Source organism: Anastrepha ludens, chromosome 2 (assembly GCF_028408465.1).
Source record: "Anastrepha ludens isolate Willacy chromosome 2, idAnaLude1.1, whole genome shotgun sequence".
In the NCBI taxonomy this organism is placed as follows: Eukaryota; Metazoa; Arthropoda; class Insecta; order Diptera; family Tephritidae; genus Anastrepha; species Anastrepha ludens.
The window spans coordinates 29,212,200-29,284,288 of NC_071498.1; the positions used below are offsets into that span (position 1 = coordinate 29,212,200).

Consider the following 72,089-nt stretch of genomic DNA (forward strand, 5'->3'; position numbering starts at 1 on the left):
GCACCGGTGAAAGCCACAAGGCTTTACATTGCTTTTCAAGGTGTACCGCCTGAAAGTATGCATTCTAATTTACCTAACATCTGTTGATTTTATAGAAAATTATGTGGAATCGACTATGCACATTTTCTAAACAACAGATTTGGGTGTTTAATATGGAACTTTAATAAACGTGGGTGTATTTATTTACTCACTAACTTTTGGTAGAATTTCTTGACCAAAATGGTTTCAGCAAGTCTTGGAAGAGTGTTTTTGTTTATCAGTTGTTAAATAATTTCAAAATTATTGATACAACAGAGGGAGGTAAAAATATTATTTTACTAAAAAGTTCACTTCCACTCAAACTTACTTACACCTTACAATACTTCTTCCCCCGAAATTTGTTTAAACTTAAGTATTATATGTAAAAAAAGCAGCCTGGCTGCAGGTCGAACAGTTTTTAGTTCAATGCCATGAGAGAAATTTAAAAAGTTATTATATTTTCTTCAGCTTTACATCTACTCAGAAAATGTTACTTTTCCTCACATAGCATTTTCCAAAGCCTTGTCCATTGCAACGGTGGTTGCATTTTTAATGCATTTAGTGGTAAATACAATACTTACCTACTTCCTTGACTCAAAATATTGTCATGTTCCTGGTGTTACTCATACTCGTATAATCACATGCCATATGGTTTTTTTATATTTTCTTTTTGTTTAATTTGTAGTCTGGACTATACTGCGTCGCACCATTTCGTACAGCGAAACATAAGTCACAACTATAGTCACCACCACACAATGCACCTCTGCTATTTCTTGCGTTTATTTCCTTAACACAACCACCACCAAAAGCCAAAGTCTTTAAGACACTTTGGGAAATTATCAACAACGTGCAAGCACCAACAACGCACTTACCAGAAGTTGTGACTTTTAGCCGTTACAACTCACTCAGCGGAACAATAAGGCACCTTTAATGAGTCTTATCGTCTAAGTTATTTAGTAGATCTTTGTAACGAACTTTTTAGAATATTTGACGTCGGCGGCGATTCAGGCAAATTCGAACATTTCTTTTTCAGCAACTAAATCATCATTATTTTGTAGGTAAAGATTATACATAGGGCGTAAATATTTTTTAGTTACTTTGAAAATAAGTGAAAGAGCAAATGCTGGTTTCGAAAAATATTTTTTTTTGTGCTGAAAAGTGAGAAAAAGGCTGCACATTTGACTTGTTTCTATAAATTAAATCCTAGTTAATCAAAGCCCATTTATATTTTTAACAACACAAACATCCATTGCTACCTAACTAACTATATTTGTATGTATGTATGGGTGTATGTATGTATCCATGTGCATAACTATCATATTTGGGTGCCCTCGTGTGACGCCTTGGCATGTGTTGCTCGTCGGCGTACAATTCGCTTGTGAGAGTGGGGTTGACATCAGCGCGTCCTACATATTTATTTATCACAAGCCCAAGTGCCGGCTCGCGCTTATATAAGAATGTTTGTTGCACATTGACATGCATACGAATGTATGTATGTGCAAGCGAACGTATGCTGATTTGCTTTATGCGTATGCAATGAGTTAGAAATACAAAAAGGTGGACAGGTTCGCTGCCAACTGGTGAAATACTCGCATACATACACTCATATGTTTTTTGTTCGTAATTTGGTTGTGAGACCTAAAATATGTATTTCATAAGTATTCGTTGGCTCTTCAAGTGCTTGACATTTGGAATACTTCTGTACTCTGGATATCTTTAGATTCTCCAAAACCCCGGAGTTCATGTCACATGGAATGTTAAAGAGACTACACAGTCAAGTGGTTCGAATTTGAGCATCAGACTAAAAAATTACATTCATATTTCAAATCAATGATTGTTTTTTTATGAGTTTTTCAAAGATTTAAAGAATTTTCTCCTGTATATATATTCAGATTAAATATGGTTTATTTTTCATAATTTTCTAATAACTAATAATAAAATAAAAATTAATATACTCGTAGAGGCTGCGGCTGCCGTAGCCGAATGGGTTGGCGCGTGACTACCATTCGGAATTCACAGAGAGAACGTCGATTCGAATCTCGGTGCAACACCAAAATTCAGAAAAACATTTTTCTAATAGCGGTCGCCCCTCGGCAGGCAATGGCAAACCTCCGAGTGCATTTGTGCCACGAAAAAGCTCCTCATAAAAATATCTGCCGATCGAAATCGGCTCGAAACTGTAGGTCCTTCCATTTATAGAACAACATCAAGACGCACACCGCAAATAGGAGGAGGAGCTTGGCCAAACACCCTGTATATATAGACTATTTCCATTGAAAGAGAAGAACATTCCATTCAAAATCAAATCGTTAACAATTCATGTTTAATGCAATATTTATAAAATAGTTTCTAGGCGTTTAGAATAAATTATTACAAATAAATTTCAACACTCAATTTCACTCAATGAGTTCAGAATGTTCTCTGATATCAGATGTACTTCCAAGTGTTCAATCAGTATTTCAATTAGTGGCGAGGGCAAAGTTCACTACCGCAGATGAATTTTATGTCTCATATTTTTTTAGAGAAAATGATTTGTTTTATCTGTCATCCTCGAAATCTTCACTGTCAGCGAAAACAAAATCATCTTAAGGGGGAAGTCTACTGTGACAAGGGAAAAAACAGGCTTATTTTCCGGATTTTATTTCTAACAAAATATTGCTCGTACATAAAATCTATTTAAACTCTTATCTTTATTATATATTTAAGTTTTTGAAAAAAAAATTTTAAGTCAAAATATTCAAAATGGCCGCTGTGGCACTTCTGCAAGCGCAGGTCCGCTTTTCTTAGGTGCCTAAACGGTGTACATGAAATCTTACGTTTCGGTGATCTAAAACAAAAAAACAAAATATTGTTATCATATACATAGTATTGACTCTCGTCTGACGTAGGATTATGTCGATAAAAAATTTTGGCGTTGAAAAAAAAATTCTTGAAATTTTTTTCTTTTTTTTTGCCTAAAATTGATGTTGCTATTGTTTATAACAATTTAACAAATAACGATATCAAAAAAATCCTATGTCAGACGAGAGACACTATTACAGAGAATATATAATTAAATTTTTAAGCTGATTCATTTATCAGAACTCGAGATATCGTGTACACCGTATACAAAAACTTAGTTTCGAGAAAAATGCGTTTAAAGTTTCAGTTTTCAGCGTTTAAAGCTTTGGAGCGCTTCGGGAAAAGGTCGAAATTTCAACGAAGAAAAATTTAGCCAGCTGTAACACATATTGTACCTTATTTAAGAGGGTTCAAAGTATTTTTTAAGCTAATAAAAAAAAAATCGATTTTTTGAAAAATTCACAGTAGACTTCCCCCTTAAGTCAAAAGTCCGAGCCAAGTGCGAGGTTAAACCAGAAACTGTCAGCAGGGTTTTTGAAAATTAGTTCGGCAAGCGACAACAATACGAAGCCAGGCGAGTGCAAGCCGTATAACTCAAGCCGTATAACTCAAGCAGTATAACTCTTAACTAGTCCACACACCCTCGAATTATGTTTGATACTCAGTAAAAGATTAAAAGATTTTATTATAAGATTGCTGAGTGAGAGAACTTTTGGCTGTGACATAACAAGTGAGCAAACTACAAAGAAACGAACCAAGGCGAATATACTAAAGTAGTATTAAAGATGGTGTAGGTAAATCAGCTGATCTTTTTTTTTTTTTTTTTGTTTTGATTCAGCGTAATGCGATAAATTCGCTAAGTAATAACAATAAAAATTAAAAACAATGTAACAATAAAATTAGAATAAATGCTTAGGTACTTATTACGCCAGCCCAAAAGCTGGTTCTATTCATGGGGAAAAGAAATTAGGAAGTGGAGTCAACATCAGACCGGTAACTAGCTCCCAGCGATTTTGAAGGAATCAGGTGTTTTACTGCCGATTCGTCGGCAAAAACTGAGATTGTATTACTCGTATTACTTCATTGCCGTCTAAACAAAGACTGATTGGACGAGCGTACGAATGCTTGTAAAATGATGTCTCCACCCTCTGTATTCTCTCCACTGTGCCAGGGTACATCAATGAGGTGCCAGCACTAAAGCAGCTCATTTGAAATTTTTTTTTTTAATTTAGTGTGTGCTCTAAACTGTCGAACCTTGTTTAGCTTTTTACTTAGTTGAGCAAGAATAAAGTACCCACCAACTTTGTTTATATATCTCGCAACTTTCAACCTTCAAATATGATATTTCGCATTTGACGTTTTAAAGAATTCAAGCAACATCAAAATACACTCCATTGTTGTTCTTGCGCCACTGCTACTACTGATGAACTTTGCTGATGACAGGAAATACTCCGTTTTATCCAAGTAGAATAATTTTTCCAAGGCGCTCACCAGAAACTTTCAAAGATTGCATGCAAGTTACAACAATATCTACCGTTATGAGTGTGTCTCTTTATAAACTTTGTCGCAAACTTTCTCTTGCTCTCCTTTGCCACTTCTTTCTTCCTTCGTCTTATTGGATAATTTCCTGCCGTTGGCTGCTTATTACCATAATCTGTACTGAATTATCTGTTGTTATGTTCAAGTGTTTCATTTACATGCACATGCACGTGTGTCCTTGCACGTGTGGATGTATGTGCCTACAGTCATATGATACTTTGTTGCTGACATGTTATTGCTGACTGTTATTTTAGCCAAATGCAAGTGGAGAAACTTTTCTCATAAACATAAAAGTATTTTGAATTGTTGTGGCGAATTAGTAATTGCACATCTTCGTTACGGAAATTTCCTACTGCCGGTCTCACTTAAATGTGCAAGTATAAAGTGCAAAGTGGTTTATTATGCAAACATTCTGCCGTTCCTTTATCTAACTATTAGCATTTTAGGGTTATTAAAATTTTGTAAAGATGCTTGCCAACTAATAAATTAATATTTGCAGACATATTTATATTAAACTTACTTGCTGTCATTGTTGGGGAATGATTCTAAGGTCATTATAGTGGGATTAAGGCCAATAAAGAGAAAGACAGAGAGGGAGAGAAAGAGAGATAATACGTGCCAAATGATCTCTGTAATCTGCACGATGTACAGAGCATAAAGGTGGCGCCCATCTTCTACCGCTATTTCGCTCTCAGAATTCTACGGAATCGCTGTGTGTGTGTGATATCATACTTGTGCAATTTATTCATGTGTTGTTTGTATAATTTCTTTTTCTTATTGCAATATTGATTGCGTTTCCCATTTCTCTCCACAAATACCGTAGTTACTGACACTGATCCGTGTTGAAGGCCATCGAGAGTTCGATAGTGGTTGGAAGCTTTTTGGCTTTTCGTATTTATATTAATAAACTTCTCATCATGAATAATAATTTGTCTCAGGAATGTGGATAAAAAATCGCTTATTCTACAATGGCTTGAAATTTTAACACAACCTTCTCAGATATATTCTCCAGGTATTAAACGAAGGAATAAGAATTCCGATGATTTTTTCTATTTTTTTAGGCAATTTTTTGCGAAATTTCTTTTAGAAAATTCGATTTTTTTTTGCTATAGCTGCTTTATAACATGAAAACATTTTGGAACAAGTTAGAAAATATCCTTTTTAGTACAAAAATTTATCATTTTATAGGTGGGTCGTATATACGCCGGATCGGTGTTTTCCTTTCAACCTTAAAATGGCACGCAATTGCGACATGAGAGTAGAGGCTACTTAATTTGGGTGCCATTGAAGACGACCTCGGTATTTGCTGGTTACATTTTTTGCTTCCTCATTGATTAAACGAATTTTTCAGTCCCAATGAATTTGGGCTTTCCTCACGTAACACGGAGCGTTTACCAGGGTGCGTAGTTGGAACGTTGCAAAATTTTCAAGTTTGAATCTGATGTTGCGTTCGATTGCATAGGCCCAGACTGGGTTATGTACAGATTTGTAAAGGATAAGGAAACCTTGTTGTTCAATAAGAGGGGGGATTTACGGTGTAAAAACCAATACATGTTTCAAAAAATTACTCCTAGGGTTTTCCTTTTGGCAAAAATATGCGTTTTCAAATTAATGCCTAAGTATTTGGCAGCATAACATTGCTGAATTGAGGTTAGGTTTATTTGGATTTGTGGGCAGGTGGTAAAGGTTACATGTTAAGATTTATTTGCTTTCACTTTCAAACCCCAGCTCCGTAGCCATTTTGTTATTTTAAATGTGTATGCCGATTTGGAACTTAGAAGAGGTTTGTGTGGGATCTGCTGCTGGCGTCATAAGAGCAGTAAAGATTTCCCTCACTCAAAATCATTTTGTTTCTTATTTAGTAAAAAAGTTTGGTTAGGTTAAGTTAAAGCGGTTGTCCTGTGGAACACACTCAGGCGCATAGCTCATTAGGTTGCTCTGTGATGAACTTGTACCTATCTCTCCTAAAAGCAATGAGTGCTTTTCAAAAATTTTAGAATAGCTTAAAAAAAAAATAGCTAACCTACGTCTGGATAGAGCAGTACAATGGCACAGAAGGTTCGATATCGTCTCTTCCTCTGCCTCATCTAGACAGCTTCTGCTGAAGCCCTCACAGAAGATGGGCGTGCGAACCTATTAGGCAGTGCCCCGTTTTCACTGAGATCACTGTGCTGAGACTATGCTTATTTTGGCTTAACAGAGATTCCGTGCATTTAGCATTGAGAATCGACGACAATTCTTGGGCGATTCTGCAGATGGTTTCCTTATGCCATCTTTCATTCCCTGCTCTTACGATTTTCTCAAAGATAATTAGCTTACATGTTTGTAAGGGTATGCTTATGTCATAAGCTATGTATACATAGGTCTATTTACTGCCGAGTCTCGCTAGTTCAGCGGCTCTGCAGTTACCCTTAATAACGCAATGGCCAGCAACTGATGCTACCTCTAGGTGAAATGACTTAGCCATCTCGTTAGGCGGTATTTCATGGTCACCTTGGAGGTTGTCGACTGCAGTAGAAAAGTTTTTGAAAAACAAAATTCGATGATTAATTTTGCGCCACTTTGAATTTCCGACATTCAATGATCTGCTTATTCTATATATCTATAGAAGTGTGCATCATGTTTTTATTACTGTAATATATCATGAAATTTACACATACATATGTATGTATGTATGTACATTACCTTCCAGTATCAAAGAATACCTTCACCACCTGAAGTGATCTTCACCCGCTGCTGACTGCAACCTACACACACCCGTAAACAGGGTAAGCCGTGTATCTACACATAAAAAAGTGTAGACAAATATTCCACATGCCACTAACTTTATGATATTTCCTAACGCCTTTTTTACCCTCCACTTCCGCACGCCCGAAGCAGCTTGCACCGCTCGGTTTGTTTTTGTTTTTTTTCTACTACTTTTTGTACTTCGACAAAACTTCGGGGTGCTCAAGCAGAAATCGAATCTAGAAGTACAGCGTTGGTAGATGACACTTAACGAGTACATGCCCGTAGATTCGAGTATAGGCATGCATGCAGGCGAATATGCCACCGCACGACATATCCCGATTGTAGCGGGTACTCGTATGCACATAAAGTCCAGGTGTGCAACCGTTGCGGCACGTACCACGATCGCCCCGGTGAATGACGGCAAGCGTGCGAGTGCGTGTGAGTGTGTGTGTGTGTGATTGAGTAAAATTCGGGAGGAACGGCTGCTCAAATTATATGTTTCATGTACATTTTCCAGCACTGGAAAGAAGGGGACGAGGCAAGAGAAAAGTAATTTACTATAAAATCTGTCAAGTCGCTGTAACAATGACGCGAATGCAAAGCGAAAAAAGTAAGAAAAAGGAAAGAGAGAAAAGAGAAATATGAATGTTACTTATTCAATAGAGAAAATGCGTTTTCCTGTGAGTACTAATTACAAATTTTGTGGTTTAGTTCTGGCAATTAATTCTTTCCTTCATAAGAACTCGCGCTTTGCTCTTTTACGATTCTTTATTTGTGCGAAAAACCTTTGTGCGAAATTAAGAGAATTATTAATGAATTTAAGTTTTATTATAAAGGGTGGTTAAGTTTTAAGGGCCGGTGGTGATTTTGAATAAAATACAATTTTTTTATGAAATTATTGTAATTTCTCCTCATTATGATAATATTGGTTTAGCTCAATTACGTATAAAATAAAATATCGGCCAAATATCCGCTGCGGTCTCGGTGGCACACCTCCATCCGATGGTCCAAATTTTCGATGACGCTGAGGCATAATTGAAGTTCTATGGCGTTAATGTGCCGAATTATCTCATCCTTTAGCTCTTTAATTGTTGGCATACATATCTCATTAAAAGTCGTATACATTTTTTTTATTAAATTTAATAAACATCGAGTAATTTTCTTTTTTCTAAAAAAGTATTACCTGCATCAATTAAGCTGTGAGTCACTGTATTTTGGTGGTCCCACAAAATTACACCGTATGAAATTAACCGAATCTGTGCAATAAATAACGCAACTTAATATAACGGTTCTTTTAAATTCACGCGAAGCAGTGCTGCCATTTATACAAAAAGCGAAATTTCAACAACAGCTTTAAATTTTTCCGAGCGTCACAAGGAAATCGATAGTTAAAGGCAGCGTACCTATTTTAATGACCATTACTGTATATTGTGTATTTGTGAGAAAACTTTAACCAAGAAATATTTTACTTGCCTGCTTACATATATATTTACAGCAAGTGCTTATTATCTCAGTGTATCAACTATTTATAGTTGGTTCTCTTGTAAATAAAATTTAAAAAAATTAATAAATAAAAAAAAAATATTTTTAAGAAAAGAAATTTATTAAATCAAACTTCTCATTTCTTCTCTTTGCAGGACGATTTATAATGGATGGCGGAGATAAATAACACTTTGTTTGTGGTAAATTTCAAGCTAACAAAATAAAATTGCTTTAAGAAATATTTCCAATATTAACGGTATAAAAAGAGTAATTGTACATATATACATATATTGAATACCTTCGAAAATCGATGGATATTTAAATCGAAGGGAGTAGACTTTTCGTTGGTTCTGAGACTCTATTTAATTCAAGCTTACAATATGTATCTAGAACTGCCATAAGTTCTGTTACAAGTTAAGTCCGTTATAGATATGAAATTATAGCACTTTTTACAATGAAGCTTGTTTTATTTAAACACTAGCAACCCGCCCAGCTTCGCACGGGTATAAAATATATACCCTATGTCACTCACTGAAAAAATGATTAAAATCGATCCAGTAGTTTTGGCTTATTCATTATTGCCCGTGGCCCGCACGCGTTAAATTTGGAGTAAAACAATTCTCCTTTCTTTATAGCATGAAGATTTCCTGCTATCTTTGGGATATCTAAATTCATACCCTACATTTTTGCATATTAACTTTTTGCATTTTTACATATGTATTTATTTTATTTTTACAACAATTACTATATTACAGAATGTCTTTATATAGTTCATAGCCTTCTTGTCATTAGACAATACAAACATGTTTTCTCTAGAGGTTACTCTTGAAAGAGCGACATACAGTTGGCCATGTGAAAAACAGTCAACACTCAAATCCAAGCCTGCAACGTTGAAGGTTTGACCCTGAGATTTATTAATGGTCATTGCAAAAGATGTCTTTACCGGAAATTGTAAGCGTTTAAATTGGAATGGTAGATCCGATGGTATCAGAGGGATTCGGGGAATCAATCCATCTTCTCCGGTACCACATCCTGTGAGTATTGTGCACTCTATTATGAAAGTTTTCAGTGATTTTACCATCAAACGCGTGCCATTGCAAAGTTTAGGTGGACTTAGGTTTCTTAATAAAATAACAGGACAACCTATTTTCAGCTCCATTTTGTGAGGAGGGAGTCCAGACGGTTTCAAAGAGTTTAGAAATTCTGTAGGAAATTGAACAGCTTCTTCCAAATCGAGAACAGTATCGACCGAGTAGTATATTTTCGTCGGCGCATCAATCTTTGAAATAATCAAGTTATTTACTCTATCTACTTGTTCGTTAGTTGGTGACAGAATAGCTCTTTCTTTAAACCAAGATATTGTCTTATAACTTAGGTTATCAATGTCTGGATAGACATTGTTGACTAACTCTTGGATGTTGTCTATCAAAACACAAAAGTTTTCTAGGTTAATAATTCCCTCACTTTGTGTTAATTCTCCATTGCCAGCTTTTAGCAGCATCTCTGGAAATAGCCTGTTCTCACGTGAAGATGACGAAATCCTCATATTAGTTTTAAGCTCTAATTTATTGACATACGACTAAAGGTGGGATCTTTTTAGCGAAGCATTTATTTCGTCAGCACGTGTTCCTCGAGTCACAACTGGTAGGATTTGACGGAAATCTCCTGAGAACAGAATTGTACATCCACCCATAGGTGCATTTTTGTTGCGCAAATCGCGCATTGTCCTATCCAGTGCTTCCACAGACGTCTTGTTTGACATGGTAGCTTCGTCCCAGACTATTAATGAGCAGTCACGCATCAATCAATCTGTCTAGAAACACTACAGACGCTGTTATCATCATCGGTGGCGATTTTCAGCGGGTGCTTCATTGTAGAATGTGTGGTTCGGCCTCTTTCCAAAAGACTCTTTCCAAAAGAGTAGCGGCAATGCCGGATGACGCAACAGCTAACGCAATTTTTCCGGTAGATCTCAATTACTAATTACTGTTGTAATATCTTGAAAAATATTGTTTTTAATTATATGCTGTAAAGAGCCATATACATAGATCTATATGAAAACAACAATGTATTTAAGGTATTTAATTGGATAAGGATTAATGTTGTACCCATTTGTTGAAATCGCTTCGAAAATAAGCTATTAGTTGTCGTAAAAAGTAAATGACAAAAAATGTTATTGTATGGAATCGATAGCAAACTAAACGCGCTCCGAATCAATAAAAACTATTCAAAAACTGTATTTTAATTATGTGCGATTTACTAATATAGAACCTGAAAATTGCTTTTTATTTCGCTGTAAAATTGTATGTACATATAATTACATGGAATTCAGTACATACATAGATACATTTGTACATATGTCCGAAATGAAATAATGCGAGCGATTCGTAAATACATACATACATACGTCACCATACGATGTAATTCAACATTAATGAGGTGTGGTGAGATTATCGCTTAACGCCTGTTGCTTCATTCGGTTGACAGCGAACACACACACAAACAGCTTTTTTGGAAAAAGAGCTGCTTTTGTTTAAACAATTTTGGTTAAATAACAAATAAATCAATTATTTTTTTTGATGCAGAACGAAAGTAAATATTTCAAAGTTAAACTTCAAGAAAGTTTCATTTTAATTGGTTAATTCGTTTATGATTTATGGCCGTGAAAACACACATTGCCACATTTTGACCGATTGCCACGCCCCCTTTATATATTTCTTCACATTATATAGATATAAACCTTCCTCTTCAATCAATCTATCTTTAAAAAAAACCGCATCAAAATCCGTTGCGTAGTTTTAAAGATTTAAACGTATAAGGGGACATAGGGACAGAAAAAGCGACTTTGTTTTATAATATGTAGTGATATGTAGTGATGTAAATATTAAAAACAAAAATTTAATTTTCATTCGAAATAGTCACCATTTGCTTTTACACAAGCTTTCAAACGATTAGACTATTCAACTATTGCAGCAGCCCGCACGGTTTCCATGGATGTTGACGTCGCTGCACGACCCAAAGATTATTTGGGATTCTCTAAATTTCTGTGAGATAGACCTCATTCTCCAATTCTGACTACAAACTGTAATACAACGGATTCAGATCTGCGGCTATGAACCCAGAAATATTGTTTGTTAGTCACTGCAGAGCAGTTTTTGTCTTGTGGGCTGGAGCGGAGTATTGCTGGAAGATCCAACGCTCTCGATTGCAGAGAGTACTGCTCAACTGCTTCACCACGCTTTCTAAGACCTCTTCCTGGTACACATTTGTCTCGGTCTAAACCACTTTTTCGCAGAAAACGAAGAGATGCCAACGAGTTTACAAAACACTCCCCAGCAAACCATTACGGAGGCTGGATGGTGCACACGCTGAACTCTTCGAACAATATTTTTTGCGTCTTTAGAAGTTTTTGCATAGATTTTGTCGTTTTGCTTATTAAAAACTTGTTCAACAGTGAAGATTTTCTCATCCGTAAAAAGAATATCTTCATGACCGTTGACCGCGCGCCACCGAAGGAGTTGCTTGCATTTGTCGAGTCTAATTTTCTTTAAGCGCGTTGTCAAAAGATGATTAGTTAAGCGACGGAAGATCATCTCAAACTAGTCTTGACATGGATCTAATCGATACATAGACACGATTTTCTGCTTTCCAAGGGGATTTCCGCGAGTTATTTCTTGAACTGCTTTTATGGTTGCACTGGTTCGAACCACCTGAAGCGGACCACTTCTTTCTCTGTCTGTCACTTCAGATGTTTGAGAAAAAACGATTCATCGTGCGGAAAACATTCACGAAATACTAAGTTGTTTCAACAATTCCTAGATCTCGCTTGCCCTTTTTTCACACTTTTGTAGTGCAATCACTGCAATGCGATTTTCCTTAGCTCCCCACTCCAGTGTTAACAAGCGAAATTTACTACGAAACTGAGTATAATTTATGAGTAGACAAGGCATACGAACAACCAACTTTTTTCTGCGAATTTGTTCTCGCCGCATGCATTGTAAAATTTGTCACAGAACTTATGGCAAGATTAAGTAATATTCCGATAGCATAATTACTGAGACGTGTTTCTCGCCTAACTTGAAAGCAAGGTCTTAGAAAAATCGCAAAATCCGAGACGGATTCACATAAGGTAAAGTTACCAGGGAAAGTTGGTTTGCTTTTTGCTTTCCTAGCGATTTGGCGGTGGGAGTGTCAAAGTGTACTAGTTTTTCGTTTCTGCTTTATTTGCTTATTTCTATGCCGATTGAAATTTTGACATTCAAACCGCCAAATCAACAGACGCGATAACACAGCCAAGGGAATTCATAGAAGGTGATAGCAAACATGCCGCGATGACTGAGTTTGGTATCCCTTCAAAACTAATACGGCTATGCAAAATGACGATTTCGCAAGGACCTGTTCGTGCCATTTGATGTCAAACCATGTTTAAGACTAGGTGACAATTCTTTAACCTGATGTTGGAGCAGGTGGTGTGAGCTGCAGAACTGAACCCAGCTGGCACAATCTTTTACAAGAAAAGCGAGGCGAGTGGATCTGCAGCCGAAGGAAGCCAAAACGAAGTAGATATCTCCTGTATTCACACAAAAAGTCAGCATATTCGCTCAACCCCCTCACTTAGCAGTTGACAGTTACAAATTTGGAAAAGTAGAAAGTAGTAGATATATGCAAACACGTTTCTAAAACGACGCCCGCTCAACAGTTGTTTATGTCGAATTCTCGGAAAACCCAACTACTGTTAAGGCAAGAATGATAGTGTACAAATTTACGCCCATCAGCGATACGTGACGTCACACTGTTGCTCTTGCGTGAGTGTCATGTGAACATGCGAACAAGAATGCAAGATGAAGAAGAAATTACACAAACAGCACACGAATAAATTACACAATTGTGACGTCACACACGCAGCGATTTGGTCAAATTCACTGAGAGCGGAATAGCGGTATAAGTGGAGCGCCACTTTGGTGTTCTGCACATCGTGCGTTCAAAACGAAGCGAATCCATTAAAGGTGATGGCAGTAGACTGGCTGATTTGTTTTTTCTCTTGCCGTATACATTCGGATGCCAGCACGAAATGAAATAAGGAAAAGCTGTTCCAATCGTTGCTTCTAACTTCAAATGAATGTCGGCAGCTCAACGCAGTTCGTCCTTTTCTTTTCTAATTTCTTTGACATTCCAATGCGCCTTAAATGAGTTGCAACTGAAAACTCAGTGCGGCTCTCTTTTAGGGGACTATTTTGATAAAAAATATAAACAAACGACTTAATCCTTAGTGTTGCATGCAGCATTTCAGCACTGATACCCCGGAATTTTATTTTGATTATAAAGGGTGGTTAAAATTCAAGGGCCGGTGTTGATTTTGAATAAAATTTTGAATAAAATACAATATTTTTAGGAAATTATTGTAATTTCTCTTTATTATGATAATATTGGTATGGCTCAATTACGTATGAAACAAAATATTGGCCAAATAACCGGCGTGGCCTCGGCGGCACACCTCCATCCGATGGTCCAAATTTTCGATGACGCTGAAGCATAATTGAGGTTCTTTGTCGTTAATGTGCCGAATTATCTCAACCCTTAGCTCTTGAATTGTTGCTGGCTTATCCACGTACACCTTTTCTTTCAAATAACCTCAAAGAAAGAAGTTCGACGGCGTCAAGTCACATGATCTTGGGGGCCAATTGACATCGCCGCGACGTAAGATTATTCGGCCATCAAATTTTTCGCGCAAAAGAGCCATTGTTTCGTTAGCTGTGTGACAAGTGCCTGTTGGCGTCCTGTTGAAACCACAATTCGGGCCATAAGAAGTTCGTTATCATCTCACGATAGCGAACACTATTCACAGTAACTGCCTGACCGGCCTCATTTTGGAAAAAAATACGGCCCAATGATGCCACCGGCCCATAAACCGCACCAAACAGTCACTCTTTGTGGGTGCATTGGTTTTTCGGCAATCACTCTTGGATTATCATTCGCCCAAATGCGGCAATTATGCTCATTGACGAATCCACTGAGGTGAAAATGTGCCTCATCACTGAAGATGATTTTCTTCACGAAGTGCGCGATATGCATTTTGATTTGAACGCCCGTTTTCATAATAAGCCTGAATAACTTTAACGCGTGGCTTGATTGTGTATCTTTCCATGGTTAAAATTGAGTTAGTCTGAGATTCAAAAATATCAAATGAAATGCAGAAAAACACTAAGCGTTTAGGTGTGGTTTACATTCAACATCGGCCCTTAAAATTTAACCACCCTTTAGTTTAATTTCATTTATCTTATATGAAAAAAATTTTGTATTTCCTGTATTTTTTTATTCCCAAGTTGTATGCTTTTATGTGTTTACTTTTTTATTTAATTTTTTTTTCTAAGCATTATTCGACACTTACAGAAGCATGACTGAATATTGTTGAAGTTACTTTTTTCAGTTTTCTTACGGAACTGTCTGTCATGGGGATGGATGCGCTTCATAAGAGCCACAAAAATGGTTCCACGAAGAAAAATAAATGAGGTTCCCGTATCGCACAGTGGTATCACAATGGATCTGTAAGATCTAAGTGAGTTGATCGTACAGACCGACTACCACCATAACCTAACCGAACCTGTGGCATTACATTTCTTACTTATTTTGTTATTTCTTAATTCTAACAATTTTGATATGCTTTTTTCGTACGAAACATTCTGATCTCTGACTTTTATGAAAATGTGTTCAAGTTTTTTACGGTGTTAAAAGCACAAAATTCGGTTTAATGAAACTAACGTTTGAAGTTGGGTCTATCCCTGCATTTTGATAGTTGTGATTGATTCATATTGGGTAAACCTTATAATTCGTTTGACAAAACGAACAATCGCACTATTTTTGTGTGAAAAATTACATCATTTCCTCACTTAAATGTCCATCTTGTGCACTTCTACCAGTAAACTCCGTCAAACAGTCGATATATGAATGCCTAATTGCGGCGAACGTCGAGATATCGATGTTGAAGGTTGAAGGTGGTTCAGCAACATTTTGCACTATAGCAGCAATATTTTCAACAGCACATCCTATTTTTGGTCTGTTCAACTGATCCTTTTTCTATCCTCTTTTATCCTCGACAGAACCAGATTCTTGAGAGAACCAGTTTTTCACCAACCTTTGGATTGTCTACTCATTCGGGCGATTATTTCCACCAAAAAAATTATGAATTTTTCGACATATTCTTCTTAAAGCTGGCCCATTTCCCTAATAAATTTCAGTAATTTTAACGCGTTCTTCTATCGAGTAAAATTGCACATCTGTCTACTAGACAAATGTCAAAGATCTTTATCATCATCGTAGTTCCCCGAGCTCCGTTGCAGAGCATAGAGCCAAAACAAAATATGTCCACTCCGTTCTATTCCCTGCTTTTGCTTCCACTTGCTGCCTTATAATCCCAATTGTTGCAAATAAGCATGAAACCAAGCTGAAAGAGCACACAAACCCGGAGGCCAGAGCTTACCAAAACAGTCTGCTCAAGAAGACTTCGAAGAACTAAGCCACGAGATTTAGTCGCCAACACTATATAATTGTTTGTAAATTTCAATGTTAAGGATAGAATAATGTTACTTGTTAGCTTAAGCTAGGCGTAATACCATGAAATGTATACAAATTTTATAAAAAAAAAAAAAAAAAAAAAAAAAAAAAAAAAAAAAAAAAAAAAAAAACTTGACCTGGCAGTTTTTGTTCACAGCTGTCAAAGATGACATAAAAAAGATTCCGTCTAGGAATTATTTACTGCTTACATCTAGACTCCACTTAAAACATCCTTTACTTATTAATCAACTACAGGAAATTGTAGCCGTTTCTTAGTGCAAAGAAGGATTAGGGAACAGCAGATTTTTTTACTGGATAGTTTTTTCAGTAAAAGATGGACCGCAAGCAACAAGTACGTGTATTAACTGCACTGATACTAAAAAATAATTATTTGTTTTAAAAAAAATTTAAATTGCAATTTCTCAAACTCCTCCGAAATATCAAAACAAATTATAAAAATTTCGAATCTGTTAGCGCAAACTAGCCTCCAAGTTGAAGGTCTTCCGCCCCATGGACCCATTTTGCTTTTCCCTTCGCTGCAAAAATTCGCAAAATAGTTAATGGGTTAAAAAATGCACCCGTATTTCTTCGTCAATTTTTTTTTTTATTTTTATATGGATCTCCATTCGCTGAACTTGACTGCCATTTCAACTGCAATGTCATTGCATATGGACATTACTTTTTGCCCTCCGCAAATCATTTGCGCGTTCTCGTCTCTCTTCAGCCAGGTTGAACATCTCTTTCTGCTTGCCATTCTTAAACTTTTAAATAAACGAAAATTCCATTAAATTCTTACTCCTGTTGTGCTTCTCATATTGTGCCAGAATTTCAATGCTGCAATGATTCTTTTCAGTCTTTCTTCTTCTTCTCTTTTAAAGTTCCATTATTTTTTGAACTGTCATTTTTCGGCAAAGGTGCCATCGAAAATTTGCCTAATTCGCTTAACTTATGAGAATTAAGTTTAGTTGTCAATCCGCATTAGTTGCACTTAATTCCTGAGATACTTCCGAATTAATTCGTTCATCCCGATTAACGCCAACGTCTGTCTAGGCTATAAACCAGCGTTAACCGCCTTTCGCAGTATAGTAAATTTATGTGAGACTACTATTCGGTTGGTCTCGAGATCAATGCCCGCTATGCGAGGTGAAAGGATAGAATAACTTTTTTCTCATAAGTCTGCTCCCCTCAAAGAATGGCAAGTAACCGCGCGCATTTCTGCATGAATCGTCAAATTTTGTTTCGGAATGATTTTCTTACTAAATTAAAAGAAATTATTTTGAGTGATGGAAGTTACATATATAAGTACTTGTGAAATTTTAGGTAGGTTAACCACTTCAAGATTTATTTGCACACTCAAGATGTTGAAAACATATTTATCAAAAATACATACATATGTACGCGCTATGACATTGTGTCCTATAAACGATTTACTCTATTTGGTCCTTTATCAAGCACTCTTTTTTAAACGAATATTCTTCCGAAATTTGTTTTATTTGCAGAGAGACTTTTGAATGCTCGTGAGGATAGAGGATTCTAAATTTAAACGGCCAATAAAAAATTATTCAGCAATGAAAATTATTTAATACTACGAGAATATTTGATGCGATTTTTTAATTCAAATTCAAGGAAGTCGAAAATAAACTGAAATCATAAAGATTAGATTACTAAACTGAAATAATTAAACAATGCCTCATGCAAAAATGTTATAAAAATTAAATGCTAAAGACATTCGCATGTGTGTGGTGGTGGAAAGAAAAATCAAAACGAAATTCATTATTAGAAACAGAAAAAAACGTAGAAGACGGAGAAGACGTAAAGAAGCAAAAAAAAAAAAAAAACAACAACGAGTCCATCGTTATTGAAAACAGCGTCAAAGTTGAGAACAAAATTCTGGATTTTGGCGAGATTGAACCTTGAGACCCTAGCGGCCTTTGAAGAAAAGGAAAAACAAAGTTAAGGTATAGCAGCAAATATAAAAAACAAATCCAGGGAGACTTATCAAGTGGAAATTGACCGACCACGAAACGAGCCAAAATATAACACAAACATAAACAGAGAAAATAATCAGGCAGGCGAGCACAAGAAATCAGCACGACATTTTTGCAAGAAACAATATCGAAATCATTGATAAGCATATTTGAATTGACGAATTACCAAGAAATTGTGTGTGCCAAAACGAGACACCAGTAGAGGCACCCTAGAAAAATAAATAAACCGCCCATACGTTCTACATAATTAAGATGTGTCGCAGATCGACTAGCAGAATCTGTATGCAAACTATAGAGCGCTAAATAAAAGAAACAACAGCATTTAAATAAATACTCGCTCAAAACGGCGGTGAATTGGGAGAACTCAAAAAAGAACAATACCAATACAAGAAACGAATATCAAAAAAAACAACACCGGCGTACACGTAAAGCGTAAGCGTAACTGTTGCAAGAATATCCAAATCTCGACTCTGCTGATATCTATGTGTGAGTATTTGACTGAGCCTGAGCCAATCCAACTAAAACACATTTAAGCAACAACAGCAATAACAATACAATTGCTATAACAGCATCGAACAACGAATATCGACGATTCCAAGTAGAAGGGCAACTGCAAAGAACTAAAACCTAAGCCGCCCAATACATGCTAAAACTGCTAAAACAAAAACTTAGAGCGAGCAATTCCCAAGCTGCCATAGAGGCCGTTGTAGGACTGGGCATATATATGTGAGTGTGTGTGAACTGTTTATTGGTGTTGGTGATTGTCTATTAACAGCTCACATAAGTAATAAAGTAAATTCTACAACAAAAACAAACAAGAGAAATTTCTGTGTGAAAGAAAAGGCAAAAACTTGGTGAGCCAATAGACGATCCACGTACGAACATACACGCATACACACAACACTGCCAGCGTCGTCGTCGTTTTGCGTTTGTTTGTGTCTGTGAATGCTGATTGTGTGACCATTGTACGCAGTCCAAAGGCTGCAGTAGCGACAAAACCAGCTGAGTGAGAATAGGAGCGCTAACAGAGAAATACAGCAGAGTCGGAGATTAAGTTGGTTAAGTGGTAGGACAAGGTAAAGAGAGTAAATAAAAGTTAAGGCGAGAGCAGTCAACTCGCGACGGCGGCAAGCGTTGAGAGAAAATAATTACTTCGCCGAGGCTGTTGGCATCTTATGATGTCATCAGAGGAGGATACAGAGTGCTTCGGATTGTACAGCGATGATAAATTACTACTAAAGACGGCGACAGTAGCATTGCCAGCGCTGACAACATCCTCATCTACGCCGCCGTTGTTGGAATTGGAAACCGATACTGTGGTGAAGCAAGAAGTGCTAACACTACCACCACCAACAGCACCGATTCAGTCGGTTAAGAGTGGAAAGAGGAACCTCAACCAAAATAACAACAACAACAGTATCGCAAACGGTGGTAGTAATAAGAGCAACAACATCAGCAGCAATAACAGCAATAACAGCATTGGTCCGACTCCCGAAGAAGCACACGAAATTGAGCGCGTCGGCAACGGTGGCGACAACGACGACGACGACGACGACGACGACGATAGCGACGTTGTTGTCGTACTCGAAGGCGTCGCAAGCAGCAGAGAAGTCACAACTAATAATCAGAGGCAGAATCGCATTCGTAACCGTAATCGTAGTCGTAGTCGTAGTTGCAGTCACGGCGGTGCCATTGGTAGCAGTGGTGGCAAACAACAAGTCGTGCATGTTAGTGAGCGAGTCAGCGAAAGTAGTCCGTGTGGTGCCGTCAACAAGATAATAACATGTACCGCTAGCTTGTCAACGCGTTCGAAATCAACATTATCGTCGTCGAAATCGAGCAAAAAGAACGCGTCCTTAACATCGAGTGAACATCTTGTGAATAAGAACAGTAATTCAAATAATTTGAGTAGTAATAATAATTGTGCCAGTATAAATAACGTGGATGATAGTAGTGTGGCAAATTTAGAATCGAAACTATTGGCGTCGGTACCATCATTTAGTTCGCCGCAGTTATCCAGCGTCACTGGATTCCAAGAAAATACAAGTCCTACGCCGTTGCCATTATCGCATTCGCCAACGACGTCATCTCCGCTTGTGCCGTCAACAGCGACTGCCTTCATGAGTAGTGCTGCTGCGGCTGTTGCGGGTGCTGCTGGAGGAGCTCTATACGGAGCCTTATTGAATCAGAACACTTCGTCGGCCAATAACAATATCAACGGTGTTAACGTTAACAACATTCCACATAACAGTTCAAACGCCTCTGGATCCGCTTCCTCATCGCCAACAGCGTCACTGCTGTCCGGCAACTTTACAGCGGCTCTCGGTAGTCTCTTCACGGCAAACGGTTTCGGCTCAGCAAAAATGTTGAATGAATTATTCGGTCGTCAGATGAAGCAAGCACAGGATGCTACCAGCGGGTTGCCCGCTAATCTAGACAATGCCATGTTAGCCGCGGCAATGGAATCTGCCTCGAGCGCTGAATTGCTTAGCGCAGCAGGGCTGGTGAATAGTTTAGGCCTCAATGCCACAAACAAGTTGCTCAATAATAATACAATAAATAGTTTGAATAGTTTAAGTAACGCCAGTGTGTCTGCCACATCTGCTCTAAATAACGGCAATTCCACCGCTGATAACCAGCAATCATCTAATACCCCGTCTGCCTCTCAATCGCCTAAGAATCGACGCGTAAGCAATTGTAGTGATCGGTCTTTGGAAGAAGTTAATTCGCGTGCCGTTGATTTGAATTCCCCGCCGCGTGCACCTTCAACCAGCTCAACGTCCGCGATAGCTGCTGTGACCGCTTCTGAGAGGACCTCGCCCAACATTCAGCGGCAGCAGCAGCAGCAGCAACAGCAGAATGAATTGGCTCACCATATGTTGCGAAACATATTGCAAGGTAAGAAGGAGCTGATGCAACTCGATCAGGAGCTGCGCTCGGTGATGAATCAGCAGCAGCAACAACAACAACAACTTTCAGATAACCACAATACGCTCAAGCATAACAATAACAATTTGTCTGCTGCCAACAATAACAATGTCGCTGACAAGGAATCGAGCAATGTAATAAATCTACTGGAGGACACTATGTCTGATATAAAGATCAAATGTGAACCTAATCAGATGCCAAACAATTCCGACTCCGCAACAACGGAGCATGGCAAATCGTCTGATTCTGAAATAGCCGATTCGCAGCAGGACGAAGATCAACACTCTGAAGATGATAACATGGATCAACAGAATATGGACGATCCAGACGAGCAACAGCACTCAGGATTACCGGTAGGTGTAACCAAGAAGGAAGCAGACGAAATCCTGGAGGACGTAGAATTGATTGGAATGAATTCTCGCTCCGATTTAGAGTCCTTGGCATCTCCTAGCCAGTCCGAAATGATGCTCTTAGAGAACAGCAAGGACGAGTTGGAAGAGGAACTTGAAAAGGATGTTGCTGCCACCATGTCCAAGAAGCCAGGTATGGATATGAAGAGAGCTCGTGTTGAGAATATTGTCACCACAATGCGTTCCAGTCCATCGTCACATCAGTCGCACTTACAAGTGAATGGCTGTAAGAAGAGGAAATTATATCAACCACAACAACACGCAATGGAACGATACGTAGCGGCTGCTGCCGGCTTGAATTTCGGATTGAACTTACAAAGTATGATGTTGGACGAGGAAGCGTCCAATGACACGGAGTCACCACAGATCCAACAGAAGCGAGTGGAGAAGAACGCACTCAAGTCGCAGTTGCGCTCAATGCAAGAGCAGCTGGCTGAAATGCAGCAAAAATATGTGCAATTGTGCTCACGAATGGAGCAAGAGTCGGAATGCCAGGACATTGACGATACTGCCAGTGATAGCATGGAACATGACGCCAACGGCGTTGACCTCTCTCCATCACCATCCCTAACCGGAGAATCAGGTTTGAATGACAAAATGCAACAGGATGTCGAACGGCCAAGCTCTACTTCGCCAACTCTCCCAATGAAATCCCAAAAACAGCTAACCTCACAAAATTCAATGGCCCTGGACAGTGCTCCGAATGTGTTATCGCAAATGATGAGCAAAATGATGTCATCGGGATCACTTGTGTCCCATCCGCACATGCAACAATCATTTAACGGCCCATTACCGCTGTTGCAACACATGCCACAGCTGCAAGGCGATACAAGTGCTGCCCACTTATCTCACCCCGCCATAAGTAATGCTGCCGCCATGTACTTGGGTCAACAGTTCTTTTTTGAGCAAGAAGCTCGTATGGCCAAGGAGGCTGCTGAACAGCAAGAACGGCAGCAGCAGCAGCAACAACAGCAACATCAACTGCAGCAACAGCAACAAAAACAACAACAGGAGCAGGAACAGCAGCGACGTTTTGAACAGGAGCAGCAACAGCGCCGCAAAGAGGAGAAACAGCAACAACAACAGCAGCAAGCCCAGCAACACGCCGCACAACAACTCCAACGGCAGCAACAATTGCAGCAAATGCATCAGCAGCAACAACAGCATATGGAGCAAACTACGTCTACTGTCTCCCTCAGCCAGCCAACGCGCCCACAGCTGCATCACAACCGACTTCATCAGCGCCACGCTAATCACTCTTCACTTAAATCAGAATTGTCAGAAAAATTCAATATGCTGCGATCCAGTTCGAATTCGATTATGCGAATGTCTGGTTCCGATCTGGAAGGACTTGCTGATGTGCTGAAATCGGAAATTACCACTTCCCTCTCCGCATTGGTTGACACAATCGTCACCCGATTCGTGCACCAGCGCCGCCTTTTCAGCAAGCAGTCGGATTCGGTGGCAGCAGCCGCCGAACAACTAAACAAAGATTTGCTCATGGCGTCCCAGATACTGGACCGCAAGTCACCGCGTACAAAAGTCGCCGATCGTTCGCAATCAAACGTCGTCGTTAACAGTAACACAAACAATGCGAATTCAGCAACGGGACAATCCATTGTAAGCGGAAATACTGCCGTCAACGCCGCAGCGGTTCAATCAGGTAATAATGGTTCTCTTCTTCTAGTTAATAATGCTTCCTCAACTAACCAATTGAATAACGGCCATAACGCTAATGTCTCTAATAAGCACCTGGGTCACTTGCAGTCCACTGTAGGTAACGGTTCCCAAATGCATGTCGGCCCAGGCCCCGCTGTATCTGTTGGCGGTGTCAATGTGCCTCAACTCACGCTTACCAATAGCCAAGCAAATGCTTTGGCGAACTCAAGTGGTCAGACAAATACACAGCACGCACAACAAATGGCCCAAATGTCGGCATTGAATGCGCAAAATTGCCAAAGTCTCATCGCCGCTCCGCGTCTTAATGGCAATCAGTTGTCGTTTCCGTCGCCAGCAGCGGCAGCAGCTGCGGCAATGGGTCTGCAAATGCATCATGCAGCAGCTGCAGCTGCAATGTCTGCGGCCGCTGCTAATCAGCAAAATCACAATCAGCAGATCGCGAAAGATAGTTCTGGCCAGAACTCTATGAATCCGAGTCTAAACATGAACTCGAATCCAAATACAAACAATACTAACAATAGTTTAAGCACAATTAATATACCACCTCCTCATATTCGTCCTTCGCCCACAGCGGCAGCAATATTTCAGGCACCAAAAACACCGCAAGGGATGAATCCGGTCGCTGCTGCTGCACTCTACAACTCCATGGCCGCCGGCGCGCCCAACCAGATGAACCCCTTCTGCATGCCGGAGTCACGTGAAGCCCAACAGCAGCAACAACAGCAACAGCAACAACAGCAGCAGCAACAACAACAACAACAGCAACAGCTAGAACAGAACGAAGCCCTTAGCTTGGTGGTGACACCGAAGAAGAAGCGCCATAAGGTGACCGACACACGCATCACACCGCGCACCGTCAGCCGCATACTGGCGCAGGATGGTGCTGTACCTCCAAATCCTGTGACTGCAAACACCATGCTAGATGGCGCTGGCAAGTTCGGCGCCATGGGCGTACAGCCTAACCAGCAACAGTCGCAGCCTAATCCGAACCAATCTAACGTAGGCAACAACAGCGCCAGTACAACACCAGTCAATGTGAACACGCCCGGCAATATCGGCAATGTGAATACGACGCCCGTACAAAGTCCCTCGCCTCGTGCTCAAGCGCCGACCTATCATCCGCCGCCACCACCACCACCCATGTTGCCCGTGTCGTTGCCCACCTCTGTGGCCATACCCAATCCTTCGTTGCATGAGTCGCAAGTCTTCTCACCCTACAGTCCATTCTTCAATCCACACCCGCCGCATGCACCACCACCACCACCCCCTCATGGTCCACACGGTGGTGCACACAGCACGCCAACCGCTGCCCAAATGCATCATATGAAGATGTCGTCAAGCCCACCCGGCCTCGGCGGCCTAATGGACTCGCGCGAGTCTCCGCCACTTCCACATCCGCCATCTATGCTGCATCCTGCCCTACTAGCCGCCGCCCATCACGGCGGCTCACCCGACTACAGCGCGCACCTGCGTGCAGCCATGGACGCACAGGACCGCAATTCGGATTGCAACTCTGCGGATATGCAGTTCGATGGAATGCAGCCAACGATATCATTCCTGAAGCAGCAAATGATGTAAGTACACAATTCACTTTGCTTAAAATTGCAATTCCAATAATTTAAGAGATTCTAGACAAACAAAAAGTATGTAAATAAGTAGATTCCCGGCTATTTAATACCCTGGTAAATATATGCGAGTGTACGAATTCGATGCGAGATTCGATTTTCTGCTTTTCTACTTAGTCTGTTTAGTCGCTGCGCCAGTCGTTAATTTTTCTTAAGCTTCGTTACTAATTACCGCTTAATACCCAAGAAATGGTAAATCAACTCAACAAAACGAAACCAATCAAGTGACTATACCTACATGCAACAATACAACAATGCAACGTTGCAGCACAATAAAATGAATTCACTTAAAGCGAAAGGTGTAATCAAAACCAAAGTCTAAAGCAACCTGATTGCAGCAACCCCAATTATTCTTAAGTCTTGGCGAAACTTAACGTAGGTACGTTGTATCTCATACGCCACGCCGTCTTACGAACCCACGCCCCACCAAGCAAATGAACCCACCTTCAGCACAAACACAATTTTCACCGGGCTCCGCAACGAAGGTGCAAAAATAAAGCATCGGCAGAATGAGTGCAAATAAAAGCAAAGCGAAAATCAATGCACACTTATGACTCAAGTGCTGGCCGGTAGACAAATTACAGTTATGTCAAATTGTAGCTATTCAAATTGAATTTCACAACATTCTCGTACAACTTAAATTCACAAAAATACAAACAGATTAAAATATCCAAAGCGCAATGAGTTCTTGTAGCTTCGACCTCAAGTATTTCATTTTGGTCACTCAAAATATTCTGTGTATTAAATATCATCTTTTTCTCTTCCCCCTGCTCATTCCACAAAAATTAATTGTGAATGTTTTCACATGTTAATTTAGCAAAAATAGCGACTCCTTGACTCCACTGCACTCATCAACACTAACACCAATGCACCTGCGCAAAGCCAAACTAATGTTCTTCTGGGTGCGGTACCCGAGTTCTGCGGTACTGAAGATGTACTTCCCGGACATCAAGTTCAACAAGAACAATACAGCACAATTGGTGAAATGGTTCTCGAATTTCAGGTAAGTCAAGCGCTTAAAAAGTTAAAAATAAAATATAGGCCATAAGAATAAAAAATTTAAGAAATATTTACTATTTAAACACATACATATGGAGTATAACGGTGGTCGTATACCGTACTAGGCAGAGTCGACTTAAGGGGTAAGGGGTAGTCAGAGGCCCGAAAAAATTATGATTTTCAATTATTCTTGTTTGCTAGACAATTGCGTTATTTTACAAAAATAAAAACATTAAAAGCATTAAATTAAACCATGTTTCTACTTGACTTTAGAAAATAAAAAAAAAAAAATTAATAATATAACTGTAAAAGTTATCGCTGTTTGTGTGGAGCCCGTTTCTCGAGAAGTCCCTTGCGGTGATCATCACAAGTCCTTGGAGATTCATTTATAATCAATCGGAGAAGAGAAATTAGTTTTATTAGTAGATAATCTTGTGCCTGATCGAAGTTTTTTTTTTTAATTAACAATATGGCGGCCTCAGAAAATATTTTTCGGATTTTCGAGAAAAAACACGACAGTTATTTGTTTAAAAAAAATCTAAATTTTAGGAAAAAAAATTCCTTCCATCAGGCACGAGTTTTTTATGTTTCTCAAAAGCAGTATACATTTTATTGAAATCTACCAAGCGGTTTTTAAATTACTGTAATCACCAGTTCAAAAAACAAAGTTTTGAGAAAAAGGCATTTAAAGCTTTGCTATCGATTTGTGTAGAGTAGGGCGGGTCGATTTAAAAATCGCTCATTGCTCTGTGAATATCGTATTCTATGGATAAAAATAAGAAACTTTGCCGAAGGAACCATACCTCTAAAACGAATTCTGATGTCCCCCAATTTGGGTCGAACGAAAAATCCCACTTTGACCCATTTAGAGTGCTCCAATCGAGTCCAAATGTATGACCGACCCCCACCAACTTTGGGCGGCCGATCCACGCATGCCAGGGGCACACCCCCTGGAACTCCCCTGGGGGTTCCCCATACAATAATTTCAAAATATCACCATTTTTGGCCTTTACATGAGAAAAGAAACTAAAAAGTCCCTCATAGCAGCTTTCAAAATATGGATTTGCTGTTGCCTACGTAGCATTCCGCTCCGGAGCGCCCGAGCGCCCTTTGTTAATTGTTGAATAACTCGAAAAGTATTTGTCGGATTCACTTGAAATTTTTACACAATATTTTTAAGATATTATACTTTAATAAAACTAAAAAAATCCAGTTTTGTGAAAATTCTGACTACCTCTAACCACTTGAGATAAAAATGGAATTATTTAAAAAAATATTTTTATTTTTTATATATTAAAACAAAAGAGTTTTAATTACTAAACCGTTGGCATAATTTAATAATTTCTTATCTATATTCGCTTCTCCTTTTTAAATTCATAGAAAAAAATAGTGCTAAAATTTTTACTGCAGCAAGCAAAATACTGTGCACGACCACAGATACATAAAAAAGAAATATATATCTACATATGAGACCTTTTCTGAAAAAAGCCACCCACAAATTATTAGAATTATACAAAATTAAGTAGTTTGGGGGAATAAAAAATTAACTTTTTAATCTTTTTTTAGTATATGGTTTCGGTATCTCGTAAAGTATCCATCAAAAAACAATTTAAATTTTAAGCTCGTTGTCAAGGTGACATTTCACATTAAAAAATTCTTTTGCTGTTTTTCGTTTGTTCCACTCAGTTACAGTGTGCTAAGGCATTAACAATTGAAGCCAACAAAGAGAAAATTCGGTATATTTTAAAATTTTTCTTTGATAAAAGCGAATAGGCGAAAATGCAAGTCAGACCGCTGAAATTGTGAATGGTGTTTATGGTGCCGATACTTCAAAAGCTAACAACATGGCGAGGAAAAAAATTCTTGTGCTACAACCAGGCTAATTTGGCCGCAAATACATAAGAAAAGGTCAGGAGAATTGCTCAACCTCTGAAGAGAGAACATCTCGAAGGCCGTGGCTAGTGTCACTGGACATTGGCTATTAGGTAGGCACTAATAACTTCTAGGCTAGGAGTATTTTCTCATGAATACTGCTGAAGTTCTAGCGACGAGCAAAAGAATGAGACAGTAGAACTCTTCCTCTGCATTTGTCCAGCCTTAGCTAGGAGTAGGGAAAGGTTGTTAGGAAATGACTCATTTGACTATCTTGCGGAACTATCCGGTGTTGGGATAAAACCTATCCTACGCTTCATAAGTGCGTCTAAATGGTTCCATGTTGAATAAACACTGAGGTTGCCGCGTTGCACAGTGGTACCGCAATGGACGTCTATGGTCTAAGTGGGTAGGCTACTCTAAGCCGACTGCCACAAAAAGCTTACTTAACTTATATTAGTTTACAAGTGTCAACAACTTTTTAACGGGCTATTCTAATAAAAAAGCTTCGGGGGGTTTTTACACAGAATTAATTTAATTTATTTTAGAAAAAAAAAATTCTTTAAGAAAATTATTGCGGAAAAAAATATGTTTCTCATAATTTTTACCCTCTTTTACCCTGCTATTTGATTCAAAACTACACGAAAACGCGTCTTAATTTTTCTTTAAAAAAGGTAAACAAAAAAATATTTTTGTACCCTCCTTTGCCTCTGGGATTTTTTTTCTAAAGTATATGAAAATGCTTCTTAATTCTTCTTTAAAAAAAGGAAGAAGAAAAAAATTCTCAGAACTTTTACCCTCCTTTACCCTATGAGTTTTTCTAAAATACACGAAAATGCTTTTTAATTTTTCTTTAAAAAAAGTTAGGTTAGGTTAGGTTAGCCTGGTTGGCAACAAGCCGCGCATATACCTTTTGGTCCCTAGCGATATCAAATGGAGACCGACCTCTATGAATACCTAAAGTAGACATCATGTAGGATGTCAGCGCTTTTGGCGAAGCTGAGCAGCGCTGGGAGATCCGCTTTTGAGACGTCCTCCAGACCCTCAATATTTTTCTCAGAACTTTTACCCTCCTTTACCTTGCTATTTGATTATAAAGTACACGAAAATGCTTTTACATTTTTTTTTTTAAAAAGTAAAAAAAAAATTCTCAGAACTTTTACCCTCCTTTGGCTATACCACTCATTTCCCATGTGTTTGTGTGATTCCAAAAATCCACGGCAAACCCAAATTAAATTTTATTCAAATGTGCGCGAATATATGTATAAAGTTCAGTCCGTACCGTCTTTACCAGTTAGCTTACTGTTTTTATTTTAATTTTTTTAATAGAAGACAATCTGCCGAAATTTGGGAAAAATCGGTTTTGAACAAATTAAGTCAGCGCCTTTCCAGAATAAGAGGTCTACCTTTGATACCTTTTTCTGATAGCGAAGAATCTATTGCAGGAAAACAAATAAAGCGTTTGAGATAGGATTCCTTGATTTCAACATAACCTAGTCAGCTCGTGGTTCCATTTTAATCGATGAGGATCACTCACGCAAATCGGACCATAGATATTGTGAAGAAATTTTCTCTGGAAAGCTCCTAATAACCGCCCATCGGTGTTCATCGACGTCCTGGTCTCAGCGCCTTACAGTAAGACCGAGAGGATGGGTGATTGATAGAGTTTTTTTCGTGCATCGGGAGAGAGCTAAGCTTTTCAATTGCCTACCCAGCCCAAAGAAGCACTTGTTGGCAAGAGTTATTCTTCGCTGGATCTCTAGGATGACGGTGTTGTTGGATCCTAGATAGACAAAATTGTCAAGTTATAGTTATCATCATCATCAGCTCTCGATCCTCGGTAACAATTCTCCAGTTTCTAGAACTTGTCTTAGAACTTGTCCAAACCATGTTAGTCTTTCTTTTTTTTTTGTCGGGACAGACTAGCAAGTACAGCATTTAGACCTCAGACACAATTAAGTCCATTGAACTGCACTCAGGTTGCCTTTTTAATTTTCTCTAAATCTAGTAGATCGTGTGGTGCCAAGAAACCAAGGTGGTCGCTTCTTAATACATCAGTGCCAAAGACCACAAGCCTGATTCGAGCGAAGGCTGGGCAGACGCCCAGAAAGTGGTCCGCCGTCTCATCTTCCTCTTCATAAGTTAGGCAGAGTACATTGTCTGAGAGGCTCACCTTTTACATGTGCTTTGTCCATAGAAAGTTGTCAGTCCAACCAGCTCCCTACAGTTCCTTCTGCTTGATGACAGGAGTATCTGCTACAGTCGATCGGACATGACAGATAGCATCAGTTTTATCCATCTGCAGCCTTTCGCAGCTTGCCAAGCTCGCTTGTTGGTTAGAGTAACCCGTTTACTAACCGTGGCTTTGTTGGTTGCAGAATAGAGTGGCAGAACGGGCTCCGGGCCAAGGAAGTTGGTCTCAGAGCCCATCCTAGCTAAAGAGTCAGAGCTCTCGTTACCCGCGATACCCACGTGTCCGGGAGGGACCCTTGTTAGCGTCAGGATATTATGTCTGCCGACATAGTTCAACCTGGATCTACGGTACTCAACTACCTTTGAAGTGCTTGAAGGCTGTCTAAGGCCATGAGCGCAGCTTTGCTGTCGCTGTTAGTCTTAGACGTGCTCGTGCTTTAGACGCTACGGGGTGGTATGACATGTTTGATTTCTGGGGGCGATAATTTCTCATGCGCGTAATATGACCCCACCATCACAGTCTTGGGACTTGACGTATCTCACCATGTCCTCGTCATTACAAAGCTGCAGCATTTCTTCATTGTAGCGTAGCCGGTAGATACCATCTTGCAGTCGTAGCGGACCAAACACCCTTCGCAGCGCTTTTCGCTCGAATACTCGTAGACACGAGTGATCTTTAGAATTCCATTGTCCAACATTCACAGCCGTATGCAAGAAGTGGCCGTATTGTTGATTGGTATAGACGTAGTTTTCAATCTCTTGTAAGAAGTTTACATTTTAATAGTTTGGTTTGGAGCGAAATATGCTCGGTTTCCTGCAGCAAACCGGCTTTATATTGTATCGTGTGAGCTATTGTCGATTACACGCCCTCGAAACGGTAAGTGCCAATTACCATGCCTACTGGCTCTCTTCTCTCCATCTTGTGCGAAATCTACAGATATTTGGTTTTTTCTGTCTTTTTCGATGTTGAAAAAAAGTTCGGTTAGGTATTTCAATTTTGCGCCATTATCGCGATGTCGTCGCCCTAGGCAATGGTTTTGCCCTGCTTACTTTATTTATAGTAATAGAAGTCTTTTTGTTCTGCACATATCTCATATTGGTCATTTTGCAACTGGTACAGTTGTAGTCACTCTCGAACTAAAATTATTTCCCCCATCAAACGCCGGTTTATGAACTGGAATATTTGCTGAGTAGTTTGGCTTTTCACCGCCGGGTATTAGCGCTTAGATACAACACCTTAGCACCTACACCTAAGCGCTACATTGCTGAGTTCATTATACAGTTCCACTTACCATACGCACATACGAGTAAATACGCACCGATGGGCCCGCATACTTTCGGGAAAGTCCAACTGACACCAATTCAACGGAAGAAGGTCTATTGCACGCCGCATGCCACTATTTAGGCTGCAAAACAAAAACAAAACGAATGCAGGAGAAGAAACAAAATAAGATTAAGCAACCAATTACGCACACATTCATGCACAAATGGGTACATGGCACATACATACATACATTAAAATGTAGATATAAACGCAATAACAACAACGCCAACCAAACGGAAAATGTAAACAAAGTAGTAGCCGTCAGCTAACTGGCTGATAGATGTACCGAATATCACCACAATGCCAGTGTGGCGCACCAGGAAAAACACAAACCGTCAGTGCGCGCCAAAAAAGAGCTCGTTCCTCTTCCAACCGGCTGCTTGAGAATGCCACGGCGAAGAACGAACATCTGTTCGGCGTGGCGAACGATTACAAACAATAGTTCACCTGGCCGTGTCAATAGGAAGGAACAACCCCTGAGCCGTAGGTAGTGTTGGACAAGGATTGCCAAGACAGCTGAAAACGTCGTCGAATGCGTTTCCCTGTGTGTGTGTTTCAGTCAACGTCTTAAGAAATGCAAACAAAGCCGTCTAAGGCAAGGCGCTCTGCCTTTAAGAAAAATCAAACGCTCTTTTTAAAAGAATTTGCGCGCGCATAAGTCTCAACTGAAATTTCATTTTGGCTTTTGGTGTGCGTGTGTGTGTGTGTGTGTGTGATGTTCTTTACCGAATTGCATTCATCAAATTCATGCCTTTTCAATTTCTCCTGCTTATTTGCATTTTTCGGGGTATTTTGTTGGGGGTTGCCTTCAGCAAATGCAGTTGAAAATGAAAAAAAATCTTTCTTACACTTTAAGGGTTGTTCTCGAGTAAGTCACCGAAGACGTTATTGTTATTTCTGTGGCTATTGTTTTGTTTCTTCGTTTTTTTTTTGTTGGTTTTCATTTACTGTAGCTTGGCTTTGCTTTGGACTTCTTTTATCCAGTTACATTTTGCATAGGTACGAGCACAATTCATAATGCTCTTGTGCCTTCGTTTGACTCTATGTTCCCACTTTGACTTAGACTTCAAAATGGGTGGGAATACTTTTCGGTTGGCTTTTGCGCCACTCTTGCAGAAAAGTTAAACAGAAGCGTAAATCATAAGGCGAAGTGTGCTAGTGTTGCTCCTTGTAAGGGTGCAAATATTTATATGTCAACTGTGGGAATATTTTTTAATGATAGCGAAAAAATACGTTGAAAGATAATTGATGCTAAGACGTTTGCAAGGAATTATTTCAGCAGCAGTCCTTAAATCTATAAAAAATACAGCTCGTGTCCAGAAATTAGTTATGCTGCATATTTCAAAGGTCTCTCTAACTTTACTTGGTATCCTCCACGTTAAAGCCTCTTACAAAAGGACAAGTATGATAAGAGACTTACAGAGTTTGACACTTACTTATGTAGAATTTTGAGTACTGGTGACTAAGAAGATGAAATTCTTGAATATTTCAGTTATGCATGGCCGCCATAGCCGAATGGTTGTGTGCATAACTACCATTCGGAGGCTACCATTTACGGTGCTGGTTAGCTCAAAGGCTCCTAATTATTTTTGAGGCCTACGAAACTCCGCGCGTCTTAGGTCGTTATGAATGTGTGTTACATGCGCACAGATTCCTTTCCAATTGTCAGCTGACTTTAGCAGAAAGTCTACAATATTTTCTGCGTGGGCGTTGAAACTAGACGTAATCAACATATTCTTCCTTCTCCGTGCATATTGGGCAATTTGGTGAGCTGTGATGACCAAATCTATGGAGGTATTTTCTAAATACCCCATGCCTTGAAAGGAATTTAGTTAGGTAATAATTTCTTCCGCCATGATTTCTTTCTAGCCACGTCGTAAGGGTGGGTATAAGGGTGGGTGTTCCACCAGTCTTGCCAGTGGGCGTTCGAATGACGTCTTTCTTCAGCTGCAATTTCTTTGCGTCTTGCTCTGCCACCTTGTTCGGATAGCCTTACTTATACTGGCTTCTTTTCTTTTCCCAAAATGTCAACCGGGACTTACGGAATTACGAAGCAAGCGTCATCAGATGTATGGAAGCCGTAGATAGTCCGCAAAGCGCTTAGCCGATGGTTGGATAATAGTTTTCTTGTCTATTTGCTTATGTTTTATGCATCAGCCCAGATCGGTGCCGCAGGTAAAACGACCGAGTTGACAACTCTACTATATACCATAGTATCCTTTTGCTATGGTTACAACCGCCGTTGTTTGGCATTATTCATCCCAGACAGGCCTGCACTTTCAATTCCTTTTTCACACATATTCAGGTGCGTTTTAAAATTTAAACGACTATCAAACATCACCCAACCATTTAATAGATTTAGGTTTTGAATGTATAGTTACAGTCCCAACATTTACCTATATAAATTCTACTACAATACTTTCTGGCTGCCTATTAAAACCGTATCAGTTTTGTGCTCGAATAATTCCAAGTTCATGGACGTCAACCAAGCCTTGATCCTATTTACTGATTCACTGGCGATCCTTTCAATATCTTCGATGTGTTTTGCCACCCCTATCACCGCGATATCATCCACGAATCCAATGACGTTGGTTCTATGTTGGAGGCAAATCCAATCTTAGAACACCGTCATACATTTGGTTCCATAGGAGTGAGCCCAAAACTGATGTTTGGGGTTCACCCTGCTGTTACATTGTACTTCCCTCAATCGCCTCAATTTGATAGCTTCCACTGTTGAGCGAGATTTCCCAGAGCCGAACTGGTGTGTGGATAAAATACCTTTATCTTCTGCGAAGGAGGACAGCTTGTCGATAAGATAATTCTCTCAAGAATTTTTTCCATTGCATCTAGTGAACATATCGGTCGTTAATACTCGGGTTCACCAGGCTTTTTGCTTCTCTTGGGTAAAAGCACAAGGGTTTACATCTTCAACCGCTTTGGAAAGCAAAACAACTCATTATACTTATGGAAGATATGATTCTGCTATGTAAAACTTGTACCTCGACCAAAACCAATATGCGAGAGGTTGGACTGGGATGAAGCTAGTGAAGTGACTCTCATTCATTTGTGCCCAGAGAGAAAGGAGCAGCTCCGTTGCCGAAGGGAAAAATTAACACATCTGCGAAGAGATAGCAGACGACCTCTCTGAGCTGCAATGCGTGGACTTGCAAGCAAAATTGCGATATATTTTTTAAAACTAAATGTATCCATTTATTCACTTTCTTAGGAACAAAACTTTCGCTAACAAAATTAAAACATTTTGAACTGTCAAATGCTAATTGATTGCACTCTGCTTAACTGAGTGTGTCTCAAATGCAATGCCGATTCACATTTTAATATGCAAAATACCATCTTTGATTACCGACATACAACTTTATGACAGCGCGTGCACTCTTATGTGGGTTGAAGTTGTTCAGATCCTTTTTTAGATTTAAGTTATCACTTTCTTGAAGTGCCTATTTGTTGTTAGTTGTTAGGTCACTAAAATTCCAAATCCTAGGAGTGGGTCCTCCGTGAGCTGTTAATATTTCAGTCAATGTTTTGCCTTATCCACAACTAATCGATTTGATTGTGTGAAGCCTATAAAAATTATAATACTGTGGAATGGTTTCCTGTGTGGCTTAAGTTACACAGTCGCTAATAACTATACAAATTTCGACATGCCCACTTAATCGATTTTTTTTTAATTTTTTTTTTTCAAACTATTTAAGTTATTTTTAGATTTTGGAAATTTTTTTTTTTTTTTTGTTTTTCAAACTCGGTTTTGTTTTTAGATATTGTTTTTTTTATCAAATTCGTTTTTGTTTATATTTTGGTTAGTAATTTTTATTTATTTTTAAATCCTTTTGTTTATTTAAAATTTGGTTTTTTTTTTTTTTATTTCCAAATCCGATTTTTTTTTTAATTTTGGTTGGTTATTTTATTTTTAATTTTTTAATAATTTTTTTTTAATTCAAACTCGGGTTTGTTTCAAATTTTTGTTGGTGTTTTTTGTTTATCAAATTCGGTTTAGTTTAGGTTTTGGTTGGTAATTTTTTTGAAATTTTTTTTAAATCCGTTAATTTATTTAGAATTTGGTTGGTTATTTTTATTTTCAAATCCGATTTTTTTTTCAATTTTGGTTGATTATTTTATTTTAAATTTTTTAATAATTGTTTTGTTTTTAATTCAGTTATTTTTACATTTTGGTAATTTTTTTGTTTTTGTTTTTCAAACTCAATTTTGTTTTTAGATTTTGGTTGGTGTTTTTTGTTTATCAAATTCGGTTTAGTTTAGACTTTAGTTGGTAATTTTTTTGAAATTGTTTTTTAAATCCGTTTGTTTATTTATAATTTGGTTTTTTTTTTTATTTTCAAATCCGATTTTATTTTCAATTTTGGTTGGTTATTTCATTTTTAATTGTGTTTTGTTGTTTTTTCCAAATTCAGTTTTGTTTTTAGATTTGGGTTGGTTATTTTTTTAACAAATGAGCAACCGTTGCTGGATGTCCCCTACTGTGGAAACCTTTTCGGTTGCTGCGCTCGTAAACGGGTTTGGTTTTTTGCGTGTGTGTGTTCTATAAATATTTCTATTTGCTGCCGTGTATGTGTATACAGCCATATGTGTGTGTGAAACAATGAAATCAAATGCAACTTAATAGTGGATTGTGAGCTATGACGACGCCACACAACTTTTTATTTAGCCATTTGGTTGCAGGCTGCTTTTTTTTTGTTTGCAATTAAATAAACCTTGCAATATTATGGATTAGCATAAAAAGTATGAGATTGCGAGTTGTTGTTTTTTTTTTTTTTGCTATAAGATCCATAAGAATGCAACAAAGAAAAAACCTTTTTCAAGTCAAAACGCGCAGTTGTTTTTCAAAGCATTTTATATCGCAGCGCGCAATTGCAATATACATTCCCGCATCAACTGCGGGCTTACCACGTTTTTACGTATAAAAGTGCGAGACTTGCAACACACCACATGAAACCACAAACCCCGCAGCTGAAAATTGACAATTAAGGAGTGACAGGTTAACTGTTGGCAATTGTTGTAGAGAGGAAGGAAATCAATGTGTCTGCCGTTAAGCGTCGTCACCACCCGAACTGTGTCCTTTAGCGGGCGGAATTATAATGAGTTAATTTGAATATATGAAATGGTTTAATAGAATGAAAAAGTGTGAATGCACACAAAGGCAATTGACACTTTTGATGCGTTTTAGCGCAAAGTTTCGTTTGGTTTAATTAGCAAGTTCCTGCGCATGGAATGCTTAAGTTGGAAGTAACGCTTGTAACTCTTAAGGCCGTTAAAAATATTGCGCTCACAAAATGGCATAAAAATAATGTAAAAAAATGGAACTGGGAAAAAGTGTGAGATTTCATAATAACATTTTGAGTTTGAATGAAATTGAAGCCACGCGCTTTTTGTAATATTTACTGGCAGATATTTTTATTTTGTATGAAAGCGTTTTTACCTTCATTCCAAGCTTCTAAGCTAAAATTATGCTTCCTTAACTAAGAAGTAGATTGGAGATCAAATCTCTTGAGCGTACAGGTAACATTTCTCCGATCTGGGTGTCAGGACATAGGAACATAAAGAGAAATGAAATTGCTGATGTGCCTGCCAGAAAGGGGACTGAATTGGCCTCAGAGACCTCCTACCCGGGCATCGCCATCCCGCAGACAGTTGTTAAAGCGGAACTATACAATTTTTGTTCTCAGAAAAGCGCAGAAGATATGGACCTCCATTTCTTCATGTGGAGGTCTCCTAATGGTATCTAAACGGCGCTTTAGTAGTACTTGGGAAGTGCCAGATTGCCACTTCAACCATTTCACCTACCTACCTACCTTAGCAGTAGAAGTAACTTTACAGAGGTCTGACTCAAATTAATTGTAAAATTCGTTTATGGAATTATACTTACACGAAAAGAAATCAACGACTAAGGAATTTGAGAAGGAATTCAGTTTTCTTAAAGTTCTATAAATTGAGGTGTTTATTGCATAACTGCCTTTGACTTGTTTCACGAAAAAAAGATTCATTATATCGCGCACAGCTTTGAGGGATATGAAAATTAATGCATTCTAGAAGAAAGTGACAGTCAATTGTCCCATTAATAATACCAAAGGCAAATAAGAGAGAGAAAGAATAGCAAGTTTACTGAGTTTAAGTTGATTACGCTCAAGTAGGATGAGCTCAAGTCTTTTAATATGGCAATAAAAAAAGGTCTCCAAATTAAACCGCATATTCAAGTTTGGATCGAACTATGGACGTATACAAGAGCTTCATGGTACACGGATCACTGAAAGCACTGCTAAAACGCCCAATGAAAGTTGGCATTTAATAGATTTTTTGTATGGAGGTGGCACAATGCATTGAAAGTGTGAGACTTGCCTTTCGGCTCACTCACTAAAACCCACCCCAGCTCCGTTTCCCTCCCGCGGGATTAAATAGTGCTTCACGGGAGGGGGAACGGCCTATTGCCTCTTCATGAAGATCTGCGCTGTTGTTTAGCGCGACGCAGTTTGGAGATTACTATTTTTGCCATATTACATCCGGCGGACCAATGTTCTTACATAGGATTTGGCAATGGTACAATTAATGTGATTTAGGAATAAAAATTTTCGCACCCAGGTCGCAGATCTCATGCAAAGTAGAGAGACGAGGGTTGCTAAGAGAGGTTGTTAAAGTAGTGATTGATCCAGAATCCAACTAGCGCTTCCGCTACATTTTGTTGTGCTAAGAGAGTAAAATGGAACGAAATTTTGTGAAGAAACATTTACTTGTATTAAAGGGACAGATACCTGTAAACGGTCATATTTTCCCTGATTTTCATTCAAATTATTTAAAATGAAGAAGTCAATATATTTTTTTCAAAATTGGCACACAGTTTATTTATGCATTAAAATAATATAAATTTTTTTTTTATTTTAATCATTTAAAATGGCGGATGTACACTAAATTCTTCCGATAAGGTCGCAGCGGGGCTTCTCAATCGGCGAGCATTGTAGGTAGCATCGGCGTCAGTGTCCTGGCCAAACATTTTTTAAACGTCATAAAAATCGAAAACAAATTCGCGAAATAAAATGCTTAAAAAAAATGAAGTTTGGGGCGAATTTTCCTACTATTTCTGCTTCGAAAAAATTGTTTTTTCGAAAAATTTTCGAAAATTTGTAAATTCACATCGATGCAAAATTTCAGGAAGATCGGTCAATAACTCTTCGAGTTATCGTGTACGCCAAATTTTTTTTTTTGAAATTTTACAGGTATCTGTCCCCATAAGTTGTAGGCAATTTTTTTGTCACCACACAGTAACTTTATTAATATCAATTTAGAGCTTAATCGAATCGGACGACTTACGAGTGGTGGAATAGATTTTTAAGTCGTCCGCATTTAAAAGGTAATTGGAATGTGTAAAGTATTCACAAATAGCATCAATAAAAATTACAAAGAGTAAGGGCACAAAGTACTGCACTACTCGACGAAGCTACAAAAAGATATGCAAAAATATTATCAACAACAACTGCACAGTTACAGCGGAAGAGATACGATTTTGTTCAAGTTAAGTCCAAAACTGCATGAAACCCCAGAGTAGCTAGTATGGCCATCAAATGTGAGTGACTAACTTTGTCAAATGCCTCAGAAAAGTCGGTATGGAGCGTATCAACGTGCAGATCATCAATAAAGGTAGGCAGGCAAAAAAAGCAGAGTTTAATGACTGTGGACCTACCCCAGACATGAAGCCATGCTGGTAGTTAGAAATTGAGCGCATGACTGAAAACTACACCTGGGGTTTGACTATGTATCCAAATAGTTTAGCAACAGTCGACAATTTAGAAATAGATCTGTGTTTAATTATGTCTTTCTTGCTTCAAACTTTTGTCTCACACTCATGAATGCAAGAGTAACCACTGGAGTAACACTTGGAAATTATAATTGTATAATTAATTCTTTCATCATGTGAGTTTCTCAAAAGTCGAAGCGTCTCGCTTGCAAGTTCTTTCCGCTTTGTTCGCATTTCAACGACACTCTTCTTCCTCTCAACTGCAAAGGGCACGCGAATTTCAGCTCGGCGCCACTGAATGCTGATTTTTTAATATTATTTCTTCAAAAGTGACACTTTTCATGGCATACGTAGAAGCAGAGAAGATATATATATGTATGTATGTATGTGCATTCACACATACACATATGCACGCACTTAGGTGGCAAGCAGTGAATGTGATTTCCTCGCCGACTCGAATGTAATTGCGAGTGCCCGCCCGCCTTATTGATAAGCCTTTGTGCCACCTTCCAGCACCATATCCCTCATCATCATCACCCCTCCCAGAGCTGCATTTGCGCCTGTGTTTGGCTGTATTGGTGATTTTCATTGACTTATTCCCATCAGGAGCGTGATGACAACATTTCAAACTTTAGCTGTAGGGCTATAAAAGTACTTTTTCCTAACGGTAATCCGTTTCTTGCTGCCGCCCTACCCCTTGCAAACAGCAGGTGCGGTTATAATGAAGTAATTGGCAACACTTTTCGCATTCAGTTTAGGTTTTGTATGTTTGCGCAGGACTTTTTTGCTTGCTTTCTTTGCATTCGACTGCAGAAAAGTCAACCCAATGCAACACAGCCAAGTCATCATATTTTCACGCAACCTAACCTAGAAGTACACTTAACCTCAAAATTCAAAAAAGGTAAAAAATTGACGAGCTCATGACATGGGCATAACGAGAGGTCCCTGATGTCTCCTACAAAAAAGTGTGAATTGTGTGAAAATGAAATATGCTTATACCCACATACACACATACATGCATGTGCACATGTATATGTATATGTAAGTATATTTGTAAGTAGGTAAGTGTTCATCAAGTGTGTAGGTATGGTATGGTTCAGTATTAACTCGCCTGTTTGTGGTTGGCTAGCATTTCTTTTAAAAAGCTGTTGAGTTCCTTTTCATTCCAGCGAGTATCCTTGAGCGCTCTCAAGCATGCGTCTATGTACGTATTATTACGCGCGCATGTGTGTGCCTATGCCGGCACGTTAGTTTCCCGCTTTGAGTGCAGCAAATAGGCACTTTTCGCTTGCGACTTGGAGGGCCATTTCAATAGCTGATCGGCCTCTAGCTAAGTTTTCGTCTTATTCCGCTACTTAATGCAGCGCGCATTTTGCGCTTTTTTCCCCCTTTTTTTTTGAAGAGTGCTGGCATTTTTTATTTGCGCTGTAAGTTTTTATTTCCAACATCTTAAATAAACTAATTAGCTTTTGTTTACATGTTGCATAATCAACTTTTTTTGCGAAATTAAATTATGCTGCCACTCACTATTTTAGTCGTCATTATATCAACGTCATAGACACATAATCCCATACAATATAAAGTAATGGCACAAGCAACTGAATATGCGGCAATGCTCAGTGAGTGCTTTCTTATTGTTTTTGTGTTGTGCTTTATTTTGTATGACCGCTTCAGTGTTTGCGACACTGTGAAATTTCTTTTTAATTAAAAAAAAGAGAAAAAAAAACAGAAAAAAACAAAAAACCAGAATATTGCAATTACAACTCCTTATGTGCGCCTCTTCACACAACATAAGGTCCTTCGACATTTTTTCCACATGTCTCCTTATTTAAGTGAGGGTGTGTTTTTGTGTGCTCATATGTTTGTCTTTTTAATGGAGTGCCTACTTTACTTTGTTCGTCCACCTTGCCACAACAATGCCACACTTCTTCACTCACTATGCATAGATGTGTATGTGTGTGTGCATATAATGCATTAGCCTGTGTGTTGTGTGGAATTGAATAAATATGAATATATGAATGGTTGTGTGCGCCTAAAAGTGCACTTTTTGCATTCAAAATTATATAAAAAGCGAAGAAGGCAGGCAGTCCTTTTGAACAACCCAAGTGCCACTGCTTATATGCACTCAGCACACTTGCACACATACACGTGATATACACACGTACACATACATACGTGCATATGCATAGTTATCGCCTGCATTTATATGTACATATAATACTTGTCTTCCCATGCTATCACTATCAAGCAAGCTCGTCCGCGCTCACAGTAATTCAGATTGTATGAGCAGAACGGCGAAAGGCCCACATGGAGCGCCGCAGCTCCTTTTATTTTCTGCTCCACTTAGCAGCATTGAGTGTTCAGTTTAGTGTTAAAATATCCACTTTTCTTCATTATTCCGTTTCTTCGCTCTTTTGATCGCTTATTAGCCGACTGTTGTTTACTTTCTTCTAGCAGCCCAGTTACGTGTGCATTCTTCTTTCTACCCCCTTCGCTACTTTCTCTCCAATATTTGTTGCCTTCGCTTCGTGCATTATTGGTGGCAATTTAACCTGAAGCAAACTAAAATGAGCACAAAATATTTATGTGCATGAACGCAAACAGTATTGGAAAAAATTGTGTTAGTCGCAAGTTTGGCAAGGCAAAGAAAAAGCTGCTGTTGATACTTAGGATACTTTTAATGTCGTGCTTTGAAAATAAGCTACTTACATACTTTAGCTACTTGACGAGTATTCATTTTCAATTATAGTCAAGTTGAAATTTCCGCTTTATTTCCTGCATTCGTTTTTAAATAGAAAATGTCCCACTTTAGTCAGCGCTTCTAAAAAGACTTCACATAAATACATGCATACTAGGTTGTTGCATGAGTTTTGTGATTTGATTAGAAAAAACACAATTTTATGGTGTGAAATACGGTTTCTCATTCGGTATATATATATATATAATTGGCGCGTACACCCTTTTGGGTGTTTGGCCGAGCTCCTCCTTTTATTTGTGGCGTGCGTCTTGATGTTGTTCCACAAATGGAGGGACCTACAGTTTCAAGCCGACTCCGACCGGCAAATGGTCTTTTATGAGGAGCTTTTTCATGGCAGAAATACACTCGGAGGTTTGCCATTGTTTGCCGAGAGGCGACCGCTGTTAGAAAAATGTTTTTTTTTAATTTTGGTGTTTCACCGAGATTCAAACCAACGACCTCTCGGTAATCAAACCCATTCGGCTACGGCGGTCGCGGTATAGTCTCTCTTAAAATCATTACATCTCTTCGAACGAGATTCCAATTTATGAATTCCATCCCCGAAATGAGAGCTTCCAAAGCTGTTATCATCTCATCATTTGATGAAAAACGCTTTCCGCGCATGCATTTTTTTAGGTCTGGAGACAGATGGATGTCGTTATGGGTCAAACTTTGTGAATACGTTGGATGCTCCAACAATGCGAACTTTAATGCATAGGTTTTAGCCATTGCCAAAATGTTCTTGTGCTTTGTCCTGATGAAAAAGATTTTTTTCTTTTGCAAACTGTGTCTTTTATCACTAATCTGCTCCTTCACCTGACTTAAAAGGTTACAATATCATTGAGAATTCATTTTTTCACCAGTTTGCAAGTAATATACAAACAAAATTCCTTTCGCATTCCCACTCCTTGACCGATTTGTGGACACGAACTCGTTTCGGAGCCGAAGAACCAGGTTCACACCACTCTTTAGCCTCTTATTTTAATTTAGGATCTTGTGATGAACACAAAATCCACAATCCACAGATCCACACAAAATCCACTGTATTCTCTCGAAATCGCTCTAAATGTTGCTGAGAAAGTGGCATTCGAATGTGGTGTGTTCCATTGCTAACGAAAGGGGCACCCTTTGGGCGTACAGCTTTTTGAAACCCAAACTTCCGTCAAAATATTGCTCATACTGAGGTGCCTTGAACCTCTACTAAATCTCTTTCAGTCATTTGACAATTTTTCAATACGATATCCTATATTTTTTCTACAATTTCTGGTGTTATTGCTGTTGTTGAATGTCCTTGACGTGGATTCTGGCACGATTACGTTAAAATTCAGCAACCCGCAGTTTTACTGTACTAATTGACGGGGAAAAGTGTGATCAATTTAGAGGTATCGGATTTTAAATTGAAATAAAAAAACGAAAATTCAAATTGATTGGGCAATCTTTAATATTTTTGCATAGAACCATTCATGGCATTTATTTTCTAAAGATAATCCCTTTCAAATATTGGCCGCAACTACGCCGTAATTCCGCGATCCGTAAACACCAATTTCAAATGACTAGCTGGAGGACTTCGATCGGTATCGCGTGAATATCTTTAGTAACGTTGGCTTCCAATACCTCAATCGAAGCTGGTTTATCCACAAAGCATTTAGATTTTACATACCCCCACAAATAAAAGTCCAATGGTGTGATATCACACGGTTTTGGTGGCCTATCCACTGGCTCGAGACGGGAGGTTAATTGCTCACCTAAAGGACGACGCAGTAAATCCATTGTTTCACGTGATCTGGGCAAATAGCGCCGTCCGCCGTCTTGTCGGAAGCAAATGTTGTGGAGATCACGAGCTTCAATTTCCGGCACTAAAAAGACGTTTATCATGGCGCGATAGCTTGCGGCTTTCCCTGTCCCATTAGCGCCAGCCTCCACTTTGAAGAAATATGAGCCGATGATTCCTTCAGCCCATAGGCACCACCAAACGGGTTCTTTTCAATGTATGTAGTGGCTACTCTTGAATGGCTTCGGTTTGCTCTTCAACCCAAATACGCCAATTTTGCTCATTAACGCAGCCATTAAGCCAAAAATGGGCCTCATCGCCCATAATTTTAAGTTCGCCTGAGGGTGCGTTGAATACTTTTCACAGAGCGTCGATTTTCGTAATACATTTGTGCGATTTGTAAACGTTGTTGAGGCGTAGGTCTTTCCAAGATGAAATGTCAATGAATACTGAAAAAAGTGTTGTATTTAGTTTGACAGTAGTCACGTCACGCGTGGTCTGTAAAAAAAACTCCTATTGGAAAAGGTACCTCCAATCTGATCACCTTTTACACTTTCAACATTCGTTCCTAAATTTCCTTTGCTTTTAAGGGGACAGATACCTATCAACGGCCATATTTTCCCTGATTTTCATTCAAATTATTTAAATTGATGAAGTCAATATATACATTTTCAAAATTGGCATACAGTTTATTTATACATTACAATAATATAAATTTTTTTTTTTGTTTTAATCATTTAAAATGGCGGATTTACACTCAATTCTTCCTGCAAGGCCGCAGCGGGGCTTCTCAATCGGCGGGCATTGTAGCATCGGCGTCAGTAACCTGAATACAAAAAACCAAAAATTTTGTTGTTTACTAATGTCATAATTTGAATTAAAATTTTAATTAAAATATGAATTAAACAAAAATCGAAAAAAATTCGCGGAATAAAATGCTTAAAAGAAAATGAATTTTAGGGCGAATTTTCCTACTATTTTTGCTTGAAAAAAATAATTTTTTCGAAAAATTTTCGAATTGTAAATTCACATAGAAAATAATATCATAAAAAAGATGTGTGCAAAATTGCAGGGATATCGGTCAATAGCTTTTCGAGTTATCGTGTACGCCAATTCGAAAAATATAGTTTTGAAAAAAAAAATAATTTTTTCGAAATTTTACAGGTATATGTCCCTTTAAACCTTTCAGAAATTAAAATTCAATCACTGCCAAGGCGCGTTCATTAAACAAATCTGTTCTGCACGTTTGATTGCCAAAGAAATGTATTAAGAAACTAGAAAAAATAATGAATTCGCCTTGTTTCATTCTGTGCTGACAGCCGCGTGGGCACGGCTAAAGAAAAAAAAACAACTCATCTGATTTACCAACGCCACCTTTAATAGATTCGCCTTGATCACTGCACGATACTTGATTTTTGCATTGTTGAAAATACTGCGACTCGTCATTACTAAGTGGCTTGTAAACAAAGAACGAATTGCCAGATTGAAATGAAACTTCACATACGTTCCAAGGACAAGTGTACCAACAAAGCAAAAAACAAAAATGTAGGTTAGTAGCAACGCCCTCTCTTAGATTAGATTAGATTAAATTTGTGGGGGGTTGGACAAGTCGACGCACTCAGTGAGTAGACCATTGTACTACACCCGGAACCGCAAAACTTATTGAATAACCTAGTACGTATGGCATTTCACCACTCCGCATTCATTTCACAGCAACATTTCAAAGAAGTACAACTTTATGCTAAGTCACTGCGGTCTAAAATTTGTTTTCGCTTCTCTGATTGTGTGCATATGGACTTAGTGCATTATTGGATGAGATTAATATGACGTTATTAATAATTTGCAGCTTACTTGTAGCCGTCACACACAAAGACTTCTCACAAAATACCAACAAAGAAATTGGCAATGCTTTGACTTGTAATACTCGTAAGCATTCATATTGTTGCAGCCACACGATTGCAAGAGGCGAAGTGTGGAATACTTACTTTATGCTGTTTTGCCGCTTGGTTGGTTTGTTGCAAAGAATTTTTAATAAATCTCAAATGAACATGAGTCAATCTTCAGGGTGCATGCTCACTCACTTAGACGATAGATTCCAGGCCATTCCACCTCGCTCTTTCATAAATTGCACATGCAGAAATGTCCTAGTCGATGAGGAGCAAAGCTGCACTGAAGTTTGCAATAGAAATATTTGCATTTGCATTTTTGCTTTTTTTTTTTTTTGTTCTTGTTTTGTTTTATATCCTTTAAGTATGCAAAGCGCTGTGATGAAATGGATTGGCATTGGTTAATGGTTTAGTTGAGAGGCAGGCTTTAATTAGCAAAAGCTTTGCGATTGATAGCAACTTGACTTGAGGGAGGATTTTAATGGGTCTCCTCGAAGAATTCCGCACTGATGTTGAAAATGGATTTCTTTGTTTGTCGCAGATAAATGTGAAGAATGTTCGAGCAGGCACCTGGGAGGCTACATGCCAATGCATTTCGGCCCGGCAATTAGAGAATTAAAAGATAGTTTGAGCAGTAGCAGCATCTGCAATCAAGTAATTGAAATGTGTAAATTGCAGGCGCAGGGCGATTTTAATGCGACGGCGGAATCTAAGCAGGTATTCAAGTGGATAGCAAGGCATACATCGCTGCCGCTATCGCAGAGACGAATACACGCAGATGAAATTTTTCGTTGTTATTGTTTCAAAAGTGAATGAAAGCGTCTTAAATTTGAAAAAAATAACTCAGAATAAAATTTAAATACTAGCATTATTCGCCAATTTTTGAGCTTCGCGAGCACAGCCAAGGTCCAACGAAAGCGTTCGGCATGCGTTGATTGTACTTTTTCCAATTTCGGGTTTTCATCCCCTAGCTATGCGGTCGCGTAACTCTCTCTCTCTGCCACTTGTTATTATCGCCACAAATGCTTTTAAGTGATATTTATTTACGTTTGCTCCACCACAAACGTCACACACCACAATGTCACGCGCGAAAGCGTAGTCCGTTGTCACGTGACGTCGGACCCAGCATTTTTGTTGCGCGCTGCGCGGCTTATTGACATCTCCATTGTGTGCAATGTGTCTCCTATAATTGTCAACATTTCACAACAATTCCGACTTGTTCGCAGGCAACGTCGTTCCGCCTTTCTTGTTGCCTGGTCTTTTGCAACCTTTTGTTCTGTTGTTACAGTGTTGACTCGTTTGATAATCGCGCTAATTTCAAGATTTCCCAAAGCTCTCGCTCTTCTTTCATTATGATGGCAACAACAAATTATTGCAGCTGTAATGAATATGAAAACACTGCAGCATGCGCCGCATGGAATGGGGTTTGGTTTGGCATCTGATAGCGCCAACTTTTCCAAACAATAAATATCAAAATCGCGCATCGGCAAGTAGCAATCGTTGCGCTTGTGGGTAATGCTGTTGTTGTATGTCGCACAATGCTGCTGACAGCTTCGATGTCAAATTAAAACCAGCTTTGCGACGACTGTTCGCTGAAGTTCCCCGGAGGCGACGATGGCTAAATTGTTGCTGTTGCTATGATTGCATCTGAGGCTATTGCATTCAATTTCAGCAAGAATAATACGGGGATGAGATGCGGCCAAGCTGTCGCAGTTGTCGTTGCGAAAGAATTTTTATTTTAAGCGGTCGCAGATGCTCTAAAATAGGAACATCCGACGAGTCGAGTGTGAGAAAGAGAAGGAGACAGAGAAAGAGAAGGGGAAAGAGAAGGAGAAAGAGAAAAATGAATGCCACAATGGAAATACTTTGCCAGCGAATAACTACTGCTAAATACAGCAGTTGATGAACTTATAATTCCCCGCTTGCCCCTAAAAGTAGTCAGCAGTAGTTATCGCTCATTTATACGTGTCGGTGTCGTTCGAAGCGCACACCTACACAGATAATTATTTAAGGCAAAAGTTCCCCACTCGTAAGTTGTAGAATTTTACAGCTAACTGCCATATCGCTCCATACACAAAAGTCGCAGAACGCCTGTACTATTTTATAATCACAGTCCGATTCTGTGCAATTGATAAATGCATCATATAACAGGATTGGATATTCATAGCAATTTAGGTATTCCTTGACAAAAATTAAAATTCTCAATGTAGTTGATTACAGTGGGCGTATTGGCGAGTGTCGTGCTGCTATGTACGCAAGAGATCTCACTTAGCCCTTTACGATCCGCAAGTTTTTCAAGTTTACTTCCACCGAATCCAAGCCATTTTTCATACCAAGAGAAACTGTACACTAAACTTTGCTAAATCAAGTACGGAAAAAAATATGTTCGTTTCAGTGAAAATTAGCAAAATTTCAAATGTATTTATATATGGTATACATCAAGGCGCATTCATTAGAGGTGGTGGCACTGGACCAACAACAATGTTTTGTGCGTTTGATTGCCACGGCAAAGTAGAGAACAAAAATTGGATTCGCCTTTTTTCATTTTGTGCTGACGAAACGGCGAAAGAAAAAAAAACAACAAATCAACTGATTTACCGATACCTTCTTTAATAGATTCGCCTAAGTATACACAAATAATTATATACAGGGTAATAGCATAACCATGCGATTTAAATTTTATATTTTTTTAGAGTAGGGTACTTTTCAAAGCGTTCTCCAGGATGCGACCCTGGTTTGCGGGAGTAATAGAATCTTGTTTCACGTCTTTACTTTTCGCTCCGAGCAGGCTATGCCGCCTTTTTTAGTTCCACTGCGATTGATGAGGAGCCTTCCAAATAGTTATTGCAAACGTTTTTCAGTATAGCGATTTTCCTAACCTATGAAATTGCGTGGCACAATATTTTACACTTTACTAGTAAATACAGGGTGGCGAAAAATAAATCACCCTATTGGAAGATTTACTAACTATAATCCGCTAGTTTCGACAGCACCAGGACGCCTTAAAGTGCACTGGCTAGACCAAGTCATTGACCCGGAAACGATGCACGTAAACAACTGGAAAGAACAGCAAAAAATTGATAGAAAATTTTGAGTAAAGCTAAAGCTCACCCCATGCTGTCACGCTGCCTGATGATAATCGGAAGATTTATAGTTCCTGCAAATGGCGTCGTACGTCACTCTTATTTGACACTTGTGAACTATGCAGCTGCGTTGAACAAACAGACAAGCCATGAAGCGCGTAAAGGTCAGAATAAAGATGTCCATCGCTCAATCTAATTTTTTGTTTTAATGATAAAGTTATGCAAAAATAATATAGCATGACTAATTTTGTGCCACCTTGTATCGGCTGCGTTTTTGGCTGCATGAGAACTATCGATATCGATAAATTTGGTTGGACAGCTGAGAATTACAAACTGTGTTGACATTTAAAACTGTTCGCGAAGTTCATAGCGCCGAAATGTCGTTTCGTTGTCATTCTCAACCTCTTGGCCTTTGTCCTTCGAGTACGTGGAAAATTTGACGCAAACATCTTGGCTTACGTACCCATAAAATGCAGCTCGTGCAAGCATTCCAAGGAAATGGACTTCGTTTGCTGATTGGGCTCAAGTCAAAAATTACTAATCGAATGGACCCCGTAACTCATTGCCATGACCGATATAAGACGGATATCATATTAAAAAAAGAAATGCCAAGAAATTTTCTACCAGATTATAATAAAATTAAAAATTCATTTCAACAATATTTCTGTATTGTCATTTTAAGGCGGCCGCCATAGCCGAATAGATTGGTGCGTGACTACCATTCAGAAGTGCATAGGTGCAAATCTCCGTGCATGAAACACAAAATGATGGAACAAGTTTTTTCTAATAGCGATCGCCCCCGGCAGTCCATGGCAAGGATCCGAGTGTATTTCTGCCACGAAAAAACTTCTCATAAAAACCAACTGCCGTTCGGAATCGGCTTAAGACTGCAGGTCCCTTAATTTGTGGAAAAACATCAAGACGCACACCACAAATAGGAGCGAGAGCTCGATTAAATACCCAAGCGAAGGGTGTAAGCGCTAATTATATGTATGTATGTACATTTATAATTTTCATTACTCAAACGCTTGAAAAAACACCCGGTACAGCAACACTAGAGTGATATAAAAATTATATAGTTTTTGCCACTATAAACGCAACAAAGTACCTGCTGTCAACACACAAAGAGTGTTCTTGGACGATATGTCAGTGTGGACAACCAACAATTCGAAGTTGTGAAGGACTTTGTCTATGTTGGGACCAGCATTAACAACAGAAATGATATCAGCTTATAGATAAAACGGAGAATAACTCTTGCCAACAGGTGTTACTTTGTGCTCAGTAGGTAATTGAGAAGTAGAGCACTCTCTCGAAGCACCAAACTGACACTCTACAAACTTTGTTAAGGGATTATTAGTTTTGCGGTTAGAAATGGCATTTTTCACCACAGCTTAGCAGAATTTTCGTTCGGTTCTTTTTTTTTTTTAAGTGTACAAAACGAGCAAAGAGAATATTTTGCTTTCTCTTTGCGTATTTTGTACATTTACAAAAAATTAAGAACCGAAAATTCTGCTAAGCTATGGGTGCCAAAGCTGTGGTGGAAAATGCCATTTCTAACCAAGTCTCTGCAAAGCGCTAAATTTGAGCAAAATTCTTCATCTGTATATTCTGGTAATAAATTACATTTTCATATGCGCACTGCCTGCCAATAATCGACTTGACCATATAGATGCATATGTATGTGTGATGTGCACCGTAGATTGAAATTTTATCCCATAGCGTTTACTTTAACTAGGTTTTACTGACCATACTAATATTTTCCATTACTTACAGAGAATTCTACTACATCCAAATGGAGAAGTACGCGCGTCAGGCGGTTACCGAAGGCGTTAAGTGCGCCGATGAGCTACATGTTGGCGGTGACAGTGAGCTTTATCGTGTTCTGAATCTGCATTACAATCGCAATAACCACATTGAGGTATATATTTAAATATATGTATGTATGTATATATAGGGTGGGCCATGTAAAATTTGCTTTTTGAATCGGCTATAAAAAAAAAACTAATCAATATTTTTTCAAACTTTTTTTTTATTTTGAAGATTGAACATTGTCATTTATGAATGAAAAGTAGGCCATTCGATCAACCCAATTTTTAAGCACATTTTCGATTGTTTGGGCTCCAATTTCATGAATGGCAACTTCGATTTCGTGTTTTAAAGCATCACTCGTCTCTGGATGGTTCGCATAGCATTTCTCCTTAACGGCTCCCCACAAAAAATAGTCCAACGGGCTTAAATCACAGCTCCGAGGCGGCCACTTTGGCAGTGTGACAAGTTGCACCGTCCTGTTGAAACCAAATGTCGTCCATGTCATCCTCTTCAATTTTTGGAAACAACTCGTTGAGCATGTCACGGTAACGCTCGCCATTTACTGTAACCGCGGCTCCTCGCTCATTTTCGAAAAAAAATGGCCCGATGATGCCGCCAGACCAAAAACCTCACCAAACAGTGGCTCGTTGTGCATGCAGTAACGTTCTCTACAGTAACGTGTGGATTTTCTGAGCCCCAAATCCGACAATTTTGCTTATTGACGTAGCCACCGATGTGAAAATCAGAAAAGAAGAAGAAGACTCACCACTTTGGAAATATTTTTTCAATATTTCCCAATTTTGTTCAAGCGTATAGCGTCCCATTTCGTAAATGTCAAACCTTTAAGTAAATTATGAACACATTTGACATGTCATTTGTTCAAAAATCAAACACTATATGGCCCACCCTGACACGCATACATTTTCATATTGGCATAATTTTAATTATTTAAAAATACTTGGAACTTTTATTCAATTTCTTCATGTCTCGATTTTTCTTTTTCGTTTTTGTTTTTTTGCTAGGTACCACAAAATTTCCGCTTTGTTGTCGAACAAACGTTGCGCGAATTCTATCGCGCCATCCAAGGCGGCAAGGATACCGAACAATCGTGGAAGAAAGCAATATATAAGGTCATCTCCCGTATGGACGATCCAGTGCCCGAATATTTTAAGTCACCCAACTTTTTGGAACAATTAGAATAAGAGGAAAGTGAACGCAATCGCGTTATTCACATGCTTCGTACAAATTTGAAACGCAAATCTAAATCAAGTAAATCTTCGAAAGTTATAACAGCAGGAACAACACCAACAGCAGCAGCAACATCATTAACAAGGCATGCAGCATCAGCACCGATGGCGGCAGCATTAACAAAAACCGCAGTTATAGCTACAACAACAACAGCTACACCAACAACCGAAGTAGCGAATTTAGCCAGCGCAGCCCTAAACGAAACATACCAACAAAATTTGGCGAGCATAAATTAAGTTGAAGCCACTTGTATTAATTCCTGGCCCTTATGATTTACAACTTTTTTTTAATTCGGATGTAAAATAGGTAGAGCCTTTTAGACATCGCAGAATTTTGAAAAATAGCAGAAGTTAGAAGGCTTGCAGCCAAAAATGTACAAAACAATCATTGAGAGAAATTTTAACAAGACAAAATTTAGAATCGAGACAAAACACAATAACGAAAAACGACAGCAAAAAACACTTCGGATTGTGACACAAGTACACATACATATTTAGATTCACATTTGAAAACATATTTTTGGTAAGGCTTGGGACTCATGCCAGGTTTTCCAGCCAACCAAAATAATATTCGAAAGATGTGTGTGATTCAAAAGAGTTGCATACATATATGAAAAATTTATATATAAAATTTCTGACGAAAACCAAAAATACGACGTATATGACAAAAACATTTCGACAATACAAAAAAGATGATTTGTTGCCCAAAAGGTAATTTTGATGCTACAGGCAAATCCTTAACTTCGCAAATATTTATATATCTTTGACTCATAAATTCACTTGCACAACGCGCATTGCGTTCACAAAAAAACCAAAAAAAAACACATACGAAATACGAAATACGAAAAAAAAAAAGTTTCAAAGAGCAAACGATAAGGTCCTACTTGTTAAACGATTGTGGGTATTTTACAAATTATTTCAAAAAGACGAGCACCAAAAAAAAAAAAAAAAACATATCCAGCTTTATTTTATTACGAAATATTCATAACACTAATCGTGCATGACACACTCGCATTCTTTCGGTGGATGGCACTACGACTCTAGCAATAGCAGAAGCAACGTGTCTCTCAAAACTAAATCACTCACACATACATACAACTAACCATATGCACATACACGTTTTATACATAGCAACAACTGCCTTATGTGATGAAAATCGGAAATTGTGGGCCTTTGGATTCACAAATAAATAGAAGTGTAAATGAAAATCAAAAGAAAAACCCAGAAATAAATTCGCACTCATACCCGAGAGTGTAAACTGCAACTGCTAGAAAAGAGAGGTCAGAGAACAGTTCTAAAAGCACAACCATGCGTAGAGATAACTGTACGTTGAACATGCTCTACATGCATATGTATATATATATGAAGTTTAATACAAACATACAATAAGACTATGAATTTAAAAATATTTAAAAAACATCTAAGAACTCTACAACTGCATTAACAATAATTTGACAAAACTATTTAATAGAACTCAGTTTACAAACACAAACCCATACAGACACACAAACGCCCATAAACACATAAGCATGAAACTGACATGCATGGTTGGAAATTGCAGGGTCGCTTTTTGAGAACGACTCCTATTTGTGCAGATCTCTTTTGTTTTTTTGTTTTTTTTTCTTGCTTGGAACAAAGTAAAGTAGCCCGTTACGACTGCGTAGAAAATGAGTATCAAGAGAGCTAAAATTGAAATGTGCTTACATAAGAAATACTTTAAAAGAGCAATGAATTTTGAATAGGCGCATTTTAGCGTGAAACTGAAATATGTACGAGATGGCGCAAAATTAATCATCCACCATTTTGTTTTTGAATAACTTTTTTACTAAATCAAAAAACAAGATTTTGAAAGTGGTAAATTTTCTATATGCGCATTTCAGCTTGGAACGGAAGTATGTACGAGTTGGCGCAAAATTAATCATCCACCTTTTTGTTTTTAATAACTTTTTTACTAAATCAAAAAACAAGATTTTGGAAGTGGTAAATTTTCTATATGCGTATTTCAGCTTGGAACGGAAGTATGTACGAGCTGGCGCAAAACTAATCATCCACTTTTTTGTTTTTGAATAACTTTTTTACTAAATAAGAAAACAACAGTTTGAAAGTGGTAAATTTTCAATATGCGCATTTCAGCTTGGAACGGAAGTATGTACGAGCTGGCGCAAAATTAATCATTCAATGAATTGTTTTTAATACAACAACTTTTTAATAAATATAAAAAAGTGACGTAAATCTTTACTTTGACCTTTACGCGATCCATAGCTTGTCCGCTTGATTGTTTTTATACACCAAATAGCTGTCTAGTTCACAAGTGTCAAATATCGCACCCTAAATACAAAAGGGTCACAACTCAAAATATACTTCTGTTCAAATATGAACGAGACGTTATCAATAAAACGGTCCGCGGATGACATATGGCAAAAATAAATTTTTTGTTTTTTGGTAGGACTGTTATAAGCTTACATGGCAAATTTCAGCGTCATATGTCACATAGTTTGTTTTCCGTGCTACTGTAAACAAGTCAAGCTCGAGTGTGGAAAATTTTGAGTTGTGCCCCTTTTGTATTTAGGGTGCTATATGATTGACGTACGACGCTATTTGCAAAAATGATAAATCTTCCGACAGGATGATTAATTTTGCGCCACCTTGTACATTCATGCTAAAAAGCTATGTCAAAAAATATTTCTGTTTTTAGCAGTGTCCCTAAAATATATTTCATTTCGAGCTCCCAGAAAAAAGGCTACTCTTGGTCATTCGTTTCTAACACCTTCTTTGAAAAATTGTGGTTATTCTCATGAATATGGAATATTCTCGTTTCTTCAAATTCTAAGTTAGGCTACACATATCAGGTTAGAATTACACACACATACAAGCTTGTTAACAAAAAACAAAAACACGCTTCCTTGAGACGCTAGAAAAACCTAAACTTCGGCGCTTTTACGATAAATTTTGTAGAAGTGCTTTCTAAGCATTCTGTTATGAGCATAATTTGCATATTATTTCGAAAAAAAGGAAATTTTTTTGAAGTGCTTTTTAAGCGTTCCTTTTTGAGCTATAATTTGCATATTATTTTTTAATAATAAATTTTTTTGGAAAAGCCTTTCAATTCGCTAAGAAAATGCATGCAAAATTTCGTGTGTTGCCATTTTTGTGCTCATTTTTTCTCTTGTATTACATAAAAGTGCAGTTGATGCTTTGAAATGACTTTGTTTGCAAACTCCCACACGCACCGAAACCTAAGCTAACCGTCACCATCACCAAGCTCTAAGTACTTCTAGGTAGTATGACAACCCAAATTACACGTTACACTAGTCTTTTTTTCTTATATGTATGTAGTTAGTTTTAAATTTAATACACGTCTTCATTTATTCGTAATATTTTTAATTGTTTAAGATGTAAATAATTATTTAAAAAAATATTTTCTTATAAAATTAAGTTTTCGAACACTTGCCTTTAATTTAACAATCAACACATTGTATAAAGTATTATTTATTCAATTAAGCCAAATATATAATATAAATTCAACTTACATGGCTTTTTATTTATTTCAAACACTTACAACAAACACAAAAAAACCAAACAACACAAATTCTCAGCGTCTTATAAATGGCACTAACACTTGGGGGAAAAAAGTGGGTTCAGAGGCATATCTGGTGGTTTTTGGCGATGACAAAATAAATGCCAAACACAATTTTCAGAAACTTTATTTTCCCTTTCAAGCAATGCATAAATTTTGGTGTGACAAGACCGTTATTCAAGAAAAAACTGCAAACTCATAACATGCAAGCAAACTTTCTAAATGGCCTTTTCGGGTGTATTTTTTAAAGCGCAATTTCCAAAAACTTAATAATGTGAGTTCTAGAAGTAGAAGCCTTCAAAAAGAGTAAAAGAGAAAAAAGAAAGAGAGAAGAAGAGAAAAGAAAAAACCACAGCGTGCACAGAGAGCCAGCCATTGACAACAATGCTTATTTGACAATTTGTGTGTGAAGTGATTTAAATGTGTTAGTTATTTGCTTGCTGTAATGAAAATTTTTTCTATTAGTCCCTATTCACACAGGGAAACCTTTAAAAGGAAAACATTTTTTTCAAGAGAAGCTTTTGTTTTCCGCTTTGTGCTTTTTATTCGTGTTGTCAAACTTAAAAAAATAAACAAAAAACAAAAAAAAACAAACGCAAAAACAACTGATGTTGCCGAAAACGATTTTGTACGTGTGACCACGAATGAAACATCAAAAGAGAATTTCCAGTATCTCCCTTCCAGATGTCTCTGTGCGTAAATCGGGACTTACTCTTAATGAAAATTTCCAACCAATACATTCAAGCGAATTGCCAAATAAGCACTTTTTATTTTAGCTACTTTTGCCTAACTGCAAACACTGTGGAAAAAACTAAAGTGCATTACTGATACTTTTCCAAATATTATAATTTGAAATTGAAAATTAAGCAACTTCGCTTTGAAAATACTGAGCGCATGGCTTTAAAGCACTAATTTTCACTGAATTCTTCTTCTTGATTGGCGTGATAACCGCTTACGCGATTTAGGCCGAGTTCAACAAAGCGCGTCAGTAATTTCTTTCTTGTTTTTGTTGTTGTTGTAGCAGCATAAACATTCCTTGTGCATATACGAGGAATGATGCTGGAGCGACAGTCCTTGGCCTGATAAAATCCAGGTCGTTCCGGTTACGTAGAACCGACTGTCGTGGGAAATGTAATTTCTTTCTCGTGCTAACCGACGCCAGTTGGAGACACCAAGTGAAGGCAAGTCCTTTCCCAGCTGATCTTTCCAACACAGAGGAGGTCTTCCTCTTCCTCTGCTACCACCTGCTGGTACCGCATCGAATACTTTCAAAGCCGGAGCGTTTGTATCCATTCCGATGTCATGACTCATCCAACGCCGCCGCTGGATCTTTACTTCTTTTCTTTAATTTCTTTATTTCTTTCTTTTCACCAAATCAATGCACACAAATATTGTAAAATCGCCGAATTCTCACAAACACAACACAGAAAGCTCGATGGCAAAAACTGACTACAGACACACGCAGCGACTCAGCCTGCAAGTGAAGGCGCGGAATTTTTTGAATTACACATACATACACACATACGTATTTGGTAGTACATTTTGCAAAGTACACACACTTTTGCACCCGTGCGTCAGATTACTTAATTTGTCTTTACTTATTAGAATTTTAGATTTTTGCAAAACTTTGCAAAAGCATTTGGAAGCCCCCAAATATGAACGAGTCAAACGCTAATTTAAAAAGTATGCGGAAATTTGATGATTAGTTACGTATACAACCAACTGATTGAACCATGAGAAACAACAAGAATGTTTATGATTTTTTGTGATTTCATTTCTATGTTAAGTTGCATTCCGAAATTTGTAGATGTGAGTTTTTTTTTCTGTTTTTGTTTTTTTTTTTTTTGTATTCCGTTGCAGTGACAAAAATCGAATCTCATTCGTTAATTGTTAATGCCTTTACTAAATTGATAAATTAAAAACAAAAAAAATTAAAAAAATATTTGGCTTAAAAAATGTATTAAAAAAAAATTTACTACAAATGTAACTGATTTTGTGATAAATTCGAGGAGCACCCATTATTGTTTCGGAACAAACCAATGTAAGCGTCTTGCGGAGTTATTCCGGATTGCAGCTCCTGGGCGCTTATACAAAATTCCTTTGTAAGAAAATAGTTAATTAAAATTTGGAAAACACTATGTTAAAAAAAACTATTAATAACGAAAGCGTTTAGGAAATTTTAAGGCATTTTAACAATAAACGTTAGGGAGACAAAAAAAAAAATAAAACAATATATAGTTCATAGAATGTTTGGATAAAACTTTAGGCAAAATTTATGTAAGATATAATTTGAAAACATGACAAAATTATCGAAAATTCCTAAATTCAAAATTACTGCAATTATAGCAAGATATCATTACCGTAAAATATGTACACAAATTTCTTGGTGAATTTTCATTTACTTTAATTCACGGTACTACTTTAAGTTGTTGAATTAGTTTACTTTAAAATACGTTTTACGAAGTTTAATGTTTTGAAAAACAAGTCACGAATTGAAATTTTCAAAATATGAACGAAAATTTGAAAAAACAAAAATACATAAATTACAGAATTCATTTTCGTTGCGAAATAGAAGTTCAACTAGAAAGTTGTCAAACGCATTAAACCTAACCTAAACCAGTACAAAAATGGGTACACACACATACACAAATATATACATATATGTACATATATACAGAAGTTGAGCGAATTGCGGCTTAGGAGGCTTTCGCAGTTCAGCCAAATTATCCGCTCGCAACATTTCATGCGTACATACCCATTTTTATTAAAATATATTTACTTGCATACTAACTATACCACTATATACAGTAACACTCTATATGCGTACATATATACATACATGAATACATACATACATAAAACCTAAAACATTAAGTTACTTAACTAAATTATGCTTACTTTATAAGTTAATTACGAAAAACAAAACTAAATATACAACAAAAACAAACAAAATATATAAAACAATACAAGAAAACAAGAAAACAAATACAATAAATACAACAACAAAAAATTTGGCTATTTTCTATTTATTTTGGTTTCACTATTTTGTTTTGAAATTCTCTACGTGAGTACACATTTTTCTCAATGCATTGCTTAAACCACCACCACCACAGAGCAAGAAGCTGTGGTGAATTTTCTAGTATTCGGAACACTTCGCCTGATATCATATATTGGCAGCGGAGTTCGGTTAACATTGGCATCATGCAGACTACACAGAAAAATCAACAACTATCCGCTACAAAACGAATTAAGATACTCGTATTGCCGATGTATGCAGATACCTACACACCAACATATACCAACATACATACATGCCAACAATCATACATATGCATGTATATGAGTTTCGATCTCTAGCCAATAGCACCCAAGGATGATAGATTTACCAGGTGCGCTCTTTAACTATAGCGAAAAAGAAAATTGTGAGGGGAACTACGGCTGCCACATGACTTCGGAGTATCGGCAGCCGACTTCTGCACGATCATTTCACACACATTCACACACGCAATCAATCACTCGCTGTTCACACGGCAACGAAGCGACATGAGTGAAAAATGTGTTGATTATCATTGTATAACTCCATCGCAATCTCAGTTTCTTTTTGTAAACACATTTCAAGTGACGTCAGCCCATCAGCTGACTCTGTGAAATTTGCACAGCGCCGCATAATGATATGTTAAAGAGCACAGCTCTAAAAATCTTTTCACCATGCATAGCACCTGGCTAGACATTTCCACATCAGATGCGTATGCACATTACAGTTGCTACCAACCTTTTTACGGTACAAATACTTAAGAATTTTGCACATTTTTAGCCACACAAATTGCTTTAGTTTTTCAAGTAAAATTTTGCAGCTCTTAAAAACAAATAAATCACAAACTCGAAATCGTTAAGTACAGAAAAGAAAGTAAAAAAAACAACAATCGTTTGTGAAATTTTAAATGCAATAGCCCATAACTTTAGTGTATCATTTAGGAGCAACTCGAAATGTGTGGAGTACTTTTACGCGTAATTGTAGCGAAAGTGGGTCAGTTGATGTTTGATGTTTTTTTTATACTATTTCGAAGTTATATTGCTTCCCGATCGTAGGTTCTTTAAATTGTCGTGAGAAGAAATACTTGGTACTTTTCTTGAGAAATATTTTGGTACTCATTTGGTACTTGAGGCACTATGTCTCACTGTGGACGACAGGAATTGAGAAGAAGAAGAATTTGATACTTGGTTGCATTGAGTAGACGTTTTTGAAACCAATTTATCTTCTGAGAAGCTCCACATTCATAGCAGTGCAGTTTATGCTAAGCGGAAATGTGTGAAGGTCACAATTTGAAGCGTTTACTAAATTTCTACTCTGCACTCTCATAGCAGTGCAATTTACACTAGAAAAAGATGTGTGAAGGACACAATTTGAAGCGTTTACTACATTTCAACTCTGCACTCTCATAGCAGTGCAGTTTACACTAGAAAGAAATTTGTGAAAGACGTAAATAGCGGCGTATACCAAATTTTTACTCCAAGGCACTAAATTTTGTATAACCCAACATTACCAATCGTAGGGCATAGCCACACTTTATTTTATATAAAAACACTTAAACTTTTTAGGCCAGCAAAAAACTTAATTCAAATTTGAAGCCTTTGGACCACAAAAAAATGTTCTGTTGGCAACTGTTTTGAAAGTTCATTAACCACAAATATTGGCAAACCTAGCGAACAGCGGCATATGCGTAAGTAGAAATCAACAGCGGCAGCAGACACAAGCACGTGGGCAGAGAGCAGGTTTTCGTAAGTGCCGCGCATAGGATCTACATACATACCAACATACCATACATAATTCAAACACAGGTTGCTTTAAACCAGAAAAGTACTTTTATATTGATTACAAATAGACAAATAGCAAAACCATGCAATGACTACCGACTACCGCGTATTACCGCATATGCAGACAGCAGTGAGTGCAGTGCTGCTACAGAGGGGCTGCGCAGCCCCACTATTAACGAATATGACAAGTAACATAAACAATTTAATATCAAGAAAATAGCTGCAAACATAGCATTCAATATACATACTTACTCGTACATACACTCACAACTGATTACTAACTACATATATTCATTACCTAATTGGCCACCTTGTACATACAAAAAAAAAAAATAGAAGACATAAAATAAGAAAGTATAAAAAATGAAGAAATCAACAAATAAACAATTAAACAAATAACAACATACAAAAATCGGAATATAATAACATTATAAATGGCCTAGAATGGAAATTTTTTTTACCAGGAGAATTGGGAGACTAAAGAGTATGAAAACAAACGATACAGTATTGTATTAGCTACATTTTTATATAAACTGAAATCATCCCACATCCACCAATACCCCTGAAATCCCACTCAATATCCATTCAACATACTTACAAATAACCATTTAATACCGTAAAGTTAGCAACTAGTGAAAAAAACGATGATTGATAAGCAAATTATAAACACATAAATAAGATAAAACCAAAAACCAAAAGCAACACTGGGAAACTTCGCCGATCTGTGATAATTGTGCAACACAAACAGTTTCAAAGTTATTTCATACATTTTCGGAAAAGTAGTCAGAGTGCGTATATATCATATAAACTGAGAATTGTCAATAGGGTCAAACCAAATAATCCAATTATTTGCAGTTCTCAAATTTTGGCAATGGAAACTATTTCGATACAAAAATGCGAAACATATTTTGTACACACAAATGTAAATATGCGCAAGTTTTAATAAAATTCTTAAGTATTCTGCAATTATTTCAATTATTGTTAAACATCTTGAGTTACATAAAGTCTGATCACATGAAAGATAAGCGAAAACAAAAAAAGAAATAAATAAAAAAGAAATCAAACCAAAAACTATAAATCAAAAACTGACACATAAATAGATAAACCAAAGTCTCGTTAGTAAAAAAGTATAAAATAAAAAGTGAAAAATTGCGTTTTTTTAGTAGCAAACGCGATTCGTTTCAAAATTGAACTTCTTTGGCGCACCCACACACAATTCCGGACAATCGGACAATGAAATTGAAATTGAAATGATAAAATGTGTGGAATTTTTATCACTTATTTGGCAAAAGTAAAACAAAATCCACTAATAAATCAAAAGGGAAGACTAGAAAGCAAATATCTATGAAAAGAAAAGTTATGGGACTACGAACCAGTCCATTCTCAGTTTAAACAGCAATAGTGAGACGCAGTGCATTCAGCAACTGCGCTGCGCGCTCAAACCGGAATCAGTTTTGTGAAAAAAGTCAATTTTTTTTTACATTTTAGTTCTTATCGACTGTGCGTTGCACTGATCGAGCATTAAGCATCCTTTTTTGAAATTATGTACAAACAGAAAAATTTTCATTTAACAAAAACAACTTAATAATAAAAACAGATAAAATTATAAAAATATCAAAATTCAAAAGCGCTAAGTGACGGATGCGGTTGGGGCCTAACTGGCATATTAACTTAACTAACTTTTGCGTTGCTACGAGTATTTCGTGATTACGGTAATTTGATGAACTCTTTTGCATATTTCACGTGTTGATTTTAACTTGGCTTGCTTGGCTTAATGTTTCTTTGAAAACTTAGAAATTGGAAATTCTAAACTTAAAAATGTTTGTATATTTTTTGAATTTTAATTATTATTATTGTATTATTATTGAGTTTATTTATTTATCAATTCCTAAGATATAAATAATTTTTGCATTTATTTTACAAATTATTTAAAACCGTTTATGTATTTTTTGAATTTTTATAATTTTTGAAAATTTATTATTATTAGTGAATTATTATTAACTATGAATTCCTTAGTTTCAAATAAGTTCCGCATTTATTTTACGAATTATTTAAAAACTTTTATATATTTTTTGAATTTTTATTATTTTTGAAAATTTATTATTATTAGTGAATTATTATTAACTACCAATTCCTTAGTTTAAAAAATGTTTGCATTTATTTTCTACATTATTTAAAAACTTTTATATATTTTTTGAACTATTATAATTTTTGAAAATTTATTATTATTAGTGAATTATTATGAACTATGAATTCCTTAGTTGCAAACAAGTTCCGCATTTATTTTCTGAATTATCTAAAAACTTTCATATATTTTTTGAATTTTTATTAGTTTTGAAAATTTATTATTATTAGTGAATTATTATTAACTATCAATTCCTTAGTTTCAAATAATTTTTGCATTTATTTTCTAAATTATTTACGTATAAAAATCTAGTTTTCTTTCAACGCCCCGCTCATCCGCGCTAGCATAACCTACATAAATTGTGGAAAAATGGTATTTCGGCTGCAAAACAAATTCGAAATTCAATTGATATATATTCATAAAACTCAAAATAAGAAAATCAAAAAGTTGCACAAAGCACCAAAAAAAAAAAAGAAACAAAACACAAAAACTACGCCATAATAATAAACGACAACAACAGAAAAATGAAGAGGAACCACTACACTTAAATCGTTGAAGTTGAAGTTAAACAGAAATCGAATAATTATAATACTCGTAATTGGAACAGCAACATAACAACAAAAACAGCAAAACATCCAAATAAACCAATAATGCCAATTTTCTGAATTTATTTTAAGACAACAATAGCCCAGGGGAACATTCACAACTCGAATGTGATATTTTTCTTTTTCTCAGCAAAATAATTAATATATTTACAAAGCAAGTAACAACAACATTTATGCAACTTAGAAACAAATCACCATATAAAATTGTTTAGCTAAACCAATAACAACAAAGTTGATGACAATACACAGCAACCGCAATTGGAACTTCCACAATTGTTGGCAGCACTCGCGCCAGTGATGTCTAGTTGCTGCCACATAGAGGCCAAGTTCACTCAATTGAGATTTTTTATTTCACCGTTACTCCATCCTAATTTGTAGTTTTAACATAGCGTGGTAAAGTGATATTTAACTAGACCAGTAAATATATAAATGAAATATCGTTTCCACTTTACCACAGCAGCAAACATTTCATATACAAAATAACTGCAAAGCAAAGCAAAGAAACAAATGAAAAAAAATAAACAAAATACAGAAAAAAATTAAGTAAAAAATATTTAAAAAAGCAAATAAAATATTAATAGACTTAAACAAACGAACTATGGACTTGGGTCTTGGATCTGGGTCCATGGGAATACTGTGCCATTTTAGTTGCAATAGTGAAGAATGTCGTACAGTGGACAGTTGGGGGCTTTTCCTTGAACGCTGCTGGCGGCATTTCAAAACCGGAATAATTTATAGTACAATTTTAAAAAAATATCAACATAAAGTTTTATAAAACAATTTATATTTTTATACTAAACGAACAAAGAGCTTTCGTGCTCAGCAAAGAAAAACGAAATAGAAATAATTTACGAATGCCTACGATGGGGTTAAACGAGGTTAAGATGTGATGGGGGAGCAAGCCATTGATAACTTAAATGAAGAACAATAATCAAATATATATATATATATATATAATATATGTATACGAAATCAAGTTAAAAAATATATATTTCATTTACAATTAGTTTTGATTTTTTATCACAGCAACAACAACTTTTTCCTATTTTGATTTCGCCTTTGAAAAGGCATGACAATGTGCTTGAAAATGCCGCACTGCTGAAGCAGAACTTGGATTGCAAATGGAAGCGAAAGTGAAATTTAGTAGAGAATTTTAGATTACAATAAAACAGATTTGCAAGAAATCCGTATGAAGGGAAGATTTTAAAAGATTGATTCAAAAATTCGCAAGCAAATAAAATCCATGCCTAGCCTGCAATCAATTTCCAAGTCACATGCGGCAACAAGAAAACCAACTTCAATACCAGCAAAAAATAAGTGATAAAAACGCTGTTAATTGTATAGATTTTAAAGGAGTCAGTTTTATTTTCTCATGTTTCACAATCGATTCAAAATTGATAAATAGTACATCGTATAGTTGCGCGCAAAAATTTGGCAATTTTTCGGTTTTACTCAACGTTCGCGTCTTGTGGCAATTGTGGCGACAAAAAGCATATAATTTCCAGTTAACCAAGTTGCCAACAAATTTTAATACAACGGCAACACCACAAACATTTTGAACAAATATCTGATTTCCCGCTTAAGTTAATGTACAAACACTTGTAATGTACATACAAATATAAGTATTTTAGTTCAATGCAGTGGTGTACGCGGGGGGCAAGACAACTACCAACGCTCGCGCTCTCTCTCTCTCAAGGCTTATGAACAACTCCGAAGCAATCGTAAACAGCAAAGTTGCAGCAATTTTTTGGTTTACACAAACATATAAATGAAATAGCAATAAACTGATAAGAATGATGAAATGTAAATTATACAATGCAATAGCCCAGTGACTTATATATAATTTTTACGAGAAAGTGCACAAGAGACAGCGGCAATGGAGGTTGCTCATACGCCGTGTGCGCACCCCAAACGTCGCTAGTCTATATGCACTACAACAGGTACAAACTACATAAACCAAATAAAATTGGCAATGATAAATTTTTTCCACGTAAATCTTTTGCTGTCCTTACGATCTGCGCCGGAACTCATAGCCCGCAAATAAGTGCAGCCCACTTACCGCCCGTGGTCAACCCACATGCACACAACAAACGTCTGGCACGCATCACAGCCAATGAAATTACCGCAATAGTACAATCACAGTGTATTTACAGTAGCAAACTAAAGTAATAAGAATATAAAAATGCAATAGATCAGTGATGTTTTTAATACAGAACAAGTTTTAGTTGAATTGTTGCCACACTTGTGCATGAGCGAGCTTTGCGAAAAATTGCCGACTCGAAAGTGAAATTCGCAAACCCAAGTGTTCAGAATTTGCCAAATATAATTGGATGTGTTACCAAAATATAGTAGAAGCAAACGAAAAACGCAATGAAATACAAGCCGCAATGGAATGCAAGCTTGCCAATAGCAAAGCTTCAAATTGGAAGTAGAAGCCGACGCTAGAAGTACGCGTCGTATTGGAGAATTATTGGATATGATCGATGATAATTTTTGGTTGAAACATATTTAACGCTCCTTTGCGATAATGAAGGTAGTCTTATTCAAAGATTTACACAATTCGCAAAACGTAACATGACAAATTGTGTAAGCATAATTAACGAAACAATTGAAAATTACATAAATAAACATTATCTATATTATATACAGAGACTGCAAACAAATGTGATCAGATATTTTAATAGTTTATGTATAAAAACAAAGAAAATAAAGTAATACAGCAAAAAAGTAAAACAGTAAACAAAATGAAACCAAATAAAAGCAACTAAATGTTAAATAAATTAGCATAACAAACATCGTACAAGTGTACATACATATATTGAAATAGGATGCCAAAAGGGAATGTTGAACCTAAAACAAAAAAATCAAAATATTCTGTATTTCAATAGAACCACAGGTGAGCAAGAATACACTTGAGTACACGTAAACTAAGTCAATATTAACATATAAGTGAGCCAATTAGAAGATTTTGCGTATATTTTACAATAGCATAACGAAGGTGGTGCTCAATTCGTTGCATACTTTACAGCGCGCCAACGCTGTGGTATGCACGAGCGCCGAGTTTTACCAATTCATTTTACAATAACGAACGGTGGCTTGTGTGCTTGTGCGTCACTGCACGCAGGTGCGAGCCGGCGTGCTACAAGTGACAAGCGGCCACAGGCGCCGCAGCGAAACCAGGACGATCGCAGCTGGCGTCAAAGCCATCCAATGAATAAACGAGGTCAGCCATTGATCAACAGTTACAACAATCATATTTCTTTCCAATACAGTATAGTTTAATTAACACAACAGCAAAAGCTTTATGTTCGAATTTTCCAATGCAAACGTTTCTTGAGTTGAAACTAAAAGTAAAAAAAATTATTGTTAATATTGAAAGGGGTTTCTGAAAGGGGAGGCAAATGCTTACATGCAAATATGGCAGGCTGGCTTTGGATAAACGAATTCTTAGAGTTGCAAGTGAAAGCTTGCACTTGCCTGGCAAGGCCGTGAACTGCAACTGATTCTATGGAATATTTCTATTTCTAAATTAAATGCTAAATTAAATTCCTCTTCATGAAAATCAGAGTTTTCTAAAAAATTCTGCCAGCACTTTCCCAAACGAAAAGCTATCAAAGCAAATCAAGAAAAAAGCAAATCAAATAAAAGAAGCCGGTAATTAATTTTTTGCAAAGAATCGTTTGAGTTTACATTTACAATGAGTTAATACAACAAAACTATTGGCCCTTAACGATTTTTTGTTTGAAATAAGGAGATTTATATTGAAAAATTAATCAATGAATTATTTCCAACAATAGTGCCGAAATATTTCTATAAAGAATATTATTATAAAATAAGCATTTTTATAAGATTAATGTGTAATTAAAGAAATTAGCAAGATCAATCAAATAAAAAACACAAATAGAAGCAAAAACAAAAAGCAAAACAACAGAGAAATATAAATAAAAAAATTGAAAATTTAATATGCAAACTGCAAACTGCAAAATGCTGCATGCAACTGAATTTTGAAAGCAAGCTTTAAACTGTTTGTGTTCGAATTGCAAAATTAAGGATGTTGTTTCCCAGTCAACATAAATGCTAAAAGGCGAAAAAGCATACAATTGAACACCAACACACACACACACAGCCACTCACATTCATCCATAAAAACACACACCACACACAATAATATTCTTACTATGTATGTAGGTAAAGTAAGTATACTTAAAATATTATTGCTTACATATAAACTGTAGTTGATACACACAAAATTCATAAAATTGAGCAAAAATGGGTTTTTAAATGGACTAAGGCTAAGCGTTGAAGCAGCACAAAAAAATATAAATTACATTTAACGAGAAGAACAACAGCAATGAGCATTATTTATAGTGAAGATCACAGTGAAATTTCTTTGCCTATCAAAAACAGACACACAACTATTTAAGTACACAAAGCTTATGAACTAATTGTCCCCACATTAGCTATTAAAAAAACAACATGAAATGAAATGCGTTTTCAACACGAAATCAGTGCAAGTTTTGCTTGTGCCTTTTTAGGAAGTAACCAAGCGCAATGATTTACTAACTTCACCTACATAGCCATCATTTTTTATAGTAATTTAGAAGAGAACATTTTGTGTAGATTTTTGTAAAATTTGCATTCTTCACTCCACAAACAAACAAGTTGCCAAACCTAACAATTTTGATTTAGAATTAAAAGAATGCTCCACGAGAAGAGTGCAAAACTCCAACCAGCCTACTCGCGGAACCGACTACTTCTCTCAATTTCCAATCAATGAAAAGAAATTCATCCTACAAAAACTCTTATTGCATAAGCAACAGTAAACAAATGTCAAAATACAAAATAGATTCGTTTATAAGATAATAAGATTGGTAAGCTAATGCAAAGAGCAAATTATAACACATAAAAAAGACAGAAATACAGAAAGACAGAAATACAAAAAGACAACGGCGGTTACCGCAAGAAGAGGTGAACAGAAACACACGAACAATATCAAAAATCAAATGCAAATCATAACAAACATACGAATGAAAAATAAATACAGCTCAAAAACTCAATTGAACCCTTCCCTCAACAATAAAAAGTACATATTTAATAAAAGAAAAAACAAAACAAAAGCAAAAACAAAAACCAAAACAAAAAACAAAATCAATACAATATTCAAAATATCATAGAAATCTTAACAAAAGACCATATAACGAATTAAAATCACCACTCACACGTTTCCGCAAAAATTAGAACAAGAAGTGGCATTCACACACCCACCCACAAGCAATTATTTGAACAATTTTCATCTATTATCATTTTCGTATGCAAACAATTGTCAACCATTCCGGAGTAATTATTTCCCTATTGGTCACTTCGCAAATGTGTAAATACATATGTATGTATATGTATGTACCTATAAGTTAAATGTACTTGTTTTCCCCCCCTAAGCATACATGCATTCACATAATAGCAAAACGCAATTCCGCAGAATTTCTATTATTTGATTGTCAACTCAAAAGTTTCGGTTCTGAGCCGTGAACTCCAAATGAAGTTCTGGGTATATCCGTTTGTATGTACACTTAAGGATCGAACAAAAAACATGCTTACTGTACATGAACTCTATGAGAAGTGCAAAGCTGCAAAGCACATACAACGATTGAGATAAATAATGTTTCATTTAGCATATCCTTTTCTCGAAATATTCTATCGATTCTCTTTGCACACAAATAGCGAAAACCTAAAACTTAAAGAAATAACCTAGAATGCACGAAAATACATAGTTTGGCTATTAGAATATAAACACCAAACAATCCCGGACTGGCTGGGACGAAGAGAAAAGTGCACACACAAACACATATTTATATTTTCAACAAAGACGCGAGCAGAGGCTGCATGTGGAACTTTCGAAGAACTGCAAAGAACTTCGAAAATCACTATTTGATAATTGTAAATGTATGAGTACAACAAATCAATTCTAACGCGTGTGTATGCATGCATGGCCGGCCACCTTTATGCAGGTGGATTCGGTGTGACTACCTTGCGGTCAAGTTCCACTGCGAGCGCGAAACACCAAATGATAGCAGTTGTTTTTGCTAATAGCGGTCGCCACTCGGCAGGCAATGGCAAGGCTGTGGGCGCATTTCTGCCTTTAAAAAGCTGCTCATACAAATTCCACTTCATTCGAAAACGGCGTAAAACTGTAGGTACCTCGATGTGTGGACGCATGGCACAAAACGGAGAAGGAGCAAACATCCAACAAAGGTGGCACGCAACAATTTTATATATGTATACATGGGCATATGTATGTTTCGTGTATATGAGCATGTCTCTTTCACATCTATTTCACGCCTGTTGCATGCCTGTTTCATAAATTTTTAGCACTTGAAACTAGCTTTCAATCTTTTTCAACCTTTGAGCCACGAGTGCTCGCTAATTTGCTTTTTCTGCGGAAAGCCGCAATCTTTGAGCCACGAGTGCTCGCTAATTTGCTTTTTCTGCGAGAAGCAGCAACCTTTGAGCCACGAGTGCTCGCTAATTTGCTTTTTCTGCGAGAAGCCGCAATCTTTGAGCCACGAGTGCTCGCTAATTTGCTTTTTCTGCGAGAAGCAGCAACCTTTAAGCCACGAGTGCTCGCTAATTTGCTTTTTCTGCGGAAAGCCGAAATCTTTGAGCCACGAGTGCTCGCTAATTTGCTTTTTCTGCGTGAAGCAACGAGGTTAATATAATATTTGTTGTATTTGAACTTGTATAACTATCCATATACGTGTATATGTACTTATAAGTTTTGAAGTCACCCGCTGCTTTACCTTTTTTTGTAGAGGAGGGAAAGCATCAAACGCCCGTGGCCGCAGCGTCGTGTGGGACTTTAACCCTTCCTTAGTTCCAGTCAATCGGGGATTGTGTGTAATATAAATGTTTGAATATTTTTTTTAAACACTTACCTAAATATTAATTTTTATTTTTTATTTAAAAGCTTTATTTCGTATTTTTGTTACATATTTGGATTCCATCGAGAATTTTGCATGGATATTAACTCAATTTAGGAGGTATAGTAATGTGTATGCAATGTAAAAGTTTTGATGATAAACTTTTCGGCTTGAAATAAACATTTTGGCACAAATTCGTTTTATTAGATAGATCAAGAAACGAAGAAAAAATATATATAATATTAATGTAAACTTTCGCGGACTTAAAAAAATGAAAAGCACATATAGTGAAAAAATTTAAATCCTCGAGATAACTTTGGCAAAACTTTATGGCAAATGTGGCCATTTGAAAGTGGCGAATACTACCGAATAAAACGACAAATAACAAATGACATTAACCAGATGCGACTAAAATCATTGATTAAGACCAATTAATATGAAAAGCAACAACCGGATGTACGTAACGGCTAGATGCAGAGGCGACATCTACCAGTGACGGGCGCCGTTAGAGGGTGTAAGCAAAAAAAAACACGTGAAACTAAACAATGTTGTACTAATTTAAAGATATTAACTTAAATTAATATGTTTAGGTATAAGATGTAAAACTAGCAAGAAACATGAGAACTTTCGGTAATGTTCCTATATATTATACGAGTATAGAAAGTATACAAAATAAAAGAAATTGACAATTTAGACGTACTGTTAGGCACTTTAGGTACATTTTCGGACTTGAATGATAAAAAAATAAACAAAAATAAAACAATAAAGAAAAATGGAAATTTACAAAATTTTGAAGGAACAAAGTTTGCGCGAAAATGCTATTTGATAAAAAATATTAAGTATAAAAATGCATTACATCCTCTAACGTGTGCCCATGGCATTAGGTATTTCCCCAGCCTGGAATAGCTGAAGAACAAGACAAATTCCAACTAAAATGTAAGAGAACTGCGCAAAACAATTTAATGAGAATATAAAAATGTTATAATTTACAGGCAGAATTCTTATACCTTTTATGACAAGCATTTTAATTTTCCAGCTTGTGTTCGGTTCTAACCCCTTTGATGACTACAACTCGAATATATCAAATATTTACGGATTTTTAACTTTTCATTTCAAAATTGATATTCCCAATGATTAAATGTACTTTTGACATAACACAAAATAGCGGAAAAGCGTACAATTGGAACTCGATTTACAAGATATAGCAACAAAAATGAAAATTATGACCAACTTCTGGAAAGGAAATTCAGGAAACTTCTCGGCCATATTTGGATAATTATCTCTCGGTGTAAGTCAAGGACAAAAATATTCAAAAACATTAGGCGAAAATTATAACGAAAAACAAAAAGAAAAGAAAAATTAAAGCTAAAATTAAAATTAAAACCAAAGCCAAACTGAAATATTACATACAAAATTTTGAAAGGCAAAATTTCGTAGAAACAAAATTTGTGAAAAAGCGCTGGAACAATTGAGAACCGTTTTATGGGCAGAAATGAGGACCTATGGAAAAATTTTAATATATCACGAAAAAAGTACAAGCTTATTTTAAGCACCTTCGCGCCTTATCTTTAAGAAACAAAAATAAACGACATAAACACTAAAATTAATATGAAAAACCCAAAAAATTAAAAAAAGCATAACAAAAATGTAAATTATTGTGGAAAATCTAAAAAAAATTAAATCCCAAAACAAGCAGAAGCAGAATATAAATGATGAAAAAATTTAAATTTAATTATAGAACTCTCGTAAAATAAAATTAAAGTTCTGATGTCTGAAAAAAATTATAGTTTGAGTTTTCGTTACGATTTTATATTAATTCGATTGGATATAAAAATGTAAATTATTGTGGAAAATATAAAAAAAAAACAAATTTAAATCCCAAAACAAGAAGCAGCAGAATTTAAATGATGCAAACAATTCAAATTTCAAATTTTATTATAGAACTCTCGTGAAATAAAATTCAAGTTTCGGTGTCTGAAATTAATTACCGTTGTCGTTTCTGTACCGATTTCATATAAATTCGTTTGGTTATAGAAAACTTCTAAATTGCACTTAGTCTTGACCTCACTTCAGGCCATCTTGATTACTTACATTCCTGCACACAAATATGTGCATATTTGTAACGAAATTAAAACAAAAAACAAAAACGAGAAAATCTGCCTTAAATTATATTTTCCAAAATTGGAACCAGAACAATAAAAACAAAGTCTTTCAACAACAAGAAATAGCAGCCAAAACCAACAATCAAGACTTAATCGGTATACGAATTGAAAATATTTAAAGCAAAAATTCAATAACAAACGCAACAACGTCAAAAAACGTCAAAAACTAATTCAGATGAACGACAAAAAATAAAAATGAAAAACAATAAATATCAACAATAAAATGGAATTAGAAAAATGCTCTGCACAAAATTCAAAAATTACCATAAACGCAAAAATTACCAAAAAACACGGAATGAGTGGAAATAAAATCAAAAATAAACAAACCAAGCAATAAATAACCGACGAAAACCACAATTAGTGCCAGCTTCTAGGCCTTTTCTGATGCCATTAGTTGAGGAAAAAGCGCGGTCGGCGAT

At 37.0% G+C, this 72,089-nt stretch overlaps 1 protein-coding gene across 3 annotated transcripts; it reads left to right on the forward strand.

The window, feature by feature from the left end:
• The first annotated feature begins 8,759 nt into the window (after positions 1–8,759).
• LOC128867312 (homeobox protein prospero) lies at positions 8,760–53,295 on the forward strand. 3 transcript variants are annotated; one of them, XM_054108446.1, is made up of 6 exons: positions 8,760–8,810; positions 17,661–23,150; positions 23,739–24,741; positions 25,610–25,795; positions 50,190–50,334; positions 51,248–53,295. In XM_054108446.1, the coding sequence occupies exons 2-6, from the start codon at positions 19,325–19,327 to the stop codon at positions 51,425–51,427; spliced, it is 5,340 nt and encodes a 1,779-aa protein (XP_053964421.1). In that variant the 5' UTR covers positions 8,760–8,810; positions 17,661–19,324; the 3' UTR covers positions 51,428–53,295. The 3 variants fall into 3 exon arrangements, with proteins under 3 accessions (XP_053964421.1, XP_053964405.1, XP_053964413.1); XM_054108430.1 differs by having other exon boundaries at positions 17,661–24,741; XM_054108438.1 differs by having other exon boundaries at positions 17,661–24,741; positions 25,619–25,795.
• Positions 53,296–72,089: the final 18,794 nt, after the last annotated feature.

Coding starts and splice junctions, on each gene's coding strand:
- LOC128867312 (XM_054108430.1), top strand. CDS start 19,325: ATGATGTCATCAGAGGAGGATACAGAGTGCTTCGGATTGTACAGCGAT. Junction 25,796..50,189: donor AAATGGTTCTCGAATTTCAG/GTAAGTCAAGCG, acceptor CATTACTTACAG/AGAATTCTACTACATCCAAA. Junction 50,335..51,247: donor ATCGCAATAACCACATTGAG/GTATATATTTAA, acceptor TTTTTTTGCTAG/GTACCACAAAATTTCCGCTT.